The 72,089-nt window shown below is 40.5% G+C and overlaps 3 protein-coding genes across 4 annotated transcripts in view; 1 reads left to right on the top strand and 2 right to left on the bottom strand.

Moving 5' to 3' along the window:
* The window catches only part of brd2b (bromodomain containing 2b), a 20,730-nt gene extending 6,221 nt beyond the window's left edge, over window positions 1-14,509 (bottom strand). Inside the window, exons 1-9 of one of the 2 annotated variants that reach the window (XM_061717466.1) lie at window positions 14,391-14,509; window positions 7,638-7,905; window positions 7,273-7,410; window positions 6,283-6,427; window positions 4,665-4,828; window positions 3,433-3,930; window positions 1,161-1,289; window positions 833-1,078; window positions 1-43 (exon numbers count right to left, since the gene is read on the bottom strand). The exon at window positions 1-43 is cut by the window's left edge and continues 211 nt beyond it. In XM_061717466.1, coding sequence (XP_061573450.1) covers window positions 1-43; window positions 833-1,078; window positions 1,161-1,289; window positions 3,433-3,930; window positions 4,665-4,828; window positions 6,283-6,427; window positions 7,273-7,410; window positions 7,638-7,905; window positions 14,391-14,422 — 1,663 coding nt within the window. In that variant the 5' untranslated portion in view covers window positions 14,423-14,509. The remainder of the gene's footprint in view (window positions 44-832; window positions 1,079-1,160; window positions 1,290-3,432; window positions 3,931-4,664; window positions 4,829-6,282; window positions 6,428-7,272; window positions 7,411-7,637; window positions 7,906-14,390) is intronic. The other variant, XM_061717467.1, reaches the window with a different exon arrangement.
* A 2,109-nt stretch (window positions 14,510-16,618) lies between these two features.
* tap1 (transporter 1, ATP-binding cassette, sub-family B (MDR/TAP)) lies at window positions 16,619-31,112 on the bottom strand. The gene is made up of 13 exons (XM_061717468.1): window positions 31,052-31,112; window positions 29,250-29,582; window positions 27,799-27,994; window positions 27,590-27,704; window positions 27,147-27,277; window positions 24,966-25,171; window positions 24,120-24,317; window positions 22,303-22,431; window positions 22,026-22,220; window positions 20,115-20,288; window positions 18,935-19,094; window positions 18,165-18,301; window positions 16,619-18,078 (listed from the first exon to the last, which is right to left on the bottom strand). Exons 1-13 carry the CDS (start codon window positions 31,073-31,075, stop codon window positions 17,857-17,859), a joined length of 2,220 nt encoding a protein of 739 aa, XP_061573452.1. The 5' UTR covers window positions 31,076-31,112; the 3' UTR covers window positions 16,619-17,856.
* A 7,035-nt stretch (window positions 31,113-38,147) lies between these two features.
* notchl (notch receptor, like) lies at window positions 38,148-56,340 on the top strand. The gene is made up of 11 exons (XM_061717465.1): window positions 38,148-38,476; window positions 40,869-41,013; window positions 42,727-43,059; window positions 45,970-46,175; window positions 47,027-47,360; window positions 48,709-48,884; window positions 49,830-49,891; window positions 50,040-50,163; window positions 51,766-51,863; window positions 52,158-52,489; window positions 55,005-56,340. Exons 1-11 carry the CDS (start codon window positions 38,407-38,409, stop codon window positions 55,516-55,518), a joined length of 2,394 nt encoding a protein of 797 aa, XP_061573449.1. The 5' UTR covers window positions 38,148-38,406; the 3' UTR covers window positions 55,519-56,340.
* Window positions 56,341-72,089: the final 15,749 nt, after the last annotated feature.

The raw sequence follows: 72,089 nt of genomic DNA, 5'->3' as shown, positions 1-72,089 counted from the left end.
GACCTTGGGAGAGGGCAGCCAGCTGCTCGTGCACGGCTCGGAGCTGTGAAGAGATGTACGCACAAGTTACCCCTGTGGCAGACACTGAGTGGGGTATTTATGGAGGGAATGTGCATGACGTCACAGATGCGACTTCACAGCGAGTTACGCCCACTGAGTGGCAGAAAGACTGAGTGGCAGCGTAAACTTTCAGTTTGAGCAACTCCAAAACATCTAAACTGGGAAAGAGCTGTTGTGGGATTGACTGTACTCATAGATTTAGCAAGACATCAGAGTTATCGTTTTACAGACTGCCAAAAAATAAGCTTAAGAGAGAAAAATGGATCGCTACAATTCACAGAAACACCTGGATTCCAGGCACCGAAACGTGGATTTGCGGTTCCCATTTTGTATCAGGTAATGTTGGATTTTTGGATAGCTAACGTTAAACGGTCAAATCATAAAGTTCGGTGTCCTCATCACTTTAATTTCTACAACAAATCCTGCCTTGAAGTCGGACCAAGCGTCAAGACTTTTGTATGCCTTCAAGCTTTGCTTCGTGTATTTCCCCAGTGTGGAAATTAAGTACATATAAATATCAGGAAACTGGAATCGTGGCCAAATATTAATGTCCATGGACCACTGGTTCTTGGGGTAACTGTACGGGTCACTGTCAAGTCCAACTGCCTTTAATTTAAGCCCATAATCGGCTGTTATCCCGTCTTCTCCACAGTTTCCCCTACTAGTTGCAGCCATTTTTGCTGACGTTTTGCCACTCAGTGTGAGTAAGGGGGGAAGTGACGTCAATGCATTTCCTCCATACTGAGTGTGTGGGGGGCAGCGGAGTACTTACCTGCGTACACACCTGGTCCTGTAGCTCGGCCAGGCGATGGGCTCGCTCCTCCTCGCTGTCTGAGCTCGGGCTGCTCTCGCTATCCTCGCTCTCGCTGCTGGGCTCGCTCTCCGATGTGGAGGAGGAAGAGGAGGAGGAGGAGGACGAGGAGGAGGAGGAGGATGTTGGATGAACACTCATGGACATGGCTGTGTGCTCCATCTGCGGCTCATCCGGCATCTTGGCGAAACGGAACTCAAACACATCCTGCGCCACAAAAGAAGACGTTAAAGAGGAAAAGAGAAACATCGAGACGGAGGATTTCATCATCTGGTGACGCTGAACTCACCTGAAGTTTGCGTGCCATCCCAACCACGTCGTGATCAGGTGGATTGTACTTGTAGCAGTTGGAGAACATCAGTCTGACGTCGCTGGCAAACTGCTGCGCATCCCGGTACTCCCGACAGTCCATCTTCCTCTGATAAAGGGTTTCAAACCATTAGTCCATCACATGAGCAGGAACCATCTTGCACGAGTGCTGACTGAAACCAGAACGCAGCGCACGCATATCAAACCATTCTTAAAGACTCTGCTCCGGCTGCCCATCTTCTTCAGAACCAACTTTAATAACCCTGTTAGTTTGTGAAATGCCCCCATGGTCTCTATCCTGCTCTTTTATCCGAGTTGTTTTGACTGTATGAACGTTCTCGGACCTTCGGGTCTTTTGGCAGCAGTTTTTAAATCATTTCCAGGATGGGGGCTTGAAAAATGACGGGGGGTTGTTACTGCTGCAGTCCACGTCAATGAAATAATCGACCTGAGAACTAGCAGACAGCTGAGATCTGGACGTTTCTTAAAGAAACATGAGACCCCCTTTTGTTCCTTTTTAAATTTAGCTATTAACATGGTTTTAAAAGAGCTTTTAAGGCTTTAGTTTGACATTTTACTGCGTTTAAAACGTATTGTTTGATTTCAACTGAATTCACATGGTTCTGGATTTTGCTTCATTTTTTCCCGTAACTGAGCTTTTTTGTTGTTTTTTAGGTTCTTATTAAAAATGTTTAATTTGGTCTAGTTACTATTCATTACAGTTTCATTTTAAACTCTGTTTTTCATTTATTTCTTTTAGTAGTACTTTTTATCTGTATTTTTTTCTCTTGTTTTTCTTGTGTACTCTCAGCCCCGTTCATTCATGTTTTATGTATTTTTTACTTTTCATCATCAATATTTCATAAAAAAAAGCAAAGCTTTCTCAATTTTAGCATTGGTTTCAGCCTGGCTGGTGTTGCTGTAGGTGTTACTCGTAGGAGGAGGGTCGCAGAGCTATTTTGTTGTCTTTTTTACACATTCAGCCAGCAGTGATGCAAGGCCTCAACACATTCCTGGAAGGATTCAGACCCGATCACTCAGGACGTATTCGAAGGTCATCTGGGACACGTGTCCACAATCTCCCTGATGCCTCTATAAAACATCTTGGAATGGATTTAGAGATCCCCTAATAAACTGACATCAGCTTAGGTAATTTAATTGTTCGCATGAATAACCACAATAAAGCTTTTTATCATTCAAATCTGTCTTCTTCTGCTTGTAAAAAGCTTTTTGTCTGTCTGAGAAATATTTTATTGTAACATAGACACTTGGTCGAGAAGTCCAGACGTATCTCTAGCAAATATTATGTTGCTTTGCAGATTCGTCTAGCTACAGTATGTTGGAGCTCCTTAAATATGCTCAAAAGTCTTGGGGAGCCAATCAAATCTGCCGATCCTAGTTGAGAGTTTCAGGGCGGGCTTAACATGACGATGAGAGAGCTGTATCATCTGGATACTAACAGTGTAGACGGCTGCAGCTGAGAAATAGTGGCTTTGGGATCAAAAGTTAAAGATTGTAACCTTTTTTATTATCATATTGTTATATATTATAGTATGGTGATATCATTTTGTTATATGTTATAATATTATTAAAATTATTATGTTATATTAGGATATAACTATATTATTATGCTATATTTATATTATATCGTGCAACACCACTCTATATGATAATTATTTATTTGTTTACTTATTTATTCTCGAATATTCTTAATTCATGTATCTACTTTCATCATCTTATTTTCGCACACACACACACACACACACACACACACACACACACACACACACACACACACACACACACACACACACACACACACACACACACACACACACACACACACACACACACACACACACACACACACACACACACACACACACACACACACACACACACACACACACACACACACACACACACACACACACACACACGATGTCGTCTTTTGTCGCTGTTTGCACTGTATGTTAATAAATAAATAATAAAAAGATTGTAACCTTTTCTTCAAAAGCTGAACGGAAGACGGCAACCAAATAAATTAGCAAAAATTGGTAGCTGGAGGAAGTGTCTGGGGTGAAGGAAGTCTGGGCATCTCTGCTAAGACTGCTGCCGCCGCGACCCGTAAGCGTAAGAAAATGGATGGATGACCAAATTGAAATCTTACTGAAAAGCCTGTTTTGAGTGTCACTGCACCCGTAGTGAAAGGATTTCATTTCAAGTGTCTATGTTCCAGGATCAACCGTTACCTTGATGGTGCTGAGGTCCATCGGACACTTGATGATGTCGTGATAGTCGTGGAGTCCCAGCGCCGCTGCGTCTACAGGCGTGTAGAAGGGCCAGGCGTAGGCGGCGTGTTTCTTGGACAGCATGTCCTTCAGCAGGCCGCTGCAGTACCTCAGCTGTGGACTCAGCTTGCCCTTCCTGGAGCTCTGGGACTGGACAGTATCGGGCAAGTCTTTCTTGGGGGGTTTGATGGGGCGCCCGCTGCCCACCCTGCGTCCGGTACCGGCCATCATGGGCTGCAGGAGGACGGGACCCCCGGGACTCCTGACCAGGCCCATGCCGGGGGGCGTCTCCAGGCTGATGCCACCCATGGGGGAGATGCCGTGCATAGAGGTGTCGCGGACTTGGCCCCCGTGTCCTCCTTTTCCCAGGCCCACCATGTGCGTTGGTCCCGACATGCCCACAGAAAAGCCCATGGTGGAGGGGGTGGTGGTGTCTGCTTTACGTTTTACACCTTTCTTCTGCAGAAAAGGAAATCACTCCAATCTCAGTATTATGGCTTATTAACACCTTCTTTTTCAAAGCAACACAGTTAATCCACTTTAGCTTCCCTGGGGAAGAGGCACAGAAATCTTCCCTGAAAACCTCAAAGACACCCTAAAGGTTTCTTTTGTCTAAGAAATCCCTTGAATGTGGTAAAATGTAGGTGTGTGTTGTAGAGAGAAAAAAAGAAAAAAAACTAATTGATTCTCTGATTCTAAATCGTTTCTCATATTATTTCCTATAAATCGATTCGTATGTCTAAAGATCTATTTTTTTCTCTTCATTACATTTTCACCCAGTGAACTTAAATCCCAGTAGTCATTTAATTCACACATGGGCGTGGGGAGAGGCTATCAAACAATGAACATGGCGTTGAAGATTAGCTGCAGCGTTAAAAAAAAAATCGCTGGTTTTTAAAACTCCTGAAAAGCTGAAAAATGTGCGTAAACTTTTCTTTTTTTCTTGGACTTAATGAACTTTTCTTTCGAGAAAATGCTTCAAGAAGGGTCACTAAAAGCCAGGGACACAGCTCAAAAAAAACATTTTTAATAATGCTAATCCAAATCAAATCGATTCTTGACATTTGAATCGATCCCCAGCCCTAGTAAAATGCAATCATTCATGTCTTATCTGTGCAGCAACAGACAACCAGTGTTATCTGCAGTGTCATCATGTGCTATGGCTCTCATTGGTACATTCTTTTTGTACATACCTTGGTCGTGGGCTGTGTGGGGGGGAGGCCCATGATGTTGGCTGGAGGCAGGCTTTTGGTCAGAACGGTCTGCGGAGAGCTGGCCGGCATGGAGTCACCGGTGTCTGAGGAAGAGGGGGAGTAGGCCGACTGGGAAACGGCAGGCACCTGCTGAGCTCGGGATGCTGGGGGGAAAAGGGTTTACGCACAACTTTAGAAAGAGAAAATCACTCTCAAAAATACAGCAATGACACAAATAGGGAAACAGGATTTTTCCATTTGAGTAGGTCTGGAACAAGTTAGTTAGTTCTCTACGCTGGGTCTAGACTTTCAAACGCAGAAATAGTTACATCCACAAGCAACTGGTGGCGCTGTCACAGCAACCTCAACGTACGGGTTACTACAGGAGATTTAAACATGAACTCACACCAGTTCCAGGGGTTTTACAGATGCAGGAAGACGGTGAGGTGTCGAACACACGGGTTAAAAGTGGGCGAGTGATACCACCTTTCAGACGGTGGTGATAAACACAGCAGTCATAAAAACAAGGAGCAAGCAGGGTGAGTTTAATATTAATGGGGAGCTCTAAAAGACTGCACTGACAACGTTGACAGTTTAAACTTTAAAAAGATGAAGACGTGACTGAAAAAGGAAATGGACTGCCCATCACTTCAGCCATCATCAGTTGAAAGTCCTGCCACTGAGTTTAAAGCCAGTTTCAGTGAGCGCAAACACAGTTAACAGGCTTAAAACATCCTTGCACACAATCCCTTATTAAAAATGCAATGCAATTTCCAAAAAAACTAAACAAAGTTAGAAAGGACACTGTAGTCATTTTAAATTAGACGTAATTAGACGTCAAGCCAACTTACGTAAAAAGTAAACCCAATTTTCAAATCTGTATCATAATCCATTTATAATCAAATGTTGGAATACAACGTTGTTCCAACCTCAGACTAACTTCAGGTATCCGCTATCGCTGGCAACGATGAACCAATCAGAGAGCAGGACGTAGTACGAAGCTTACCTCGTCCACTTTTATTGGTGGATTCGTGGAATGTGAGTAAAAATATGAGTGTATTTTTCTATTTTACTGAACAACATTCTGAGTTATTGTGAATTAAATTCGACTTACCAGACTGTTTTGTTTCGATTTATATGTTTTATCATGCGCCTTATAACCCGGGACGCCTTATGTTTGAAAATAGAGCCGTTCACTGATATTGAGTCCCTTCATTTACGGCTTCCTCAGTCTGAAAACATGTAATTCAGTTAAGTGTTCAGATTTTCAAGGTTCTGCATTATCCCAGGCCCGGATCACATTAGATTCATCCAGTTTTCCCATCCTTGTCTCCACCCGATCTTACATCACGCTGTACCACAGGGCTCAAGAGAAATATATCCCACAGAGGAGGGAGACGGGTGGGGTTGAGACACCGACGTCACCCCGTAAAACAAGCTGCTATGCTGACAGATGCTGAGATGCGATTTAAATGTATTCCTGTGATATAACCAAAAACCTGTCACAGGAATTTCACTGCAATGTTAAGAACTTATATAAACCTTTGGAAAAGAAGAAAAAAAAGGAGGACATAGTATATTTCCTTTAAACTCAACAAGACATATTTTCCAGACTTACTGCTGGACTTGCGACCTCTCCCTCGGCTGTTTTTGTTGCGAGGAGCTGGAGGAGGAAGCTCAACTTCCTCTTCGGGCATCTGGGCCACTTTCTGAAGAAAGATTTTCTCCAAGGACTGGGCCATGAGCACGATGTCATCTGTAGGCTGACCAAGAGGGATTCAAAATAAATAAATATCGATAACTCATACTGTTTTCAGCATAAAGATGTTTAATATAAACGTTTTTTGTTTTGCTACATTTTTATTTCAACGTGTCAAAACAACATGTCTCAGCTTTGTAACACCAATCTGATAAATTTAGTTTTCATGATGCAAATATACCAAATACACATATGTTTTGTTATTCACAGGAGAATTAAAAATGGTTGAAAACAGAACAAATAAACCTCTCTTCTTCCAAGAAAAGACAACTTAAAACACCCTGAGCCAAATCCCACTGTTAAAACCCAGTAAACCCAGTAAAAGGCGGAGCTGTTAGCAAGGCCACAGGAGAGATTTGTGGTGTTTGCATCTCCGGAGCGGTTTGCTCCAGTGACACTATAATTTATCAAAAATAATTGGGAGAGGGATCTGCACCAGTTTTTCAGAGGCAACATGGTGGCTGTGGGCTTGTTCGCTTCCTTGCTGACTTCAGATTTTCGCTCCTTAGAGAACACAGGTCAGCCCTCGTTCTGCTGTTACATAGAAATAATTTAGATGCTCCCATTGTGGCAAAAAGACCAAATGTGCTCATATCAACACCAAAACTACTACTGACAGCATCATTAGGTCAATTAGAAATCTTCCATTTGTACATGTTTCACTCATACTTTGGTATCATGAAAACTTTACAAACTTTTTGCAGTTTTAACTCAATTTATCTATTTTTTCCAACATATCCTTTCCCAGGATTTTAGATAAGCCTCTCAGAGCAAGGGCCACACGATATTCAATGTGCCCCTGAATTAAAAGAAGAATGACATTAGAAAACCAGCAAATCAAGGACCTACCTTGTTGTAGATGTAGCAGTTGGTGAACATTGTGTTGAAGTCCTGGATGCACTCGCTTGCACTGCGGTAAAAGTTATTTTCCAAGCGCTTCTTTATGGTCCCCATGTCCATAGGCTGTTTGATAATTTTATGATAATCCTGAAAAATATGGAATGTCACCATTTGTAGTTTCAATATTCATCTTTACATCTACAAACACAGCAATCCATTGGATTCCTTGCTCAAGTATGAAGCTTTCTCTCCACCCATCACAACAGTGAAAGTCAGAAAGATAAGAAAAAACACTGAAATACACTCATTTTAGTGCAGGAACTACCGTACATTGAAATCAAAACAAATGTGTCAGAATGTGGCGTCCAACCCACCGGCAGGTTGAGTCTGCTGGCGTCCACAGGCTCGTGGAAAGGCCAGGCGAAGTGGTGCCTCCACAGACACTTCATGAGGGTTTTCTGGAGGAACTGCAGCTGGTTGGTCATGCGGCCCAGCCGGCTGGGATCCTTCACCGGGGGCTGTGGGGTGGCGGGGGGTGCTTGGGGCATTGTGTGTGGAAGCGAGGGGCTTTCAAAGTCCTCGTACAGCAGGGAGGGCTTCCGGATGCGTTTTCCCGAGCTGGTGTGTTGGTCCATTGCGCCGCTGGAAACCCAAGCAGAGAGCTGATGTCAGGACAGAGTAAAGCCCACAGGATAGACAACAGGAACGATTGTGCAGCTCTAAATTCTTTTTTTCTAGATGATAACGTTAAAAACATTGCCTGTAAACCTAATGAAAAGGTCTGAGCTTATGCAAACTTCATACATAACCCACATGGCCGGTGAAACTGCTCACCCACTCAAACAACTCATGGAGGAAACTAGGACCTTATCAACAGGCTGCTACTTTTAGCACCATCATGGTAACCATGAACCCTGTTGCTGTACGGGCCCTCACCCTCACATAAACTATCAGGCTCTTATATAATATGAATGTGAGATAAGACTCATGAGTCAATGTTAGTTGTTCAAAAATATGTAGTTGTGGCCAAAATGTTTGGTTTTGATTAAATTTTTAGTTTCTGAAAACTGTATTTCTGTGGAAAAGTGGAAACCAATTTATAAACATGTATTAGTTTTGAGGGTTTTCATTGGAAAATACATCAGATTTATACAAAAACACACTTACAGTGTCAACCAATTTTCTTCAAAAGCTCTACAAATTGCTGGGTCGTGGTATAAGAACTGATGGAGGACCAATTCTCCTTGTATTACTGTGGTGAAGTGGTTGAGTAATTATGGTGCTGAAATTATGAATCCACAGCGAGAAAACTCTTCAGCTCTAAACTCCATTGAAAACATGTTATCCATCACCAAAGAGCAGGTGGACAAGCAGAAAATTAACTAATACAGAAGGAATGGATCTCCATCAGCTAAGATATGGCACAGAAAATGATAACCAGCAGTACAGAAACAAGAAAAAGAAAAAAAAATTTAAATATTTTTTTTAAATGTCAAAAGATACTCCCGACTTTTGAATCATTTAACAAAAGAGGAGGAAAAAAACTCCAAAACCGCTCTTCAGAAAAAGAAAGCCATATGCTTTCCAGGCTGTTTTGACAAATTTAATATTAACTTAAAAATCCAGTTCTTCGTGGTGTGTAGTTTGGTAGTAAGTAATTGATGTAACACAAAGGGAAAAAAATGTAAAAGACTGGTTCAACAGATCCTTCCTGCCCACAGCAATAGATTTAAATGATGACAGTTTGTTCGTCCGTATCAACTTCTTTTATTTTCATTACATTTTTTATTTATATATTCTTGTAGACTTAAGAATATAAGTAAATATTTTCATGATTTGCAATGCCAATGTTTACTTATAAAGCTAGCGTTCCCTGATTTACTGATTGATGGCCTGTGGTCTGTCGTCTAGCTGCTCTCAGTTCTACAGCTACATCATCTTCTAATCTGGCTGCGGTCCAGGTGGACCAAATACTGCAAACACCACAACAAATCTGTCGTCAGAAGTCACTCGTACCACGCTGTTAACAGAAAGCCAACATCATGCCATTCTCATTCCCCTGAGCACAAACCAGATTAAGGAGATCATAGACCTCAGTGCACAATTCAGAGCACACACCTGCCCCACTGACACACAAACTGTGGCCAAGCCTGTGACCTGATTTCCTACATCAATCACAAACTTAACATGTAATACGTCATTTCCTTTGTTGTTGTTTTGTTTGTATCTTTTTTAAATGGACTTATGGTGAAGTTAAGATCTACTGTATGACTACTGTTTTGTTTTCTTACACATTAATAAAGGAGATGATATCACATTAATAAAAGATCATGTGATAAAAAGAAAACAATACAGTAGTAATTATTACAGGAGGACATTGTAAACTAAAAATCTATGACTATTAAGAGAAACCTTTATTAGGAAAACATTTACTGACACAAAAAATATACAAATACTTAGTGAATAACTTCACAAACAGTAGAATCGCAATACTGGTTTGAGGGTCTGCAAAACTGATGCAAAACTTACTTTAAAAATTAACCAATTCAGTGTGTAAGGATGAAATATATCAAATATGCTCAAAATGCAGGGCAATGCATAAATATTATGAGCATAACAATAATTTCTCAAGGCTGAGACAGTGAGTGTCTGAAATCATGATATATTGTTAATATCTTTCAGAAGAAATATATTAACACTTTATCTTATATTATATTTATATATACACACACACTTTATCCCTGCCACTGACACAGACTGTGGCCAAGCCTGTGACCTGATTTCCTACATCAATCAGAAACTTAACAACATGTAATTCCATTTGTTGTCGTTTTTTCTGTCTTTTTTAAATGGACTTATTATGAAGTTAAGATCTATGACTACTGTTTTGTTTTCTTACAAATTAATAAAAGGAGATGATAGATCATCTCCTTTATTAATGTGTGATAAAAAGAAAACAACACAGCAGTAATTATTTCAGGAGGACATTGTAAACAAAAAAATCAATGACTTTATAAAGAAAAACCTATATTAGGTAAACATTTACTGACAAAAAATATACAAATACTTAGTGAATAACTTCACAAACTGTAGAATCGTAATGCCGGTTTGAGGGTCAGCTAGACTGATGCAAAACTGACTTTAAAAACTAACCAATTCAATATGTAGTCATGAAATATATAAAATATGCTTAAAATGCAGGGCCGTACATAAATATTATGAGCATAATAGTAATTTCTCAAGGCTGAGACAGTCAGTGAGTGTGTAAAATCGTGATATATTGTTAATATCTTTCAGAGGAAAGATATTATCACTTTATCTTATATTTATATATACTCACTTTATTCCAGCCACTGATACACAAACTGTGGCGAAGCCTGTGACCTGATTTCCTACATCCATCAGAAACTTAACATGTAATTTAATTTGTTGTTGTTGTTGTTTTAAATATGGACTTATGGTGAAGTTAAGACGTTATTAATCTATGACTACTGTTTTGTTTTCTTACATATTAACAGAGGAGGTGATATGACATTAATAAAAGAGGATGATCTCCTTTATTAATGTGTGATAAAAAGAAAACACTACAGTAGTAATTATTACAGGAGGACATTGTAAACTAAAAATCTATGACTTTATTAAGGAAAACTTTTATTGGGTAAACATTTACTGACACAAAAAATGTACAAATACTTAGTGAATAACTTCACAAACTGTAAAATGGTAATTCTGGTTTAAAGGTATACAAAACTTACTTTAAAAACTAACTAATTCAATATGTAGTGATGGAATATATCAAATATGCTCAAAATACATGGCCGTGCATAAATATTATAAACATAATAGTGATTTCTCAAGGCTGAGACAGTGTGAGTGTCTAAAAATCATGACACATTGTTAATATCTTTCAGTTTGATATCAATCATTTTAAATAATGCAACTGTGCTGCTTTGGACTTTAACGTATTAACTAAAAATAGTCGTGCAGTAATTAGTCCATGGGCCAGAGCCCAAAATTTCACTTGTCAGTACCACTCGAGGTGACAAAACATACTGAAAATATCCATGTCTGTAGATGATATTTTGGTATGATAACCCTTCCTGAGTGGCAGCTGGATCATAGTTATCAGCTCATGAAGTTACCACCCCCTTCAGAAAATTACATTTTAGATGCTGGCGCATATCCTGGTTTAGACTCATGTACAGGATAGCTGTCAATGTTTCACAATATTGTCTTTGGTATCATTTTAAAGGGGACCTTTTAAGCATTCATTCAAGCTAAGATGTGAATCTATTCTGACCAACATAGAGGTCACTGCAGCTCTTTAAACTATACAGGACTGTCTCAGAAAATTAGAATATTGTGATAAAGTCCTTTATTTTCTGTAATGCAAAAATGTCATACATTCTGGATTCATTACAAATCAACTGAAATATTGCAAGCCTTTTATTATTTTAATATTGCTGATCATGGCTTACAGCTTAAGAAAACTCAAATATCCTATCTCAAAAAAATTGAATATTCTGGGAATCTTAATCTTAAACTGTAAACCATAATCAGCAATATTAAAATAATAAAAAGCCTTGTAATATTTCAGTTGATTTGTAATGAATCCAGAATGTATGACATTTTAGTTTTTTTTTTTTTTTTTTTTTTTTTTTTTTTTAAATTGCATTACAGAAAATAAAGAACTTTATCACAATATTCTCATTTTCTAAGACAGTCCTGTAAACAACACACATTTTTACACAATTCGCCTAAATGATATACTATTTTTTAGCCCTGTGTCATCTAGGAACAACAGAGACACAAAATACAAAACCTGGAATACTCACAGGACCATAAGGATTCAGGAAATGTATAATACACCCACACATATTAGCTTGAATGAATGGTATCATTTTAAAGGGGACCTTTTAAGCAAAGACAATATTGTGAATCATTGATAGCCATCCTGTACATGAGTCTAAACCACGCAATTATGCAAACCTGGCTTCTTGCTTATGCTGCTGCTTCCAACAAATAATAGACACAGCTATGATACCAGACTGGCCCTAGCTAATCACTTTTCTCTGCCTATGCCCAGAACCAATGCATTGAAAAAAAACAGTAATGTATAGAGCAGTCACACACTGAAACCATCTCCCCCCATGTCTAGTTGCAATAATCAAGGCGTCAAATTTTATAAGGAGACTGAAGCAGGCTGTGGTTCAGAAGGAAGTTATGACCGGTCCTAGGTATACATTGTGATTATGTTGCAAATTGTAAATGTATTATAAATTGAATAGTAATATGGAGTGCAACTGCTGATTAAAAGAGCTGCAACTATTAGCTATTGTTGAAAAGCTGCAGTTGAATGGGTGTTGGGATGGTTCCTATGTAAAACCTTGTGGTTTTGTTGTTGCAACTATTTTTGTTCATAAGTGGATACAGATCTGGTGATAGTAGCAAATATTGTTACTTAAAGGAGCCGTCTGTAAGAAATGGCCAAAACTGGTTCTGCAGTCACTTTCAAAATATTGTTGAGCGGCGTGTACCCTCCCCCTCCTCCCCCCGACCAGAGGTTGCCAGGTAGGCTGCAGAATGCAGCAGGAACGTGGGCTGCCATGGCTGCGATAATTAGAGCCGAGCTGGCAACCCGGATGCCGAAACAATACTGACTTGGTGATTGGGAGATAGGTGGAGGGTGGAGCTTCAGGCCAAAACAAAAAATGACAACATAAACATCAGTTGAGGGCTGCAACTCCTCTTTTTAAACTGGAATATCCTGGCTTGAGTGCTGTTGTCAGTGACATAAGTATTTGAAATGAACATGATTTTTAAATGTCTGTTGACGTATCGGGGTAATTTTATGATTCGTTTTATTATTGCTCTCACATACAGCTCCTTTAAGCTGTAAGCCATAATCAGCAATATTAAAATGATAAAAAGCCTTGTAATATTTCAGTTGATTTGTAATGAATCCAGAATGTATGACATTTTAGTTTTTTTTTTTTTTTTTTTTTTTTAAATTGCATTACAGAAAATAAAGAACTTTATCACAATATTCTAATTTTCTGAGACAGTCCTGTAAACAACACACATTTTTACAAAATTTTCACCTAAATGATATACTATATTTTAGCCCTGTGTCATCTAGGAACAACAGAGACACAAAATACAAAAACTGGAATACTCACAGAACCATAAGGATTCAGGAAATTTATAATATACCCACACATCTTAGCTTGAATGAATGGTATCACTTTAAAGGGGACAAAGACAATACTGTGAAACATTGACAGCTAGCATGTACATGAGTCTAAACCAGGATATGCACCAGCATCTAAAATGTAATTTTCTGAAGGGGGGTGGGTAACTTCATGAGGTGATAACTATGACACATCTGCCACTCAGGAAGGGTTATCATACCACAATATCATCTACAGACATAGATGTTTTCAAAATTATCAGCAAGTTTTGTGATCTGGTCTGGCCCAGGGACTAAACTGTTCCTGCGTGGTGTGAACGCCCCGCCCTCGCTGTTTGTAAACACCGGATCACGGTGGCAGCACCACAACAGACAAGCGCTTTTGTTTAAAAAAAAAAAAAAAAACCCTCCCCAAATGCCATGCCTTTATTCAGGGTCCACATTTGGGATCATTTCTCCCTGGTTTTCTGGATGTTGTTTGCCGCAGTACAGAGGCGTTTTCTCCCCAGCACAAAGAGCCAGCTAGGCTGCCCACCATGGGCCGGTGAGGTGAAGCTGCCCGGGTAACCAGGGCGTTAATCACGACCGGTCGTGCTGACGGTTCACTGACCAGCCCGCGGTGTCTCGGTGACAGAAAGCCGGCTGGAGCAGCAGGCGGGACGGGGCTGCAGCTGTCACCCACCGCCCCTCATCCTGCCGGCTTTCCTCTCAAAAAAACATAAAACTAATGCCAAATGCAAAAAAAGAACTGAAATGTATATGCATAAGCTGCTGAGTAATCAATATTGGGACGGTATCCTGTTATGAAAGCGGGGGTGGGGGGGCTGCTAGCGGTAACGGTGTCCTAGCAACATGATCAAATATACGTCCATTCAGAGGGCGATAAAAGCCGCCCCGACGCCCCCGGCTTCGCTTTTAGAAACCCCGCGGACGTTACCTGTCGCGGGGCGGGTTGACGGCGGCTTCCATGTCGGCTGAGGGCGGAGTGTTGTTTTCATCCAAATGCAACCGCCGCGTCGACGTTTCGGCTAGTAAGAGCTGAACCGCCTGCGCGCGACTCCGGACTGAAATGGCTCCTGTCCGCTTCCGCTCCAGCCTATTTATGTGCGTCACGTGACCGCGCTACGTGTTTCCGGGCAACGGTTGCCTGGCGCTTTTCGTTATTTTTATTTCGTTTAGTTATACAGGACTGTCTCAGAAGATTAGAATATTGTCATAAAGTTGTTTATTTTCTGAAATGCAATTAAAAAAAAACAAAAATGTCATACATTCTGGATTCATTAAAAATCAACTGAAATATTGCAAGCCTTTTATTATTTTAAGATAAGATAAAATAAGATAATCCTTTATTATTCCCTCAATGGGGAAACTCCTGTGTTAGCAGTAGTACATTTAAAATATACACACACACTCCTCTTGTTAATGTAGTTTTGTACGTTTTTTTTTTGTACATTATTTGTATTTTGCATCTGATTTAATGTTTTGGTGCATTTGCGTGTGTCTGTATTTAATTACAGTTTGTTTATAACAACCTTGTTTTTTTTTGTTTTTTTTTTTTAATTTATTAACATACAGTGCAAACAACGACAAAAAACGACATCAGTGTGTGTGTGTGTGTGTGTGTGTGTGTGTGTGTGTGTGTGTGTGTGTGTGTGTGTGTGTGTGTGTGTGTGTGTGTGTGTGTGTGTGTGTGTGTGTGTGTATTTTAAACGTGAGGGACTCAGAATGAGAATGAACTTGAGAGATTTTTTTACTAACTAGAATCTCAAAAACCTTTTGGGGAGCTAAACCACCAGTGAGCCATCAGACTTGCAGGATCCTGTGACATCACACATCACAGACCCAGATCAATGAAGAATTTTCATACTCTTCTCCGTCTTTATCCCCGCTCACTTTCACATCTTGCTGAATTTTCTTCCGCCAAGTGCAAAACCTGTAATACTGATTTCAATAAAGACGTCCCACGGAGAAGGAGACATTTCAAGAATGCCTGGATCAAATTGTTTCAACTATTGGAAAAGCATCATAATATGTCTCCCTTGAAGGTGTCTCGGAAAAGTCCCAGATTAATTAAACTCTTTTTGACTTTTGCAACCCATAAAAATAAACTTGATTTAATTTTTTACCCCTTGCACATGAACATGTTTGTTTTTGATGAATCTGCAAGCTTATAATAATTCTAAATCAGGCTAAATGTAGGTTTTTAAGGTTATAGATGCATGGTAGAGGTGGTTATCCTTCTAGCTAAATATAATATTCATAATCTGAACTGCAACCATGTCTACATCATTATGATTGGTCTTTTCTGACAAAAAAACAACAAAGAAACTTTATCCTGATTTAGTTTTGGTTCAAAATGATCCTCTTGTTGTATGTAGGTATGTTTGTTGTTAAATATCAGTAGAAAAATACTCATTTCACAAATAAAGGAAGTCAAATACATTTGTTTTCAGGCAGTTCAGGACCAGAAAAGCTTGCAGGATGGCTCCTCTGAAGAAACTGGAATATTAATCCCAGTTTTGCTTTTTTCAAATATAAGAGTTACTCTAATCTTGTATGTTGTTCTGTACTGTATAAAATAAGTATAAAAGTCCTCATAGGTAGGTGTGCACAAACATTTAAAGTGACACATATGAACTTGAGCAATTGCTAGCTCAGAGGATCCACCTTCAGGCACCGAGGGAAACTGACATTGACTGTGTTCACTTTCTTGATTGGTCGCTCTTCTTACTATTGTTACTTTCTTGAGTCTCTCTCTGTGAGCTTGTTTCATTATTGTTGATTGGTGACAAACATAAAATGACTCCAAGGTTGTTTTGGCTGTTTTCTGCCAAAAGTAGGGATGAGAGACTGAAGTAACTAGATGATGATCACCTAAAATTAATCAAATATTCCTTCAAATAAAATTTGAAACTGATATTTTAACCCAAAGCAACTCTGTGGTGTCTTATATGTATATACTTATATTTTAGTTTTGGAAAGGATTATATTCTAATCTAGTGCACCAGGAAAGACCAGATTATCACATTTGAAAGTGTAAAAATGCACTTTCCACTAGAAATATGTCCTCACATATAACGACATGACAAGTATCTGAAAGTTCTGCGTCTGTAAAGCTAAAATTTCAAACACAGAAGAGACGGATACAGAGAAAATATTTATTATAAGAACAAATGAACACATCACAGGTTCAAAGTACAGGAGAAAAATAAGTAACTATTTTACAAATATAAAAGACTCACCGACACGATCAGAAACACCTGAAAATTTTCAAAATAAAATACCTCAAATCTGTTGGATGGGACCATTTCCGACGTATATAATTGCAATTCCACTGGCTCTTCACAAGTGTTTTCAGTCATTTACGATGTTGTGAAAAATGTATGAATTAAGAGTCAGTTTCCACAATCTTATTGTAATTAGTAAGTTTAAACTGTTACTGTTGTTACCTGTGACATATGTATTTCCTTTCTCAGTCGACATCAACACGCAGGTCTCAGAGAGCTCCTGAACCCGTAAGCCTTTATGTTTGAGCTTCGTACACGCCAAAGTTGAGAAGTTTCTATTGTTTGATTATGTTAAAGTTGTATTCCAGCACACTGATTAAATAAATAAAGTGTAGATAAAAAAAATGATGGGGGTCAGCTGTCTTCACTCAGTTGTACCTTCAAACTATCAGAGACCTTTGGAAACGTTTTCATGAATAAAACCATCGGTGTACACAGTGTTTTGTCTTGGTAGTTCGGCCATGCAGCAGCGACGCAGAAGCAACAGACTCCTACTCCGGTGCTGGAGGTGTCTGAAATATTTTTAGTTGTAATCCTGGACATGTTACTGTGAAGGAGCACCTCTGCACTCCAGATGTTGAACTGCTGCCTTTAAGTATTGATGCAATCTGTTGGTTTCCGTAGCTACACAAATATAGATGTCATTTTATTTTTATTGGCTCTGTATGAATTGGACTAAGTTGGAATGAGTCGAGCTGTATTGTTGAAGTCTTGAGATGACATTTGTCAGGATTTGGTGATTTATAAATGAAGCTGCATTTAAACTGAATTGAATTAAAGTATTAATTCAATTTAATACTTTAAACCAGACAGCTTGATTGAATTACTGACGTCTGATGATTATTGTTCTGAACAGAGCATTTACATTCCTTGCTGGTTTATTTTAGCGGGAAGCATTTTTTTGTACATTTTGACAATAAATTATGCTGAGAGGACTCTAACTGTCCCGGTCTGGAGCAGTTTCACCATCTTTTAAGGTGCAATTGTCTTAGTGGTTCAAACATTTGTAGTAAAAAGCCTAATTTCTTATCAAAGTAAGTCTTTACAATACAAATGTTTATGTTTCGACCTCTTCAAACCAGCTGCCTCGAACCTTTTCTTTGCCACTCAAACATGTCACTGTGAGTCCTCTTGTTGGCGCTGGAAGCCCTTCTTCTGCTTTTCTACCATCTCGGCATAAAGACCTCCTTTCTTCATCAGCTCGTCATGACTTCCCTCCTCCTTCACCGTCCCGTTGTCGAGGACAATGATGTGATGGGCCTTCTCTGCGACGCTCATCTTGCTGGCGATCATCAGCACCGAGCGGCTCCTGGCCAGGTTGGACAGCGCCTGGCGGACCTGAGGGGTATGATGGAGACCCGGTGTCACACGGAGGGAAACGCCCGTAAGACAGCGCAAAGCTTGAGCATTCAAGACCCTCCTACCTGATATTCGTTCTCCGTGTCCAGATCACTGGTGGCGTTGTCCAGGATCAGGATTTTTGGGTCTCTGATCAGAGCTCTGGCAATGGCGATGCGCTGCTTCTGTCCCCCAGACACTTGGCCTCCTTTCTCCCCGGCATCTGTGCGACAGCAAAATAAACAATTACGGTGTTTGTTTACATCCTTTAATAATCAAAAGACACATTTGTTTGGGCGAGAAGATGAACATTGTTATTAGTTTCTACTGTTAGTGTTTTTCAGCTACTGGATGCCCTACATTTCCTTCGGATTAAAAAAGTATCCATCCATCCATCCATCTATCCATCGTGATGGAAACACCTTTTTTCAAACACTGGTTTTTCTGTTGTTGTAACAGCTCGGTTGTATTGTGAATTTTATACTTCTGAGTGTAAAATAAATAGCTAAATAAGTGACTCTGATGTCTTGTATTGTTAAGCTTTCTAAAATACACCAATTTAAGATTTACCGGTCACATTAGGTTTATTTGCATAATGTATCGGTATCGAATCGGTATCGCCGATACCAGCCTGGATTTTACTCAATATCGGATGGGAAAGGAAATCGGTGGTATCAAACATCACTAGTTAATAAATCAGATGGCACCAACGGCTTGCTTTCATTACACAAGTGCCTGCTTTTAACTGCCTTTACCCACTTCTAACTTCTCTGTGTGAAATTATCTTGGAATTGTTATATAAGTATAAATATTGTTATTTTCGTTTTCGGCCAGTGACTCGGTCTACATGACAAACCTGTGTCGTAGCCCTTCGGCAGCTCCAAGATGAAGTTGTGGGCGCTGGCCTGCTCGGCAGCTCTGAACATCTCCTCGTCAGAGGCGTCTTCGTAGCCGTACTTGATGTTCTCCCGTACGGAGCGAGCAAACAGCACGCAATCCTGGCTCACCACCGCCATCTGTCAGCAAACGGGTGAAAAGGAAACATCAGGGGGGCCCGTAACCGTCTCTGTAACCATCTCTGCTGACTTTTCTGTTCCAGCTGTGAAATATGGTCATTATCGCCTTTTTTGACAGTTGTTGGCTTTTAAAGGAGCCGTCTGTAAGAAATGGTCAAAACTGGTACTGCAGTCACTTTCAAAATACTGTTGAGCGGCGTGTACCCTCCCCCTCCTCCCCCCGACCAGAGGTTGCCAGGTAGGCTGCAGAATGCAGCAGGAACGTAGGCTGCCATGGCTGCCATAATTAGAGCCGAGCTGGCAACCCGGATGCCGAAACAATACTGACTTGGTGATTGGGAGATAGGTGGAGGGTGGAGCTTCAGAAACAATACTGACTTGGTGATTGGGAGATAGGTGGAGGGTGGAGCTTCAGGGCCAAAACAAAAAATGACAACATAAACATCAGTTGAGGGCTGCAACTCCTCTTTTTAAACTGGAATATCCTGGCTTGAGTGCTGTTGTCAGTGACATAAGTATTTGAAATTAACATGATTTTTAAATGTCTGTTGACATATCGGGGTCATTTTATGATTCGTTTTATTATTGCTCCTCCATACAGCTCCTTTAAGATGTTGATGTTTTCAGTTGGTTATTTAATCTTTTCTTTTCTTTTTGTTTTAACTTATTATTTTAGGAATTCTGGTGAATGTTTTCATCCTTTTTGATTTGTGATTATTGTAATTTTTTGTATGTCTGCGTGTGGACCCCAGGAAGAATAGTCTTCACATGGTGAAAACTAATGGGGATCCTTATCAAATATCCTCTCTGCCATCCCTGTCTGACATCTACAGCTCCCGCTGCCTCAACAGGGCAAGGAACATTTTAAAGGACAACACCCACCCCGGCTCCTTTAAGAGTGGCCAGGAAAATGTTTTGACGGTTCGGATCCAAAATATTATCAAATCATGTCTTTTCCTACAATAAATTCATGCTAAAATGTCTAACAATTAGCTTTAATCCACCAAATCTTTGTGAAACCTTGTCATGTAGGTACTGGTCTTCGTAGCTTTGCAGGGGCTTGCCGTCCAGTAGGATCTCCCCTTCTTGCGGCTGGTAAAACCTCTCCAGCAGCTTGACGCAAGTGGACTTCCCCGATCTGTTCAGTCCCACGATGGCAGTGATTCGCCCCGGCTTCACCTCCAGAGACAGTCCCTGGTAGGAGAGAGGTACATGCTGAGGATATGGATCATTTACTCCATGGTACTTCTGCTGGACCTCAGTGGGGGATCTGGGGATCACAGCATTTACTTCCAGGTTACAGCATGTTGTTGGGATTAAAAGCTGGTTTAAATCATATCCATGTGACAGACTCCAGTTTGTTCTTGTTAGTGAGGTTACGTCTGCTACGGTGTCCCGCAGGGTTCAGTACTAGGGCCAATCCTGTTCAGTTTATAGATGGAAAGATATACACATCTCGTGTCACTGCATGCCAGATCACTTAAAACCTTTATAACTAGATTATTTTAATTCATTATCTGATATTTAAATCACTGCATATAATTCCTCGACACAGCATGAAATGTAGGTACAGTACAAGATACAAACATGTCAGTTGCATTCGTCCATCTCTGTAACTTGAGCACAACTCTGAGTGCATCATCAAAGCCACCTGAAGTTTTTTCAGTTTTGCACCAGAAATGTTTATTCATGCACCTCTTGGGAAGTATTATCCAGAACCATGGCATCAATGTTGATTGCTATGCTGATGATACGCAGCTGTATTTATATATGAAGCCAGATGAAACAGAACCGCTACTTGAACTTCAGGCGTGTTCTGACGACATTAAGGTCACTAACTTTTTGCTTTTAAATTCTGATAAAATTAGGTTTTTGGTCCCAAACACCAAAGCAACAGATTGGATGATTTTGTGCAGTCCTCTCGTACAAATGTGAGAAACTTTTGAGTTATTCTCGACCAGGATTTTCTGTTTAAGCAACATATTAATCAGGTCTTTTTTTCATCTATGTAATGTTGCAAAGATAAGGAGCTTCCTCTCCCAGAGAGATTCTAAAGAAATAATTAGTGATGCACCGATTGTTCGGTAACCGAAATTGTTCGGCCGAAAATGGCAAAAAAACACTTTCGGTGTTCGGTGGAATAAGTGGGGAAAAAAAACAAACAATTAATAACGGCGTTGTAAAATAAGGAAATAGACTGGCCGCTCCGTCCCGTAACGTTGAGCACTACATAAATCGTTGGCCAACCAAAAACTAACCCCATAAGAATTTTACCTAACATTCACCAGGAGGTGGAACCAAAACAACATAATGCTGGGAAATTAAAAAATTTTCATTTTTTTATGTTCAATAAATATTTTCTACCTTGTAATTTTGTAAAAGATTTTTTTCTTTGAAAAGCATGCCTAAATCAAATGTATTTGATTTATGCAATGGTGAAAAAATTGGCAAAATGCTGCTGAAGAATCATGTTCGGTATTGTTCGGTATTCGGCCAAGTGTTTATTATTATTTTCGGTTTCGGCCACAAATTTTCATTTCGGTGCATCACTAGAAATAATCCATCTGTTTGGAACATCTAGACAAGATTACTGTAATGTATTATTAGTAGGATGCCTAAATAACTCTCTGATTATTCTCCAGCTGATCTAAATTGCAGCAGGGCGAGTGCTGACAGGAATCAACAAGAGAGAGCGCGTCTCTCCTGTGTTTAGAATCAAATCCAAATTAAAGTTCTGTTCAAGGGGAGTTTTTTCTTGCCGTTGTTTGGCTTAAAGGTTTTTTTCCCACTAGGGGAGATTTGTTTACTTAGATGAAAAGCACCTAAAGACAATTTGTATTGTAATAGACACTATATTAAAAAAAAACTGAACTGAAATGAATTAAATATTTGAAAATGTAAAAAAAATGATGGGGATTAAATGTTTCATACCTTAAGCACAAGGCTGTTCTCCTCCGTCTTCCCTGAGTAGGAAAACTTCACATTTTTAAACTCAATATGGCCACTAAGATCCCCAGGGGCCAAGCTGCCCGAAGGGGGCGCCACAGGCTTCCGATCCAAGTATTCAAAGATCTTCTGAGAGGCGCCGATTGCTTTCTTCACCTCTGGGTAATAGCGCATGACAGCCTGGAAGACAAGCAGCGAGTAAATCAGGAGAAAGTGTTTTCTCCAAACAAAATCATTCCCTCTTCCTGGGCTTGCAGCTCACCTCGACCGCGGAGGCAAACTGAAGCTCGTAGAGAACGAAGGAAACCAGGTCTCCGCTGCTGACAGCCCCCCTGGTCACAAGCGTCCCTCCGTAGTACAGGATAAATATTTTCAAGGCCAATGTGGTCATCTGCAAAAACATGAAAACAGTGGTTTGCAACCTTTTGTTCATGTGCATTAATCAAACTGCATCAGTTGTTACTTGAATTGAGGCGTTTTTTGAAAAACATGCTCCCACTTGAAGACATGTTTACATCTTGAAATGGAAAACTTGGTTGCCCACGATACATAATTCATCCCTTAAAGTGCAACTAATCAACCAGATTTTTCTGTCCCCATCACCAGTAAATGAGAGGACAGTTACCCCTTTTCCACCAAACCAGTTCCAGGGCTGGTTCTGGTTCACAACTCGTTCAACTTGTGAACCAGCTGAGAACCGGTTTGTTTTTCCACAGCTCAGGTGCTAAGGGGAGCCACATCATTACATCACTGCAAACGTCAGTTACGTCGCTGCGTTTGCATTGGCGTGAAAGTTGCAGCAACAACAAGGTATTTGCTGTAATAGGACTTGGTCCTCGTAGCTCCTCCGTGGACCCATCTCTAAAAGACAGGTTGTCTCCTCCTCAGACCACTGCTGCTTTGCTGCATCCAGATTAATTCTTATTTGAAAATGTCTCCGTCTCCCAGTCTTGCTATTGCCGTTGGTCTTAATAACTCCACTCCCTCCGCTTACGTAAGCAGTTCTTTCCTCTAGCCCAGCTAAGAGTTAGTGCTACCTTGGAACCGGGTTTTCTGGCCCGGAGCCAGTTCTTTGTCCTTGGAAACAGAAAAACCCGGTTCCAACATCAGCACCGTCCCAGAACCAGAACCAGAACCAGCCCTGCACTGTTTTGGTGGAAAAGGGGTAAAGGCTGGATTATGGTTATGCAACAAATCGATGCCGAGCCTACACCGCAGGTTGCGCCATGCCGCGCAGCCCACGCCATGCCTGACGTGCACCTCCCACAAATTGTAACTACGCGTCAAGAGGTCGCAGACCAACGCAGACCGAGAGGGCTGTGATTGGTTCGCTTGGTAGCAACGCATTTCCGGTTCCGGTCCATGAAGTGGTCGTGAATTTTCAGCTCTCTTTTCTTCGTGTATGAGTGATTTTTTTTTTTTTGTTTTTTTGCACAATAGTTGTCCTTATCTCTTTGATTCACTGTGACCGGAAAAGTTGGATAAACCATTCAGGAAAAGAATGCACCCCCCTAGCGCTCGCGGGGGGTATTGCACCGCGGCGAAATGGAGTGACGGAGAAGTCCGGAGGATTCCCGATGGCGTGTGCTCTCCGTTGGTGTAGCGCAGAACCATAATCCAGCCTTAAATGTAACAGAATACCAACATCCTCTGGCTCCCCCTAGTGCTTCTTGTGAGAACTGCAATAATCAACTCCGCCTGCTTGAAAATGACCCATCAGCCCCAAGAGCCTGTAGTCAATTTCAATTTCACTGCTACAAATGTCATGATTGCTAGCCTTCTTTCCAACGTGGGAGGGGCTTTTGGAGTACAGCTGAATTACAGTAGAGAAGGAGAGGGAGGGGTGGAGCAGGTTGTTTCTGTTTTAATGGCCATATTTTCTTTTTTTTATGTGTATTCTTGCATATTTAAACTGTCTGATGATTTAAATGTGTTACTGTACTGTAGGCGGGGCCACAGTGATTGACAGATGAGTCCCGTGGCTGCTGCCTGTGCATATTGTCATATTTTCATTATCACTGCACACAATGAGAGAAACAAACAGAAATAGTTCATCATTCAGGGTTAAACCGAACTTACGCTGTTAGCCCAGGTGGAAGCTGCGTACGCTGCTGCTTCCTTTTTATTGAGGGAGTAAGTGTGTTCCAGCCGCTTCCTGTACTTCTCCGTCTCCCCATCCTCGTTGGCGAAACTCCTCACTGTCTTCATGCAGGCGAAGGTCTCCGTGGCAACCTGGTTGGCCTTCGCCAGCGAGTCCTGAACCTTCACAGCGATGGTCTAAACACCACAAACAGACTGAATTTAATCACAAGCCGGCTTCCAACCGCCTGGGAGTTTATCTGATCGCTACGGAAGAGTATTAGGGCCAGGCAGGAGAAAAATAAAAATAATATTTTAGAGGAGGAAAATTTTTTTTCATTATGCACTTCGAGAAAAAAGTCAAAAATGTCGAGAAAAAAGTCAAAATTTGATGACGATATTGATTTGAAACATATCACACATATGCAGTTGCATAACTTCAGAAACGTACCTTTAACGTTACACTCCAAGGATGTAAGTTAGTTAGTTAGTTAGTTACGGCTGCTGCTGCATAGCTTTCAGTCGCTCTCCTAACTGGATTTGATGGGCCAGAGGAGACATTTCGACTTTATTCACAAAATTGTATTTTAACTTTATTCTCGAAATTTCGACTTTATTCACGAAATTTCAACTTTTTTCTCGAAATTGTATTTCAACATTAATCTCAGCATTTATTTCTACTTTTTTCTTGAAATTGTATTTCAACATTAATCTCGACATTTCAACTTTTTTCTCTAAGTGCACAATAAAAAAAATTCATCCCCTCTCAAATATTTTCTCCCCTGCATGGCCCTAATACTCTTCCGTAGATCGACCACGGGCTCAACTAAGGAGGGTTTTCTTCACCTGGTGGAAGTGTCCGGTGACCTCCGGGATGACCCAGATGATGGGAAGCCCCATGCAGGTGAGCAGCGTCATCTTCCACGACTGGCTCAGCATGAAGAACAAGAGGAAGGCAAAGCGCGCCGCGTACCACATCAGCAGACTCAGCTTCTCGCTCAGCGCCTCGCTCATGTCGTTGGTGTCCGTGGTAATGCGGGACACCAGTTCGCCTGAGGAAAAAAACCTGCTCATTAGTCTCGTCAGAGGAATTACAGTATGCATGTCTTCCCTCCACATTCCCCTACAAGTTAAGACTGATGAGATCTTTTTAGTCCCACCGGGACGGAGCTGCTGAGCTATGGCTTCGCTGCGGTGTCGACCCAATCTCAGAGTGAACTCCGGCCCCACTGGGACCTGTTTGGCTGGATTTGGTAAGATTAAACGTTTATGTGGAGGTTTTGCTGGGTCTAACCTGCACATATAAAACCCATTTCTCACCATCTGTTGCATGTTATCCTTAGCAACAGGATGAGTGCCATTAAATAAAAGGTCCTTTTTGATCCACATTCAAAGAGGAAATCTCTTCTGAAACCCTTTCAAGTTTTCACCCAACGTCTCCACGGGTTAACGTCGAATTGTGGGTCGAAACAAGCCGATTCTCTTACCAACTTGATTAACCGTGTGTGGATAATAAAGTAATGACATTAAGTGTTTCCTACTTTTTTTTTGGTAAGTTCCCTTCATCAAGAAGTAGGGTAGGAATATTATTTAACTATTTAATTATTATTTCAGAGTCATTGATAGAACAGATATGGTAGTACTATCTGGTATTCTCAATTTATTTTTTTTTGGAAGTTGAGTTGTGGGGGTTTTGTGTTCTATGTATCTAAGGTATACCCCTCTTTTTGTGGTTGAAAATATAAAAATACAATAAAAAAAAAAAAGAGGAAATCCCTTCTGAAACCCTTTCAAGTTTTCACCCAATGTCTCCACGGGTTAACGTCGAATTGTGGGTCGAAACAAGCCGATTCTCTTACCAACTTGATTAACCGTGTGTGGACTTATCCGGCTTGGCGCCAAAAACAGACTCGGCACGTATCTCTAGTGGAGCAGAGATGACAATCCCATCTGGGACGCTTCTGCTGGGTCCACTCAGTCAGTACGTTTACATGCACTAACAGAAAGTCGAATTGTTTCCTTAATCTGACCGATATCGAGGTTTTAAAAGCCACTTTAGCTGGGCTGTAGTCGAACCCAACTGAAGCTCTTGAAATCAAACTTTTAGTGCCAGATAATTCATGTATACCAACCCACGCTTACCCGAGCTACTGACCGGTGATGCTACTGGTGATGACTCTAAATGTTGAAATAGCAGTAAAACCACATTCATTGATGAAATGACATAAGGGATGGGAAGGGGGGGTAGCAGTTTTACAGGGGTGATAATTTGGACCGTTTTTATTTCAGCGGGGGATGCCATCCCCCCCTCATCTCCAGTACTGAGTATAGGCGATGCGAAGTTTGCAACCTGGAAAAGACGCAAAAGTAGGACCTCTGGATGACGCCTTTATCCAATAAACACGCACAAAATAAAAATTATTTAATTCCTTTCAAGTATTTGTTGAAATATTCTTCATTTCAATAATGATAATTTAATAATGTTGAACATGCCCCCGGACTCCTCCCTCTGGAAGTGAGGAGCTGCGGGAGCGGGAATAAGTACAGTCACGGCGTCACAACAACATGGTACCAGAAGAAGAAGAGGGAGACTTTGCTGCATCTTACCTGCAACATGATCAGGTTTAGTTTGTACGACATTTACAGAGCTGCTGCATCGTTGGAGTCTATATGTTACCATGTTGTTGTCCTCCTTCGCTCTTGTTTACTAATTGTATCGGAAGAACGCCAACATGAAAGTGCGTGTGGCGCCATCTACACTCGAACCAGCCTCATCAATAATCGATTGTCTTCTCACATTGTATACTTGGATTTCTCTGAACCTCCAGTTTAATCCTCAGCTAGATTGTTGTAATAGCTTGAGTTAGATGTGTATGTAACCGCACTGAGTGACTGAAGTCGCCTCCGACGACTGTGACCGGCGTGGCCGTGTTTCCGAGCACGGTAGGACCCGGTGGGATCTGGGAGCAGCAGCGTCAGGACTGGTCTCAATCATAACTCTGCTGTGTTTACATCGGGGTTATTTACCTGTGGAGCTGGAGTCGAAGAAAGCGATCTCCTGCTTGAGCACAGCCTGGAAGACGGCTCCCTGCACCGAGGTGTGTATGAGGCTCATGGTGATGTTGTAGATGAGGTCACACACAAACTCGAACACAGCGCTGGAACACACACGGGATGACAAGATGATCACTCCAAACACCTCATAACACTTTAACTTTACATCAGCTTGTTCGCTTTAAACTGATATATTTGCATTTCTTTGAGGGGAAAAAGAAAAAAGCTTGTTCTTTCCACTCAAATACAGCCACTGCTTTAAACGAATAAACTGAGGTTAGAGGAGTGATTCCATTTCACCGACCCTAAACCAAATGTTATCCACTATAATTCATCCTTCCACTCATTTTCTTTACCTGCCACTGGGATACACTGCTGAAATATTGAAACACATAAAAAAAAGCGGTGTTTATTACCTGGCGATTGTCATTAGTGTCATGACTGTGATGGCCTGAATGAACGCATCAGATGACCCTTCGTCCTGGATCCAGTCAGCCATGTGACCCGTGTACTGAGGGATGGCCATCTCACCTGCACCAGGAGTTCACAGCGTTAGTATTCAGAGCCAGCGGTCGGTCATTAAAGTTAAGATACCTCCACAACCCAGCGGCGCCGCCCCACGTACCGTAAGACGACCCAACCACGAGAACTAACACGATAACAAAGCGTCCCAGGTACGGCTTCATGAATCCCACCAGCCTCTTCAGGGCGGCACTGGCGTCCGGTCCGGGCTTCTGCGACGGCTTCCTCGTAGGCTTAGCTGAGACGTAGCGAGTCCAGTAGAGCCCGGCCACTGCCGTCACCACGTAACCCTGCAACAGCTGCAAAACAAAGGCCAGCTCAGGACTTCTCTCCACGATGGACACAGAGGACGCTGCATGAAATAAATCCCTGGATGTCCAACTGAACCAAACACATTCACAAGGTTTACATCCTTTTTCATTGAAATCTGGTCAAAATCATATTAAAAGGTGAAATTTAGGAATAGGATTTTAGTAGCACTACAATTATTGTTCAACAACAATAATAACAACCTTCAGATAGTACAGAAATTAATATATTAATATACTACGTATTTATTAAATGGTGACAACAGAAATGATACAATACTGCAGGTATGACAGTGAAAGGTGGATAATCCATTAGCTAATATCATATTTATATGTGCATGTATATAGCTGTGAACACATTAACATGACCCTGAACAGGAATATGGATGGATGGATGGATGGATGGATGGATGGATGGATGTATGGATGGATGGAGAGTTTGTGTTTGTGTATAACAGTATCTATGAGTGTATGACATCATCTGAGTGTATAACATCATATATGAGTGTATAGCATCATATATGAGTATATTACATCATATATGAGTGTATAACATCATATATGAGTATATTACATCATATATGAGTGTATAATATCAACTTTATATCAACTTTATTGCAGACACAGGTCCATATAAAACATAATACAATATAAAACGTATAAAAAAAGAAATACAAAAATATTAAATATACATCTATAATACAAGCTATTGCTTGTAATATATTCAATTTATAAAACATACAAGCTATTGCACCAATGCCACCTTAGCCTAGAGGTGAATCTATAGCAGCTTTTCAAAGGGCTGACTAAAGCTTCAATTATGTGGTTCTCTGATTTGTCCAATCGACACATAAAATCAAACATCATATATGAGTGTATAACATCATATATGAGTGTATATGAGTGTATAACATCATATATGAGTATATTACATCATATATGAGTGTATAACAGCATATATGTGTGTATTATGTATGTATGTATGTATGTATGTATGTATGTATGTATGTATGTATGTATGTATGTATGTATGTATGTATGTATGTATGTATGTATGTATGTATGTATGTATGTATGTATGTATGTATGTATGTATGTATGTATGTACGTATGTATGTATGTGTGCATGCATGCATGCATGCATGTATGTGTGTGTATAACAGCATTTATATGTATGTATATATGCATGTGTATAACAGCATGTAAGTATGTGTATAACAGCATCCCAGTGCCCCAGGCCACTCACCCTCTCCCACGAGTGCCAGCCCCACAGCTCCTCCAGCGTGGACCGGCCCATCGCCCCCAGCGCGGTCACGTACACGGGGAAGTGGAAGCAGAGCACGGCCACGCTGCGGAGCGCCGCGGGGCTGCTCATCCACGGCAGCCTGCCCGGGCAGGTGCAGGCCAGGCCGGCCAGCAGGGCGGCCCGGGCCACGGCGGCCCCCCACAGGGTGGCCAGGGGCCGCGACCCCAGCAGGGGCGACAGCTGGGCCAGGCGCAGGGCACGCAGCACGCACAGGTCCAGGACCACGCACACCAGCGGGGACAACAGGCTCATCTTCTGCATGCCGGGTCGATCCTGCACAAAAAACAGCGTGTACATTTTTCTTTATTTTTTTTCTTCTTCATTGAACACAATAAAACAACATAGAACAGTAATTAAACATCTTCTCGTAAGGATAATAGTATACTTAGTAGACATAATAAGAGATGCTGTCAAATATAGAGCTATATAGAAAAACGGTTAACTATATATTGAAATAAAAGACAAACAGGGGTTTTTATAAAGTGCAAACTATAAAAGTATCACAGTATTTAAAATCAGGCAAACAAAAGTGCCAAAAAGAGGAGCAAGGACTGAGGCATGCATCAAAAAAGCAGAAAAAACAAGATATGTCGTCACAAATCTTTTTAGTCATTTTGTTGGAGTTTTTAGTTTTAGTTTAGTTTGTTGTTTTGCACAGTTTTTAAAAATATACAGGAAATATCAAATATAAATACTATAGGTGCAGGAAGAGGCAGAAAACCCAATGGGCTTATTTGAAGCCTCCACCGAAGATATTAAAATTTAATGTGTTATAAAGAACACAAGATTAACATACAAAAACAAAAAGTACAACTACACAAAGTGATGGCCAACTAATAATGCAATATATAAATAATAAAGAATAAAGACAAAAAATTAAGTGTGCGTGAGTGTGCATGGGATATTGTTTTTACAACTTATATTACTTATATTGAGTCTATTTTCCTTAGGGATAAGAAGAATACATTTTTTTTTTTGTCTGCACACATAATAATGGTTAATACCATGATGGTAAGAACCTAAGGCATATATTGCATTTTTTATATAAAATACATATGATATTTTTTTTTAAATATGCACGTATATTTATTTTATTAAAATATATATATATATATATATATATATATATATATATATATATATATATATATATATATATATATATATATATATATATATATATATATATATATATAGGAATTGTGCAACCGGGTACACTTTATACAATATTTTAAAGTGAGTTTCCTTAATCTTTGGGGAAAACTGCGTTTAAATAAAACGCCAGACCAGAAACAGGTTTTACTTTCACTTTGATGCAGAACTGGATTCCTTTCGTTTGCTCCAATGCGCATTTCTGGGAAACGCTGAAACCAACCGATAAAGATAAAGACGACAAAAACAGCAAAACTCCTTCATGTGATAATAAAGTTATTGTTATAAAAAACGCACAGCTCGGACTGCAAAGGAACTAACACACGGAAGCTACTACATTTACGACCAAAATCCGACGGACTTACTGATTATCCTCTTGAATGAGCGTCTTGAAACCTAAAATGAACTCTTTTATCGAGCTAAAAGTGTGTTTATGAATCCCTCGCCGGCAGCGTGAGGAGACGTCAGCCAGCCGACCCACAACTGCAAAAGTGAAACCAAAAGCAACTGTTTATACCTCGACCTCGGAAAGTCCCCTACTCTGATCGTCATAAACAAGCGCTTAACCTCGCAATCCTTCATCTACTCACGTTTTTAGAAAGCCGATCTTCCATAAAAATGTTATGAAGTCAGGTCGGTACTGTACAAAAGTACACTGCTGTTATGTGTGTGTATGTGTAATGTGATCCGCCCTCCAGCCGTGCGGCGCAGGCGGCAAAACGGCGACACCATGTGGTGACCAGGCGACACTGCAGCAGCGTTGACGTCACCTAAGGTCAAGAACTACTACTACTACTACTGCTACTACTATACTACTACTACTACAGTACTACTACTACTACTATTACTACTACTCCTACTACTATACTACTACTACTACTATTACTACTACTGCTACTATTACTACTACTACTACTATTACTACTACTATACTACTAGTATTACTATTACTACTACTGCTGCTACTACTATACTACTAGTACTACTATTACTACTACTCCTACTACTATACTACTACTATTACTACTACTGCTACTACTATACTACTACTACTACTATTACTACTACTGCTACTATTAATACTACTACTACTATTACTACTACTGCTACTATTACTACTACTACTATTACTACTACTATACTACTAGTATTACTACTACTACTACTACTACTGCTATTACTACTACTGCTACTACCACTACTACTACTTAGTAGTAGTAGTAGTACTACTACTACTATTAATACTACTACTGCTGCTACTAACACTTCTACTAGACTACTGCTACTACTATTACTACTACTACTACTTCTACTACTATTAATACTACTACTAGTACTACTATTAATACTACTACTATACATACTATAGACGAATCCGGCGACCGGTTTGTGTGCGCCGCCATCTTGCGGCGGCGCCATTGCTGCGGTGGCAGGTGTCAATCTGCCACCGCAGCGCTGTCATTGTAACCTGACGCTCTACAGCATCATTATAGCTGGATTGATGATGTTAGACAGTGGCCTTCCATAAATAATGAAGGTATCTTAAATTAATGCTGATGTTAATTTATAAATAATGATTTGTTTGAGCGATAAGCAGGAAAGAATAGAGGAATAGGGAGATAAGGGAGTGTATGATTAAACACTGTAATATAGCTCTCTCCACCTCCTCTCCTTACGAGGCATGTCTGCACAATTAAATATTACCTGTGTATGTTTTGTTTAATTTTAGGTATCCAATAATATTTTATTGATCGCCTGGCGTCCGATGACGAAAAAAAACGCAATTACAGGTCTCTAATTGAAGGGCAGAACTATCTCAGCTCCGGATGATACAGAATACATACATACATAACCCCAATCTGCAGATAAAACTAGTTTGTTGAGGAAAAAATATTAACTCTATTTGTAGCTGCAGAAGAAAAAAATAATCTCACGAGGAAAACAAAAATATTGCTCGTGTCTCGGAGCCTCTTCAGCATAAAAAAAAAGAAAAGAGAAGTAAGAGTAATAAAAAAGATGTACTGTATGTTGTACTATTATACTAATTTATTGAAACACATGGCGAGTCAAACATCTACCAAAGCAGCTGTCAAACACTAAACAAGGTAGTAAGACGTGGGTTGTGCAGAACTGCGGCAGTAAATCCTCATCGGAGCTCCACTAGTAGTGATTTCATATGGATCAAACCGTTAATAATCATTATTTTCTCCATATACCGCTCCCTGGCTTCCTTGTTTAAGGTATCCAGGTAAATTCCAGTTCCTTTCCAGCAGTTTAACATCTTTTTTTTGCGTTCCGTCTGTTCACTTGGTGAAACAGAAAAGTGGTTTTGACAGTCCGTCCCGTCTTCATTCACTATCAAAACAAATGCACGTGACGGGACAGGAGTGTTCCGATGATACAAATACATTAAGAGAGCCTGGCAGGGAGCGGAGTAATAGATCCATACGTATATATGTCTATGGGCTGGAGCGGAGGAGCGGAGCCGCCACCGCAGTAATGGCGGCCCGCTCGACTTCCGGGTTTCGCCGGATTCGTCTATACATCTTATAAGTACCTGGGTGTTCACCTCAACAATAAACTGGACTGGACTACTAATTCCTCTGCACTCCACAAAAAAGGCCTGAGCAGACTCTATCTGCTCAGGAGGCTGAGGGCTTTTGGTGTGCAGGAGAAACTCCTGAAAACATTTTACGACACTGTGGTGGCATCAGCCATTTTTTATGGAGTGGTCTGCTGGGGCAGCAACATCACAGCTGCAGACAGAAGGAGGCTGGACAAAACAATCAAAAGGGCCGGCTCTGTCGTGGGCTGCTCTCTGGACACAGTGCAGGTGGTGGGAGAGAGGAGGATGATGGCTAAGCTGTCATCCATGATGGAGAAGGACTCCCACCCCATGAAGGACACCTTCAGAGCGCTGGAGAGCTCCTTCAGCGACAGGCTCCTTCACCCTAGGTGTGTGAAGGAGCTACAGAAGGTCCTTCCTCCCTGCAGCTGTGAGACTACACAACCAGCACTGCTCACAGTAGACCACATACAAACCTGACAATAAATGTACACAAGGGAAATAATGTGCAATATCTTTCACTCACTGCAACGTGCAATTATGTAAATATCCATCTGTAAATATCCGTCTGTTATCTTTTTCATATACTAGTATTTCTTATTATTTATCTTTCTTATTATTACTATTATTATTATTATTATTGTATACCAGTTACTGTTTATAGTGTTTATAGTGTGTTATTATTATTACTGTGTTATTACTTTTTATATTGTTGCCTCTTGTTTTTGCACTATCCCCCTTTGCTGCTGTAAACTGCAAATATCCCCTCTGTGGGACTATTAAAGGTTTATCTTATCTTATCTTATCTTACTACTACTACTACTACTACTACTACTACTTCTACTACTACCACTACTAGTATTAATACTACTACTACTACTCCTGACCAGTGTTGGGGTAGTTACTCAAAAAAAGTAATCCATTACATATTACTAGTTACTTTAAAAAAAGTAATCCCTTACGCTACTTAGTTACTGGTTGCTGAAAGTAACTAGTTACATTACTAGTTACATTACTTTTGGATTACTCCACGCAATATCACCTGAGCTGCACCATAACTCGATTGCCAATGAACAACATATACAGGACTGTCTCAGGAAATTTGAATATTGTGATTTTCTGTAATGCAATTACAAAAACAAAAATGTCATACATTCTGGATTCATTACAAATCAACTGAAATATAATAGTTATCCAAAAAATTTGAATATTCTGGGAATCTTAATCTTAAAATGTAAGCCATAATCAGCAATATTAAAATAATAAAAGGCTTGCAATATTTCAGTTGATTTGTAATGAATCCAGAATGTATGACATTTTAGTTTTTTTTAATTGCATTACAGAAAATAAAGAACTTTATCACAATATTCCAATTTTCTGAGACAGTCCTGTAGTTGGAACCTTATTACTGCAGTGCCCAGATCAGCACCAGAAGTCCCGTAAAATCACGTAAAATCACGTAAAATCCCGTCAAATCCCGTAAAATCACGTTAAAGGCTGATTTATGGTTCCGCGTTACACCAACGCAGACTTACGGCGTAAGGTACGCGGCGACGCGCAATGTACGGTTGCGTCGCCGCGTACCCTACGCCGTAGGCTCTGCGTCGATTAAACGCGGACCATAAATCATCCTGAAGTCAGACAAGTGTTGCGCAACGCGTGAAGACGCATGAAAGGCAAGTTTGATTTTCTTTTCTGTTTTCCCGTTCTACATGTAGCTGAAAAGCTTAAAGTAACTAAAGTAACGTATTTTTTTGTCTTCGAGTAACTATAACGGGATTAACCAAATTACAACTGTAACGCGGTACATTACTGCGTTACTGGCGAATGTAATTTCGTTACAGTAACGCGTTACACTCAACACTGCTCCTGACTACTACTACTACTGCTACTACTACTATTACTACTAATACTACTACTACTGCTACTACTATTATTAATACCACTACTACCACTACTACTACTACTACTACTAATACTACTACTACTACTACTACTAATACTACTAATACTACTACTACTCCAGACCCGAGCCCACTAGACTACCACTACTAATCAAGTACAAAAGTCTGTCACACTTTTGCACTTATTGGTAATAATAGTCTGGACGGTATGAAGGTAGATTTCTGTCTTTATTATTCAATCAAAAAATATGTTCAATCAAAAAATAATTGTTGAAATGCACATTTTTTTTTGGGGGGGGGGTTCTCAAATATTTTTTTGCATGCAAGGTGTTTCGATTGGAAATATATTTTTTATTTTGAAGCAACTTTTTCATTTGAATAATAAAGACACAAATGTCCTACTCATAATATGACCCAAACACACAAAAAATATTTTCAATTAAAAAATAATCCACTTCAATCAAAAAGAAACCTTTCAATCAAAGAAAAGAAGCTGAGATCCATCGGGTCGGCCACCTCCTTTGGGTCTGATGGCGGCGAAAAGTAAGGGACAGCTTAAAGGAAGGAGAGGGGAAAGAAGTTTAAAATTGAGAACTTACAATAAAAAAGAAAAGAGTAAAATGTGAAAATATGTGCACTGCCGGTCAGGAATTTGGACACACTCTCTCATTCAAGTCAATAAGGGGGGAGTGTGTCCGGTCTCTGGACTGGCAGGAAACATACCTAATTAAAAAGAAAATTAAAAGGGAAAAAAAAAAAAACATGGACCAGTCCCGCCCTTTTTGCTGCTGTCTCTCTCCTAAAATAACCATCATTCTAGAGAAAACCATCATACCCACACACCACACATGTGCATGCATACACACCCACATACATATAAGAAGAAATCTGAGCAAACACATTGATTTTGTAATTTTGTTTTTGTACTGCTTGGTTTGTCTGTTTGTAAAATACATAAAAAAATCAATCAAAGAAAAGGGGTGTTCAAATATTTTCCTGCATTCAACGCTTTTATTATTTTTTGATTGAAGCAACATTCTTTTTTGATTGAATAATAAAGTCACAAATCTATCTTTTTTTCTGCTTTGGTCCAGAACACATGAAGTCTATTTCTTAAAAAAAAAAGAAAAGATGTGAAATACAGATTAATCTGTCCACACAACACATTTTCACTGTGTGATGAGATAACAGATGAGACTTTTGTTTATCCAGCTTGTGGGATATTTCCTTGTTGCAGCCGTAGCTAAATCTATTTATCATCATCACAAGGATAAAATATCTAAAAATAGACAAATAAAATAGACACACTTTACATTCTCTACAAAATATATAGGTGTTATAAAAAAATATACAGGTTAAAAATAAATATTGCCCAGTATGAACATCATAAATGAGTCAAGTGAAACAACCTGCTGCTGAAGGAGAAGCTGGTGAAGGCCCATTTCAGATGTCTCCAAGCCCTGAAATGTTGTCATCATTTCACACTCCACGTTGTAGTGATTTTCTACAGTAATCCTTTTTTCCGTCTGGTTGTAACGGTTGTTGATGAATGACTGTCTTCTGACAGTCTTCGTCATAGGTCGTAAGTCTCCAACAAAGACGGGCACCTTTGCAAGTTGACTCAAGTAACGCTCAAATGCTGAGATTTGGGGCTTTGGGCTAATTACTTTGCCCTCAGTTCTCATTACACTTTAAATTAAGAAAAATGCTATTTCTTTATTTTACATTAAAAAGTGAACCAAATAGGGGCATCAACACCGAGGAATGACTCGTTTTTTATGTAATGATGCTTCTGTTTGACTCTAAAAAAGAAACTTTGGACCCCCTGACAGCTTCCTTCCTCCTTTCCTCTGCCTTCATGTTAAAAGGACAGGATGAGCAAGGCTACACATGTTCCTACTATTTTAAGAAGCCTCTTGGACAGCTCTTGTAAATCTCTTTGATTACATTTCCTGTCCTTTGTAGTTTAGCACATCCAATTTATTTGTAATTTACAAATATTCAGTATACAATGCAGTTTAAGGATTTGTGCTCTACTTTAATGCTTAAATCAAAAAAAAATATCGCCAATAACATCCTGGTCTTGGTATTTTTCTGGAGTGGAGTTTTGATAATCTGAGTGGAATTTATAGCATGCAGTTAAAACTTAAATGACATGCAGGAAGTGAATGCACCCAGAATAATACACATGTTATTAGATGTTTCAAAACTTAAAGGTGTGACTGTGACTTTTTACTGTAGCATTGAGAGTCATCACAGCAACTCTTTAGTCACATGAATGTCCGTGGTTTTGCAGAACAGGGGAAAAAAGGATGCCACTTGAGCAAAAAGGGGCGTCCGGGATGAAATCCAGAAATATAAAGCTGCCGGAAGCAAAATCATCAGAAGAAAGTGAGGACAGAGTGAAAGCCGTAGGTTCAAGGATGAAGAATGGGCATCTAACTGCTTCTGAGTCCATGTCAGGGAAGAAAACAAAGATAGAGCTGTTTATTCTTGCAGAGCTTGAACTGGAATCTGAGCAGGATCTGTGGCCCGGGTGGTCGACTGCAGCCGCGCTGTCGGTGAAGTAAGACTCAAGTCGGCAGAAGGATGTTCCACCCTGGAGGGTCGTTCCAGCCGGACAAGTGAGACAAGACTGACAAAGGAAGTTCTCAAACTTCCAGAGTATAAAGTTCTAATGAAGTCACTGGAGAGTTTAACCCAATGGGCAGCACATGTGAATCACATCTGACCCGTAAAACTCCTGACACAACCCAAAGTTGGGCCCAGCTCATCACTGCCAGGCCACATAACTACCATAACTGAGCTATAGGTGCTAAAAGTGGTGCACATCAGACACATATGTGTCTTAATGGGTCGGGCTTTTGATGCAGAGATACAGGGATGTGCTTGTATAGAAAAGGAGCTGCCGCCACGAGTAGAGAGGTTCAGTCGTATCTAAAAGGGAAGTGGACGTAGTTCCTTAAGGCACTTTACCCTCCTCTGGGCTGTTTCTGAGTTTGGATCCCTGTAAAATGGAAGGTCAAAGTTTCAGGGGTGCTCGAGTCTGGAATGACTCAAGGATACTCAGATCTGGACACTGGCTCATCTAACGGTCAAATTCAAACCACGCTGCCTGCTCACGCCCCTCCAGCTTTTGTGCACGTCGTGAGGTAACGGCCCCAACATGCACAGGAGGTTATCGCCCTTCCTATTCTTCTCCACACAGTGGCAGGAAGTCGTCCAGATATCCGCAGGGCCTCTGAAGAGAAAAAAGAGAAAGAAAAAGGCACGAGCGAACACGGTGGGCTGTGTGGTCCTGCTCGGCGGTGCTGGTGCCGGTGGCCATGGGACGTGGGGACTTGGCTCCGGGTTCCCTGTGAGCAGCGGGACTTCAGCAGAGTCTCCCCCTCAGCCGAGCCGTCTGTCGTCCAGGGGAAGCGGGCAGCTGGACCGGGAGGACGGGCCCTGCTGCCGGTGACCCGGTCGCCCCAGCATGTTGGCCCTCGGGACGCTGGTTCTGCTGGTTATGCTGGTTCTGCTGGGACTGAGCTGCACAGGTCACGGTGAGTTGCTCCTTACTTTGTGCTGAAACGGGTCACGGCTCCTTTTCCCAGTGAGCCCCAACTGGGCTTTGACGGAGGGAACTTCTGTCAACCAACGTGAAAAAGAAATATACAAACAAAATTGTTATAAAGAGATTTTTTTTTTAATCACTTCTTAAAGATTTGAAGCCTTTATGGGTTATTTGTGGTTTTAGCTGGTTGAAAGAAAATTATTTGGGCTTTTTTTCACACATTATTGTTAATGTTCTGTTAAATATTAAGCCAAAATCTTCAGCATAACTGTCTTTACATCGTTTTGGACTTTAAACGCCAAAACCTCCAGACACAGAGACAGTTTCTCCCCCCGAGCTGTTGCTCTGATGAACTCTCATCACTCACAGAGTCTCAGAGTCACTGTGCAATAATATTAATAATAACCACCACATCATATGCTGTAACAAGGCACCTTTCAATAACCATGTCTACCTCATACTGCTGCACCTTTCACTTTTGTAAAAATTGTATATATGTTAATAAGAGCTGTCATTTGCCTATTACCTATTTACTGTACAGTGAGCGATTATAACCGAGTCAAATTCCATGTCTTGTCTGACCTGACTTGGCCAAATAAACATGATTCTGATTCTGATTCTGATTCTGAAATGTGAGGACTTCAGCGCCGGCGACACCTCGTGGCGCTCGAATGAAACAGAATCATACGACACCATAAAAGTCTGACTTCATCTCTATTGTCAACACTTTTCTCTGTATTTTATAGCCCCGCACACACCTGCCAAGCCCATTGTCCAGCTCCATCCCATTCCTCATTACCTCAGCGATGACCTTCGACCCTCATCAAGTTCCCGACCTACTCCGTTTCCTCTAGCTATTCGTTCCTTTTTGGAAACTTCCTGTTTATGTCGGGCCCGTTTCCTGTCCCCTTTAACGGGACGTATCAGGACCCACCTCTCGTGGCTTGACCCGCATTGTTATGAATAGCTGTTAATGGCCTGAAACAATGAGGGGATTGAATGTGAGGCTGAGCTGGTCCTCCGATAAAGCTGGTTAAGGTCAGGCTGATTGTGCTGAACTAATACCGTGTTTTTAGATTTCATGTACTTGTTAGTTCTGCTGGTGAAAGACGGTGAACGTCGAGGTGTTGCTGAACAACTTGGGCAGGTTTCATGAGAAAAATAATCTGACATATCTTGCAGAACCACTGAACCGGTCCTGTTACAATTTTGAGCCAGACTTGAGACTAGCCTTACTTTTACGTCTGGAGTGTTGGGTATTCAGAGAAGTTCGTGGTCGACTCAGTTAAGACTCTGAGATTCCATGACAGTGAAATAAGTCGGAATCACAGTTGTTACGCTGCGTTTGGTTTATTTCTCCAAACACCATGGCCAAACGTTTCCACGTTCATCATGTCGCAGAAGTCTTACAGCTTCTGCAAGCGTAGGCCGCTCCCCCTTGTTGGTATTCTAGAGAAAAGACTTAATCACTCTTCTACAGTAAAGTGTTGAGCATGAACACATATGATGCTAATTGAGGCCTCTAGAGTCTGAGATGTCACTCAGTTTCTCTGAACATCAGTCTGACCTTCAGGTGAACTTGATGGGACACTTGATGGGGAATGTTTTCCCCACGCAAATATACTTTCATGCAGAATTACATTGTTATAAAATGGTAAATATATATATAGTCAAGTCAAATTTGTTCATAAAGTACTTTAAAAACAACAGCAGCTGACCAAAGTGCTGGACAAAAACAAAACAGGACAACAAAAAATGCAGAAATGAAATAAAACAATCATGGTAAGTTAAATGCTATTGAATAAAAATGAGTTTTAAGATGAGATTTAACAACGGCCATAGAAGGAGTCTGGCGTAGGTTCAGTGGCAGCTCGTTCCATCTTAATCCAGAGTCAGTAATTGACAACAAATCATTAAAAAATATATATAACCGTATATATATATCACTTCTCTAAGATCATTGCTGATGTCTTTCCTCTTTGACATTGTGTTAACACAAATCTTAATAATCAGGACCAGCTGATTAATTGCTGATGATCAATTAATTAAGTTAACCAAGTAAATTAATCGAGTTCATTTGATAAACTGATTGATTGGTTGTCCGGATATCAGTATTTTTCACATTGTTTTGCTTTTTGGCTAAGTTACCCTTAAAAATAAATAATTTAAATAATTTAAAATTAAAATAACTTTTTTAAATTATTTAAAAATGTTATATATTTTTTATTTCAGCCTTTTAGCATTGATTTCAGGAGTACTTTCTTCTTCACGTGACTCTTCCTCTCCACCTGCGCCCCCTACTGGCAGCATTTGCACCTACAGGCGCGTAATAGGAGTGTTTATTTGTGTTTTTTGTTTTTTATCTGCACTGACCATCACAGCGGTGCCTGGAGATCCATGGCAACAGTGTCCAGGGAACCGAAAGTGCAAGGACAAGTTTGGAGACGGGTCATGTGACAAGGAGTGCCTGGAGTCCAAGTGTCTCCGAGACGGCTTCGACTGCCTGAAGGAGAGGGTCCACTGCAAGTAAAGCACATTTATCACTTCCATTGCAAAACCTCAAACATTATATGGGTTAACTATGCTTTATATGGAGATTTACTAGTTCATTTTATCAATAAAATAGCTGTGGTGATTAAAGTTTGTATAATGCTCTTATCTGGCTTTTACTTGTGTTTTTTTATTTCTATTTTCCCTACTGAATGTGTGTACATATAATAAAGTACGGAAGAGTATTAAATAGGGCTTGGTCGTCTTGACGTCATCACTTGGCGGAGCCGCCATGTTGGAAGCTACATTAGCTGCTCTTCGGACCAGACGTGCTCCCTCTTCGTTGTGTCTTACTTGTAATCGTTACTTTCCGTTATTCTGTAAACCATGGTGACCCTGCTTGTATTCTTTATTCTCTATAACCTGTAACGCTGTGAACGTATGTAGATTGCTTAATATATAACCAATAGGGGTGTAACAATATATCGTGCCACGAAATATCGCGATACAAAAACGTCACGATACATGTCATGGAGGTGACAAACTGTAGCGATATTGGGTTATTAATATTAATATATTGTGTTTACTAGTAACGCGCATCCTATTGGTGCAGCGGGATCACGTGACGACCGCGCCTCGACCCGCGGACGAAAATCTTACTACGCTCAGAAGAAAATAGTACCGTTTTGCGTCCCGATCACGGGACTTTTGGGGGGGTTTTGAGCTTCGAACTTTTACTTATAAGGTGAGCATGAATCAATCTTTTTTATGATGTAAAGATTATGTCGTCCCCAAAGGTGGGAGCGGGATGAAACGATAACGGGGTTAAGCTTACGGCCTCAGGCTGAGAGCATGTGGCTGAAGCTCTTAGCTCTGGCAGAAGCTAAATAACAGTCATGTTGCATTTTGAGTTTGAGACTTTTCATAGTTTATTTATTTACTTTTATTTATTTATTTAATTTTAGTTGTTAAATTTCTGGAAAAGAAAAAGTCAAGTCATACATTAGAGAAACTATTCAGTTTGTGGCAAAATATTTTTACTTGTATGAAACTGAAGATGCATAATGCAAACCTGACATTTACTTTTAGTTCAGTTCGTGGAAAATGGTTGGCCTGGCTTTCTCTTTAAAACTTAAACAGCTATAAAGCATTACAAACTGTAACAATAGGGCAAACGCACAGCATTGTTTTGTGTCTTTCAAATAAAAGACAATTTTTTCCAGTCATATGTTCCTTATTCAAGGTTGTTAAAAAAAAACTGCTAAAATATCGTATCGTTATCATGACCTCAATATCGTGTATCGTACCGTATCGTGAGATTAGTGTATCGTTACACCCCTAATAACCAATAAAAATTTCTAAAAGAAATACAATTTCGAGAAAAAAGTCGAAATGTCGAGATTAATGTTGAAATACAATTTAAAGAATAAAGTCGAAATTTCGAGAATAAAGTCGAAATTTCAACGTTATTCACGAAATTTTGACTTTTTTTCTCAACATTTCGACTTTTTCCTCGAAATTGTACTTCAGCATTATTCTCAGAATTTCGACTTTGTTCTCGACATTTCGACTTTTTTCTCGAAGTGCATAATGAAAAAAAAATCTTCCCCCTTTAAAATATTATTTTTATTTTTATCCTGCATGGCCCTAATAATACTCTTCCGTAATAAAGCTACAAATCACAAAAACAAAGTGAAAAGCCCTGATTAATCTTGTTCTTCTCATTGTCCCCCCATCATTGCGTGCCAGTCCGGGCCACACCGACTACTGCCGCGCGTACTACGCGAGCGGCCGTTGCGACCAGGGCTGCAACAACGCGGCCTGCGGCTGGGACGGCAGCGACTGCTTCCGCCACCTGCCCCCCCAGTGGGCCCGGGGAACCCTGCTGCTGCACACCAGAGTCCCGAGGCTGAACGACAGCGTGGCCGTCCGGCGGCAGCTCTGGAGCCTCAGCGCACTGCTGCAGTCGCCGCTCAAGCTGCGGGGTTCGGCGCCGCTGGCCGCCAGCAAGAACCTGCTGGACATCGACCCGGAGGAGCTGGAGGAGATGCTGACGCGCGCGTCCCCGGCTGAGTCTGATGGGTGGGTAGGAAGTACGGGGCCTTACACACGATCAATAGGAGCACCAATAATTGTTTTCATATAATTACACGTCATACTTTCTTTTAAATCATATATTGCAAGCAATACCTGGCTGGGCAGATATCAGGGTATCTTTAAAGCAGCACAATGTAACTTTCAGCTTTTGTTAAGTTTGGCGGCTCCTTTGGACAAAAGCGGTAGTGCTTTACCAGTAGTGTGGAAGGGTTCCTACCATCCACCTCCAAGTTACATAGTGCCAGTGAAGGCGATACAGACCCCTCAGACCATGACAGAGGTTCATTAAACCTGTTGTAAGTTGATGTACCATCACAATGACTCTGGAAATATTATATTAAGGTGGAAAAGTTACATAGTGCTGCTTTAAAGCAAATGTGTGATGTGCCACAGATTCTTCTTTTTTTTTTATTATGATCATTCCTATACTTTTTTGAAGTTATGATGCTTTTGAAATAATGTTGGCACAGTTAGCTCGCGGCTAATGCTATTAGCTCACGACTAGCGCGAGCAGCTCGATGCTAACGTAATTATCGATCTTTTTACACTCATTCATCACAACTAAAATGATCTGTATCTGTGTAGTCTCTCGTACTCTCGGCGACAGCATCACAGCTCCAATTGGTTTTTATTCATGGATCAAGAGTAACACAATCACAAGGAGTCCTGATAGCCAAGATGGCGCATTAGCATGTCTTACCGGAGCTAAGGCCCGCTAACAGAGGCTCTCCATTCCAGCTGAATCCTCACACAATGTAACACCCTGACGAACGAATAATATGTTAACAGTCTGTACCAGGCGAATTATGGTGAATTTCTGGTGTGAGGAGTGTTTATTCGTTACCGGGAGTTCTCAGTTGGTAAGCTGTGTGCTCTTGGCAATGACTTCTGCCGAAAAGAGAGTGAACACAGGCTGACTGTGTACTCGTAGCGGACGCGCCACCCTCTGGTCGGCCAGGGAACTGCACCATTCCACAACAATAAGTTCAGTAACCCAGGGGGGTTACACAAGCGTAACACTTGTAGCAGTGTTATATTTAAATGTGTCCTGTTACCAGTGTTGGGGTAGTTACTCAAAAAAGTAATCCATTACATATTACTAGTTACTTTTAAAAAAAGTAATCCCTTACACTACTTAGTTACTGGTTGCTGAAAGTAACTCGTTACATTACTAGTTACATTACTTTTGGATTACTCCGCAATATCACCTGAGCTGCACCATATCTCGATTGCCAATGAACAACATATACAGGACTGTCTCAGAAAATTAGAATATTGTGATTTTCTGTAATGCAATTACAAAAACTAAAATGTCATACATTCTGGATTCATTACAAATCAACTGAAATATTGCAAGCCTTTTATTATTTTAATATTGCTGATCATGGTTTACAGCTTAAGAAAACTCAAATATCCTATCTCAAAAAATTTGAATATTCTGGGAATCTTAATCTTAAACTGTAAGCCATAATCAGCAATATTAAAATAATAAAAGGCTTGCAATATTTCAGTTGATTTGTAATGAATCCAGAATGTATGACATTTTTGTTTTTTTAATTGCATTACAGAAAATAAAGAACTTTATCACAATATTCTAATTTTCTGAGACAGTCCTGTAGTTGGAACCTTATTACTGCAGTTCCCAGATCAGCACCAGAAGTCCCGTAAAATCCCGTAAAATCCTGTAAGATCACGTTTAAGGCTGATTTATGGTTCTGCGTTACACCAACGCAGAACTTATGGCGTAAGTTACGCAGCAATGCGCATCGCACGTTGTGCGTCACAGCGTACCCTACGCCGTAGGCTCTGCGTCGATTTAACGCGGAACCATAAATCAGCCTTAAGTCAGACAAGTGTTGCGCAACGCGTGAAGACGCATGAAAGGCAAGTTTGATTTCATTATCTGTTCTCCCATTCTACATGTAGCTGAAAAGCTTAAAGTAACTAAAGTAACTTATTTTTTTTTGTTTTAGAGTAACTATAACGGGATTACCCAAATTACAAGTGTAACGCATGACATTACTGCGTTACTGGCGAATGTAATCTTGTTACAGCAACGTGTTACTTTGTAACGCGTTACACCCAACACTGCCTGTTACTGTCAGAGGACAGGAAGATTGTTTGTAAAGTGCAACAGAGAGTAGAAGAGCTGTTGTCTCTAGGCGTTTTCCAGAGATCATGAACATGACCCAGAGTAATTATTACATAAAATTACATTAAGCCAAACAGTGGCAAGAAAAACTCCCTTTTAGGAGGGAAAAAACCTTGAGCGGGACCTGGATCAAAAGGGGGATTCTCCTTCCGGAGGCCAGTTTAACATCTTACTACAGTAAATATAGAATACAAAAGGGCCGATGGCAGAACCTTGGTGATCTCCATTTAAAGGCATGGTAAGCGATTCCTGGATGATGTCACTAATGCTGATATTTGAACTAGAGCACCTCCATCATGAACTCTCCCAAGCCTCTCATGCACGAGCATTAGCATTAACCTTCCCTCTGTCAGTGATTGGCTGGGAGGCAGGTCTGCTTTCAGTTTACGGAGCAATAGCTGTATATGAAGTATTTTTTTGTTTGTTTATACAGTTTACTCCCAACTTTGGCAGCTAGTGAATGGTGAGGATCTATTTAGAGTCATCGAGACTCACTTACCCTGCCTTTAAGTCAAGAAAGCTAGTCTGACTAACTCGTGATGATTCTCTCTTAAAAGTTAAATGCAACAGGAGTAGTAAATCCAGATATTAAAAAGGAATCTTAAGTTGTTTAAAAACAAAATAAAAGGGGGCCAAGGACAGAGCTTTGTGGATCTCCAGCCAGTCCAAATAATATACGTTGAACTGAGACAGGTCTCAAATGACTTTCTTCTTTCGCTACATCTCCTTTTTCTCTTCCTCAGCTCCCTCTTGTTCCTCCAAGTGGACAACAGGCCGTGCTCCCGCTCGCCCGCTACCTGCTTCCCCTGCGCGACCGAGGCCGCCAGCCTCTTACGCGCCGTGACGCTGCTGAAGCCGCACACGTTCCCCGCCCTGCCGGAGCTGAAGGCCATCATCAATATTCGAGGTGTTCAAGAGGAAATAGGAAGCAGAGAGGAGGAAGTGGAAGGTAGGATCCCATTTCCCCTCTCTCCCACACACATACGCACCCGGACCTTTTGAATTTGATCCAAACAAAACGCTTTGCATTTCCAGTTTTTTAAACCTGCTGCAGATTCACAGATCAGCTAACACATTTAATCTCTCAAAATGTGCTAAAGTTTCTAATCAAAATAGCATTTACATTTTGCCTCCATCTCCAGAAAGATTTGTTTGTAAAATTGTGGACGAAATGGGTTGTATATGTGAAGCCTTTGCACCCAGAATTTGTGGAGGTATTGAATAGATAAAACTTGTTTCGTTTTTCTCCTCCTTCCCCTCACATTCTTGAATGATCTGAAGACAGACACTAATACTATCATATCATTATCCTTATTATTATCTCATTCTCCACCCTCTCCACCCAACTGAGAATCATGTTATTTTTCTTCTGTATGGAGGTTTTATGTTTATAGTTCTTTGTAGTTTTTGTTTTTTCTTTCTTTTTTATTTTTCTTATCTCTTAATATGTTTACTTAAAATGAAAAAACTGGATGGCGGATAAGAACATTACTGCTTTTACTTTGTGATATGTACTGCCATACCTAAATAAAGAATAAAAAAAAACAAAATAGCACTTTTTATCTGCTTTTATAGAACCCGAGGGTTACTTCATGATATTTGTGTCTCTAGGTTTTACAGGAATGACTTGCATACACTTTAAAATGTGTTTAAATTACTCTTCAGGGCTTATTTAATGCTCAGGGGAGTGGTTCTCCCGCAAAAGGCCTAAGTACTCTCACAGAGTCGTGGATATGATTTGAATGGAGTTACTAATGTCACTTTTATTTGCAAATTATACAAATCTTTTCCTTGTTTCAGTGAAAGAGCCGACTCCTGCGTGGCTTTGGGCTGTGGTTGCCATAGCGATCGGCCTGCTGCTCGTCCTGCCCCTGGCGGTGTTTCTGGTGATGAGGAGGGTGAGGCAGCGGCGAGCGGAGAGAGACAGCAGCGTCAGGGTGCGACGCCGCTCTAAAATCACTGAGGACGATGACGGCAAGGCCCGGAGCTGGATGCAGCACACGGCGCGCCAGGAGCAGCGCCTCCGCCCCAGCAGAGACAAAGACAAGACGAGCCTGAAGAAGAAGAAAAAGGCAAAGGAGGCAGAGAAGAAGAGAAGGAGGGAACCACTTGGGGAGGATGCTATTCGAATGCGGTGAGTGGAGAGGATGTTGTTGTCTCCTGCAGAAATGATGTCATTGTCCTGTCTTGTTTTTTCGTCACACTTTCTTATTTTCCCAATTAATTTCTGACCTAAAAAACACCTGATTTACATTTTTACCATTCATTTTCGTTGCTTTTATGCCATTGCAACTTTTACAAAAGTGAAAGCAGGTTCACTGTGAGGGGTGTAACTCAACCTCCTTTCTTTTGTTTCTTCAGAGGCTGAGAAATAAGAGGTTTTAGAGAAGTTTGACATAAAACCCTCCATTTTTAAAAGAAAGCAAAACAAACACAATGGTAATAGTTTTAGATCTGAATGTGGTAAATATTACTTTTCTTTTGAGGAGAGAATTTTTAAATTTCATTACTTCTTTCTTGTGAAATGGGTCATTCACGGCCATTTCCACTGGTACCGAACACACACACACACTCCGCCTTTGCATCGAATTACATTTAGCAGATGCTTTTATCCAAAAGGACTTACAACGTACAACCAACCGGGCGGGGTCGGAGTTTATGTGATGACTCGTACAGCACCATCAAAACAATCAAGATACCTGCAAAACTGCAAATAAGACCTTAGTTTAACAGGTTTTTACTGCAAAACCAACAATGTTCATGTTGTTGTCTGGTTGTCGCTCTGCCTATGTCCCTTGCTTTTCCGATTGGGTTGCATGTCTGTCCAGCAGTGTCCAGAGACGCTTTCCCCTAGAAATCAGAGACCTTTTCTCTTCTTCTTAGCATCGATGAAAGAAAGAAATAAGACTGCTGGCTTATTTAGCCACGGCTCCACCCTGGAGTCAGGCCAGCGGCGAAGGCTTGTACTGGCGGGATCTTTGTCCACGGGCTCCAGCCAAACAGCTGAACCCGCCTCGGCAAAGAAAAGTTAGTTCCAGTTAGATTTGATGAACATTTCAGTGACATGGCCCCCAACACATCAATGTTTGGTATCGGAGGATAGCAGGTAGACTGTGCTTTACCTGGAAATACAAGGTTTACTTGGTAAGACTCTAGGATCTAGTCAAAACATCTCCAACTCAATTTGTTGCACGCATTCCTTTCTTCACTTCCTCTTTGTGCTAGTGTGTGCTTGAGGCAAAATGGGACCAAAAAAGAAAATAAATAAATAAATAAAAGAGGAGAGCTCACTCTCCTCCTGGGAATTATTTCCCTTTGCTCAGAAACGTCTGCCAGCTTACATATTTGGGAGAAAAAGAGCCTGATTTAGCAACACTGTTCTTCTTTTTGTGTTTGCTTTGACTATAAGGCAAATAACCCCCACCCAAAACTCATGAACAGTTCAGATCTGTGTTATATCTAAACCACACTTTGGCTTTCAGGCCTCTCAAGCGGGATCTCAACCAGGATGTAGGAAGTGACACAGATTTCACCCAGAGTTCAATGGAAGATGTGAGGTGCTCCAGGCGACAGGAAGACGCCTCCATCTGTGACCACCGGAGCCCCGAGCAGAGGAACTTTCGGCCTGGAGCCTCTCACCCCCGCAGGGCAATGCAACGTGAGTGTGCATCATCCTTACTTGCCTACTCGACTGTTAAATTTATCATTATCTATTCTATTAGAGAGGATTTAAAAGTGTAGAAGTTCTTTAAGCAGCCTAGTCAGGCCCTAACATGCGGGGTGATGCCCCACAAGACGTGGTTCTAACACCAGCTCAGATGAGATGGTTCAAGCATCTTAGTGAGGATGATGCTCCCTGTTTGGGCATGTCCAACTCGGAGGACTCCCCGAGGGAGACTCGGGACACTCTGAAAAGATCATATCTCTCATCCGGCCTGGGAACACTGTGGGATTACCCCACAAGAGAGGAAAGGTGTCAAATACAAACTTAAAATAGGGCAATCTCATTCAATTATCTAAACCGCGACGAGTGGGAGGGGAGAGGCTTTTTTATCTGTAAAAAGAAAAACATGTTGATAAAATCCATATTCCTGTAACATATGGGAATACGTTGTGCATTTCTCATTTTTGTGAGAGGACAGTGGGTAGGATGCAGTCCTGGCACTTTGTTTTTTGTTTTTTGTTTTATTTATTCGCACATACAAGTTAAAAACAAAAAGATACATACATGTTAATATTGTGCAGGAGAAGTTGGAAGCCAGAAGGCTTATCGAGAACTTCTCCCAAAAGAACACACATCAAAATACCAGTTGTAGATTCACATGTTTAGATGCAAATATACCAGTACATACACACAGTACAGATTATTACAATACATATAATAATAACCTCTTATTATTATTATTGGCACTGAATAACGTTTTTTCCTAACATTTAAAACTGAAGACATGACAGAGTGTCATTTCCTTTCCAGTCTTCTCATTGCTTGAGTTCTCGAATTTTTAAACAGCTGACATTATTATCTGCCAATAATTAAGGAATGCGGTATATTTATCTTTTTGTACATGTATTGTTCTGAATGGTCCTTTTTTTCCGTCTTCAGCTCCACCTAGAGGATGGGAGAGGAACGCCATGCCTCCTCCTCTGCTCAGCCCTCCTCAGCAGGTCTGTCCTTTGTTTTTGACAGTGTTCATTAACTTTGGTTTTATTATTATTATTATTATTATTATTATTATTATTATTATTATTATTATTGAATACCTTTGACCAAAGGGGTAGAGTGTGTAACACTATTTGATGCATGTGTCTGCAGTCTGCGGAGTGGTGCGGTCCGGACGGCTCCGTGGTCCTGATCCGAGCCGTGCGCAGCGGACTGGACCGAGTGGTCCTGGAGCTGCTGCAGGCCGGAGTCCCAGTCAACAACACAGATCATACTGGTAACGCCTACTTGTACTATTTCCTGCTGTCACTTTGGTACACGCATCACCCGACTCAGACCCCAGACCTCCGTCAGAGTTGTTTCAAGGTCATTTTTGGTGATAAAGGACATTTAAATCAATTAAACTGAAGGGACGATGAGCACCATTTCTTGGCACCTTTGCAGTTTACGGTGAAATCGAAACCTTTCCCTGCAAATCGTACTAAAGTCATCAGAATAATTTGGTTTAAATACTTTATGTATGAATTTAGCTTTTAAAGTCCTTGCAGGGTGGAGTAAGGAAAAAAGTATATGCTTCAATTTAATAAAGTACATTTTTTGTATTGATTTACAATTTAATTTGCTAATTATTTTAGTCAGACAAGAATATTTCGTTTTTTTAATTACCTTGCATGTTTCGGCGATTCCTTTCGCCTTCATCGGAGTCACAAGATGGTGTGTGTGACCCGACATTTATCAGCTGATGTTAAAAACATCTTGTGACTCTGATGAAGGCGATAGGAATCGCCGAAACATGTCAGGTAATTAAAAAACCTAAATATTTCTTGTTGGACAAAAAGAATTAGCAAATTAAAAAGTATATGCTTTGTTGCGTGCTGAAAATCCTGCACACTGCTAGTAGGTCTCCTTCAAGAAATGTTCAGAGTTATGAATCACACGTCTCACAAAGCTCTTAGCTGCTCCAAATACAGCACGCTGAGCAAAGTGATGCACTGTGATCAAATCAATGGAGAGCATAATGTTATTGATCATTGAGATTATCAAGACTGTACCAAATTACTTACCCTCCCTTTATCCACTCCCCAAACATGATTGAACAAAAACCAATACTCTCCATTAACAGATTAAAGGTTATAGTTGGAAATAAAGCACATTACCTGAGCCGTTAAACATGGCGGCCAGGAGAAGAGTTCCTCAAAATGCAGAAAAGCTAGAGTTTGAAAGGTTGCAGCCAAACAAACCACAAGTGTCCTTGGCACAGACAATAAAAGATGTGAAGGTGTTTGGTGAAAATCAAGCCCGGGCACGTTAGTATCTCATGCAGGAGCAGGGACTGGAGCTCGGACCTGGTTCTGCATCATTTACGTCCTAATTTGCCCCTAGAGGCAGTTTCAAAACAAACCCAAGCCACATCCACCAGCGTTCATGTATGACTTTGATTTAATGATGAAATCAGATTATTTTTGCATAAAGTACGAGACCTGAAAGCAGGTGTATTTTCTTCTCACAGGACTTTTAGTCTGAAGAAAGTAATGTTTGCCTCATTTTCTCAGACCTGTAACTTACCCATCTCTCTCACACCCTCTGTTTGTATCCCTTCTCTCCCTTCCTTTCCTTCTCCAGCTCCCCTGCTCTCCTCCTCTGACTCAGAACAAAGTTAATGTACTCAGGTCGATATATTAGCTTTGCTGCCCATCCCTCTCCTCTCTTTACGCTGCAGCCCGACTCTTCTCTGTCCTCGGGTCCCATCATCCCTCCTTTCCTCTCTCCGCTCCTCACCGTCCGGGCTGGACTCTGTTGTGTAATGGTTGTTCACTGGCTGACCTCCTCCCTCCCTTCTTCCCCCTCACCTCCCCTCCGCTCACACTGTCTCTCTCAGGGAGATCCGCCCTGCACTGGGCATGCTCAGTAAACCACCACTCCCTCGCCAGGACCTTGATCCGCTACGGAGCCGCTGTGGACCTGCAGGACAACAAGGTACTTCGTCCTCGCCGGTGAACACTTTGAGGACTGATTCAGGAACCATTAACATTTAAAATTAAAAAATTATATATATATATAAGCACACACATACACATACTGTATATATTTAACGAGCAGCAAAGATGCAAACTGACATTTTCTGGTGATATTATATCCTTTAGAGGATAAAATATTAATGTTCTACGATTGATTTGATTTTTAAACTCGTGCTATGAGATTTTTAAACTATTTTATTGACATTCTTTTTGGGTTGTAGAAATGTCGTCTCACTAGTTATCTCTCCATCAGGGCGAGACGGCGCTCTTCCTCTCTGCCCTCCACGGTTGCTATGACACCGCCAGGCTCCTGCTTCTCCACGGTGCCAACCTGGAGCTGCACGACCGGCGGGGGCGCCGGCCCATCGACGTGGCGCGGGAGGCCATGCACCACCAGGTGCTGGAGCTGCTCCTGGCCCACCAGATCCAGCGGGGGCCGGTCCCTGTGGACCCGGCCAGCGACATGATGTGGGACGAGCGCGTGATGATGTACGCGCCGTGGGTGGGATCGCAAGGCCTGCCCGGACGAAGCGCCTCCTTCTCCGGCATCGTCGGCCATCGAGATATGACCCCCCCACCACAAAAGTAAGGCTTCAGAAATATCATGAAAGCACTATTAGTGTTAGTATTCGTTTTTGGGAAAGCTCTGAAAACAACACCATATAACTGAAACAAAAATAAAGACGTGGGCAATACTAAGTATCCCCATCTGCTTCCAAAAGTAAGTGCTTGATGAGCTGATAACTAGCAGCTCTGCATAACCTTAGAAAAGGTTTGCTGCGAGGAGAGTTCAGCTTTGTTCGAACACAATGCCAAGAAGGAACGAGATCATCCAAGAACTCAGACATCTGGTCCACATCAGAGTCGGAGGGCCAATGAAACGATTCCCAAACTATTTCAGGGTTCTGCAACGAGACTTTACAGATGTTCAAACATTCAAGACAGTTGCCAGTCTTCCCAGGCGTAGACGTCCCGGCAAATATACCTCAACGTCCAATCAAAATATGTTCAGAGTAAAGTTGCTTTTGTTAACGAAAATTATGACTAAATATCGTCGTCAACGAACCTTTATCACCTGAGGAAAACGAGTTGCTGGGTGACGTCTCGTCCTCAATCCCAGTCGCTGCAGCGGGGAATCAGATCCAGAAGATGCAGCTGCAGAGTTAGAGGCTGATGCCGTTAACGCAGAGCTTTAGGTTCACGTCAATTAAAAACAAAGTTATATAGAAAAAACACAGGGATCTTCTCTGGGGCTGAGAGGAGAAGAAGAAACCATCTTTGGATACACTATCCTACATAGACGTGGAAAAGAAAACCCAATGTGTCGTCGAAAAAGAAAAAGACTGGGAGAAATGCGAGGAAATAAATATGTTGTGAATTCAAATTAGAGCGTCTTCTGTATCTGGAATGAATGTATTCTTGAGTCTATAAGGTAACAATAATATAATAATAAGATAACCTTGTTTGAATTGTAAAATGGGTTTGGCTAAATACAATCTTTGACTAAAACTAGACTAAAATGGTCCTGGACAATTCTTTTTTTTTTTTTAAAGATTTTTTTGGGCTCTAGTGGCCCTTTATTCAAGCTGCAGATATGAAAGGGGCAGAGAGAGAGATCGGGGATGACACGCAGCAAAGGTGCGCAGGCCGGGATTCGAACCTGCGACCGCTGCACGAGGACTGTAGCCTCAGTATATGAGCCGCTGCTTAACCCACTGCGCCACCGAGCGGCCCGGTCCTGGACAATTCTGACTAAAATGCTCAGACTTTTAGTCGACTGAAACTTGAAACGACTAAAAGGAGAATGAACGGGACTAAAACTAATAAAAACTAAAATGATAGTGTTACTCAAAGACTAGACTAAAACTAAAATTGAAACAGGATGACAGAAACAACACTAGTTCAGAGAAACACCCCGCAGGCCTTGCCAGGTATATTATACGTTAAAGTCCACGACGGCATAATTAGAAAAAGGCTGGTTTGGAAGAACGCATTTACCGTCTAAATTTTTAATTCAATTCAATGACACTTTATTAACCCCTGAAGGGATATTCTGTAAAAAACACATGAAATCCTAACTGAGGTTTGACCAAAGGGGAACTGTTGGGCTTTGGGGTCCATTGCCGTGTTTGGCAAGAAGAAAATACATCGGACACCTAGCAGCCCTTGAGTTGCTCATGAGCTCCTCGGTATAGAGGGTCTGCATCGACGTCACTCCCCCACTGGACCCGCCCCCTTACTCACACTGAGTGGCAAAACATCAGCAAAAATTGCTGCAACTAGTGAAGAAGACGGGATAACAGCCAATTATGGGCTTAAATTAAAGGCAGTTGGACTTGACAGTGACCCGTACAGTTACCCCAAGAACCAGTGGTCCATGGACATTAATATTTGGCCACGAATCCAGTTTCCTGATATTTATATGAACTTAATTTCTACGCGGGGGAAATACACGAAGCAAAGCTTGAAGGCATACAAAAGTCTTGATGCTTGGTCCGACTTCAAGGCAGGATTTGTTGTATAAATTAAAGTGATGAGGACACCGAACTTTATGATTTGACCGTTTAACGTTAGCTACCCAAAAATCCAACATTACCTGATACAAAATGGGAACCGCCAATCCACGTTTCGGTGTCTGGAATCCAGTTGTTTCTGCGAATTGCAGCGATCCATTTGTCTCTCTTAAGCTTATTTTTCAGCAGTCTGTAAAACGATAACTCCGATTTCTTGCTAAATCTATGAGTACAGTCGATCGCACAACAGCTCTTTCCCATTTTAGATGTTTTCCAGTTGCTCAAACTGACAGTTTACGCTGCCACTCAGTCTTTCTGCCACTCAGTCTTTCTGCCACTCAGTGGGCGTAACCTGCTGTGAAGTTGCATCTGTGACGTCATGCCCATTCCCTCCATACCGGAAGTTGATCTAGGAGCCAATGAATCATGGCGGTACTTAGTATCGTCCAGTTGTTTTTTTCTTCTCAAAGGTCGAAGACTCAAGTTTTATGTTCAGGGTCAGATTAATTTAGTCTCTTTTTCAGTTTCTGGCTGCAGCTTTGTGGAGCGTAGTAGTTTAAAGTTTGCTTGTGTGATTGTTTTTGCAGTGATTGGTCGATGGGCCGGGTGCAGTACCCCGCCCCGCAGAACTGGCGCCCGCAGCTCCACCAATCGGCAACGGCGCTCGTCCCTCCGAGGATCATGGGCCGCTCTCCTCGGCCCATCAGCACCTTACAAGAGGTGACCTCGGAGGACGAGGACCGCGACCGGCACCACGAGGCCCCCAGGGCCACCACGCCTCACTTCCTGTCGCCCCAGCCCGCCCCGAGACAGCGCTCCTTTTCCTGCACCCAGCATGCTTTGCAGCGCCGAGCCAGCGGACACCAGCCGGAGCCCAACTATCTCATCGTAACGGACAGAACAGCCATGGAGCCCCCTGAACGGGCGGCCGTGTCGCCCCCCGCAGCCGCCACCGCCATCGCCCCACCTGACCGGCAGCCGGTCGTCAACGGCAACCCCAGCAGAGCAGAACAGGCAGCGGCGAGCTCGGCCAACGCCGAGCAGAAGTCCAGGAGCGAGAGGCCTCACAGCGCCGCCAACACCACGCAAACAGCCTTGTAGGGAAGAGACACAGGTGGCAGGATTCCTGTGGCCTCTCCTTCACCCAGACACGTCAGGAACGAAGAAGAGGACTCACAAAGAAGATACATGAGACTGGACTGGAGGCTCATTAGTTTCTGCTTCCACCTGACAGATTTCCTCTTTTTGGTGACATGTTTCTTGCTTCCCTGCTTCTCCATCTCCATTTTCAGTCCTATGAAGGGGTTTATATTTTTGTACATTTTTCTTCACCTCGGCAGCATCCAGCCTCACATCTTGCATGCCCACAGCTTGGGTTATTTCCACAGTGGGACTTCTTCACAGTAAACTGAACTTTCCTACTTTTTGAGGGGATTTTGTTTTGTATTTTATTTATATTATAGTCTAAGTGTTTACTATTATGCCGTTATGCAATCTACAGTCGTGTGATGAGAGAGTCTACATTCTTTCAGCTGTAAAGTTTTATGTACTATGACAAAATGTTAAAAGATCTGGTTCCAGCAGAGCTTCATTTGTAGTAAATAAAACCTCGGATGAATAAATTATCCTGAAATGAGTTTGTTTATAAAAACTAATCCAAGATGTTCTTTCCGTTTACTGTTGTGGAGTAAACACAATGCTCTAGCAGAAAGACATCAGTGATGATCATAGAGGAGCCATTGCTGCTGCTGAGCAACAGGTTTTTGACCGGGAATTGTTCATGTTTTATAAACACATTTTGCATGGAGAGACATTGTTTTTAAATGTATTAATAGCAATGTTGAATATTGTTACACGGTTTAAAAAATGTTTGTTTTTTCAGGGAGAGGGGGGTAAAATTTTACAATAAATGAAAGGAGGTTAGTGGCTCTTCATTTTTTTTTTAGGGATAAAGCATTTTCTTTCCTATTATCATTATTATAATTTTAACACACACACACACACACACACACACACACACACACACACACACACACACACACACACACACACACACACACATTCTGCCAGTTTAGCACAAATGTTTAAAAGATCGGTTCCTTGCAGAGCTGCAAGCAAGGTAAATAAAACCTCTGATGAACAAATGATCCTGAAATTATTTAGTTTTTAAAAACATTATAATTTTAACACACAAACACACACATTCTGCCAGTTTAAAAGGCTTTCTCTATTCTCATATTTGAATCAGTTGCATTTGCTTAAAATTACACTTTTCATTGTTTGACTTTAATAAATGTAAAGTTGTTACACGTCTGAAGCACAGAAAAACAAACGCAGCTTTGTGGGAAAGCATGTTTTCCCTGACATTCGTCACATTTACAACTGGTTATCTCCTTCATGCAAAAAGAAAAATGAAACGTACTGCGTTTGTGGGACAGACGGAGCATTTCTGACTTTACTGGCTGTTAAAGTTGATGCTTAGCTGAACAGATGACCCACATCCACTGAGATGAGGTGAAACTTGCAGACTTCTCTGTTGTGTTTGAGTTGATGTAACTAAACGATTGGGAAGTGAAAGCACCTTTGCTCTCAGCACAAAACTGACCTGACGCCTTCTTTCTTCGGCTTGAAAGTCGTAACAATGTTTCTTATTCTCAGTTAAATCTGTTAAAGCAGTTAAAAGCTCAAACCAGGACCAGGAAGAAGGGGTGTTTAGCGTGGGAATGACACGTTTTATTTTTGTTGAGAAGGTTTTCACATGTGCAGTGATCAGGATTTGGGTCTCCACTCACGCACACACCATGTGACACACGTGTTTCTTCACCAGCAGTTTTGTTGTCTTCATTTCTGGTTGAAGCATAACGGGCCTTTGGTGGACAGACGTGCACAGACTGTAAGATGCTCTGACCTCTAGCTCTCCTCTTTTTGACATTTCCAGTCTGGAGGAACATTACTGTGCTCCAGGGGGCATCAACGCCTTCCCATGTGTCATCCTGAAACAGACAGTCTGTGAGCAGATTTAAACTGATAATTTCACTAATAGGCCTACGTCAGAAAATGAGACAGTTTCTGCCTCTCAGAGGATCGTCCCACAGATTATTCACAAGGCTTATACTCTCATTTTGGAGGTTTTCAGCTGCAGCTGGGAGGAACTATAACCTTCAGGGGAAACTTTCCCAACCCTTTTCTGTGCCTGACTTTAATCCTTCACAGCCAGACATTAATTTTGTTCTTTCAGAATTTTGTTCATGCATCAGTTTTTAAAAGTCTGTATTTGTGCAGCCAGAAATACATTTGCCTGTAATTGTGAAACCCTTTTTGTCTTTTGAATTCCCATCATTCCTCCACGAGGGTGTGAGAGATTCACAAAGTCCTGTTGAAGGTGCAGACTGATGAATCATTGGGGGACTTTTTTTCCCTTATTTGAAATTATTATTTGCGTTAAATAGCACAAATAAAGAAGTAAGGTGCTGTTGTTTGTCTAACCTAAGGCTGGAGAGCAGGTTCCCACCGTCACCGCCACCGCTGCTTTAAATGTAAATAAATTGTGCGAAGCTTGACAGAATGTTTGAACATGAACAGTAAAAGCTGTTGTTTTTTATTTTTCCGGTCGTCAGAATAAATACTGCTACTACCTGTTTATTTTCAAACTAGAGATTCAACGCTCAGATTCAGTTTGTTTCCATTCTACATTTGGACAGAGGCTAAAAACTTCATACTTAGTTACTACATTTGAAAACAGTTTGGTTTTGTGCTTTTATTTATTTTAAGTGTGAATATTACTACAGTTAAACAGAAGAGGTGTTTTTCTCTGGTAAGTGTTTAAATAATTTATATATCTTGTGAAGCAACATTTATTACCATGGACAGTTTTTGACGTAGTTATGACTGTGTCGGATGTGTTTATTTTAATACCTGTTAACATAATTTTTTTTTTCATGAGGCTGTAACGATCAATTTACCTGTCAGCATGCAGATGTGCAGCTTTTGTTACAAGAATTAATGCACTGTCCTCAAATACAGAACACAGTAAAGTTGCTAAACATTTATTACAGGTGTCAATGCTTTAAATGTGGCTTGATTGTAGTACTGAAGGAGAACATTTCCCTCTCATAATATACCAAAAAGGTTTCTACATTTGTTGAGAAATAGTTATATTTTTGGATTTTAAATTTGAAAAAAACAACACCACATTGAACTGTTGGAACCTATGGGGCTCAGTTTGTAAAGCGCTGACAAGATTTTATCACGTTTAATTCAAAAGATGTTTATAAAATTGGGAATTTTTGAAAGTATTTTTTTTTTTTTGCAGATTCACAACAATATTTGTTTACTTAGAAATATATTAAATAGTTGAATTTTATTACTAAATGTTAAAAATTTTAAATCTTAGTCCTAAATCTAAATGTTTGGGTCGAAACTAAACAGATTGTTGCCTAGTTACAAGTAGGCCTATATACTATATAGGTCCATGTGTTCATTTTCCCTGTAAGTTGGTTTCAATTTGTTTTTTGATCCGGTTACTAAATTCAGGGTGAATTTGCATATAGGCTAAATATGAAGTTCCACCTAAAACATTTATATTTAAAGTTAAGATTTATATTTACATTTAACATTAAGTTGCAACATTTAGATTACTATTTACATTTAACTATTTAGTTTATTTCTAGGTTAACAAATATTGTTGGAAATGTGCTAAAAAGGGACTTTCAAAAAATGAATACAACTTCTTTAAGCATTATTGAGAGCTAATTGTGACAAAATGTTGTTGTGATTTTCAGCGTGACCCTCTTTGATATATATATATATATATATATATATATATATATATATATATATATATATATATATATATATATATATATATATAAATTGCAAGTTATAGCTGAGGTGGAATGGGTAATAAATAATGGGTGCAAATGTAGTAAACAGTACACTGAAAAAAATCAATCTAAGCGCATGTAAATATAACATATTTAAATCTGTGATATTAACAATTAAAAATTAAGTTTGTTGCTTTACATGAATACATCTAGTTTTGAACTTAATCTACATTTGTTCAAAAAACAAGACATTGTGCATTTTTTCCTTAACAAGCAGTATTTATGTAATCCCAGGCAATCATTTCATTTACACACAAACAACAAGCAATAATCTTGTTCTATTTACTTTTCCTTTAACAATTTTAATCTATTGGGCAGATTGACCAACGTTTAGATGAAACATGCTTTATTTGTTTTATGTACAACACAACAGTAAAAAATATCTTGCTTGATCTACTTAAAAAAAATTATGCGACTTTTTCGCATGAGATTTTTTTGTAGATCAAGAAAGACTAGTGTTTGTATAAACTACCTAATTTTTAATATGTACAAAATTCACTTGCAAGTAAAGTCAACTTAATTTGTGCAACTAATTTTGATAAATAAAGTAAACTTAACACAATTAAATTGACTGTACTTGCAAAATGTATTATTTACATACATAAAATTGAGTAGTTTATACAAAGACTAGTCTTTCTTGATCTACATAATAATCTCATGCAAAAAATTGAGAAATAATCCGCAATATCAGAATTCCGACCGTCCCTAAATGTATCAATGGCGAATCACGAATGAATCGTGGTTCTGCGTTAAATCGACGCAGAACCTACACCGTACGGTGAGATTCACCACGTACCCTACGGCGTAGGCTCTGCGTTGGTGTAACGGAGGACCATAAATCAGCCTTTATTGAGATGGCGATGATGCTCTCAATAAAACTTCAGTAAAAAGTCTGTGGAAAGTTTTATGAAAATTATAGACCTAAAATGTTCTACTCCTGTATCACGTAGGGTTTACATGGGCACGTGACGTGGCTGCTTTAAATGTAAATAAATTGTGAGAAGCTTGACAGAATGTTTGAACATGAACAGTGAAAGCTGTTGTTTTTTATTTTTCCGGTCGTCAGAATAAATACTGCTACTACCTGTTTATTTTCAAACTAGAGATTCAACGCTCAGATTCAGTTTTTTTCCGTTCTACATTTGGACAGAGGCTAAAAACTTCATACTTAGTTACATTTGAAAACCGTTTGGTTTTGTGCTTTCATTTATTTTAAGTGTGAATATTACTACAGTTAAACAGAAGAGGTGTTTTTCTCTGGTAAGTGTTTAAATAATTTATATATCTTGTGAGCAAAATGTATTACCATGGACAGTTTTTGACGTAGCTGGGAATTTGTGTCGGATGTGTTTATTTTAATACCTGTTAACATCATTTTTTTTTTCATGAGGCTGTAACGATCAATGTACCTGTCAGAATGTGGATGTGCAGCTTTTGTTACAAGAATTAATGCAGTGTCCTCAAATACTGAACACAGTAAAGTTGCTAAACATTTATTACAGGTGTCAATGCTTTAAATGTGGCTTGATTGTAGTACTGAAGGAGGAGAACATTTCACCCTCATAATATACCAAAAAGGTTTCTACATTTTTTGAGAAATAGTTATATTTTTGGATTTTAAATTTGAAAAAAACAACACCACATTGAACTGTTGGAACCGATGGGGCTCAGTTTGTAAAGCGCTGACAAGATTTATCACGTTTAACTTCAAAAGATGTTTATAAAAACGGGAATTTTTGAAAGTATTTTTTTTTGCAGATTCACAACAATATTTGTTTACTTAGAAATATATTAAATAGTTGAATTTTATTACTAAATTTTAAACATAAGTGCTAAATTTTAAATCTTAGTCCTAAATCAAATGTTTGGGTCGAAACTAAACAGATTGTTGCCTAGTTACAAGTAGGCCTATTTACTATATAGGTTCATATTGTAGTGCCTTTTGTCATTCATGTGATGTGTACATAATTCACCTGCTTAGAGATGTTACGGTAGTCACAACATTACCATATAGTGTTTATTCAGGTTTTAATATATGTGTTTAATGTAACGGCCCTTCTAAGTACGGTGACGTTTTTGGAGTCAGTTAGTTCTGTGTGAGAAGCGTCTTAACGTTTGTTGTTCAGTTAACCGGTGGATTTAATAAAGGGACACGCGCTTCTGTGTATTTATCAATTTTACTAAATATTCACTTAAAGCAATGATCAACTTTATATCAGGGCACATTTCTCTTTCATTTAATACAAAAAAGTCAACAGATTCCATAATTTATTTTTCAAAAAATGCTTATTCTATACTGGATTTTGTTGTTTTTGTGCTGTCCGATTTGCTAAATGTTAGGTTTTGCTCTTCAGATTAACACTAAAATACATTTTTTTGTATTTAATTTCCATAATTATTTGTTCAAAATAATCATTAAAATATGAGAAAGGTGTTTTAAAAACTATTTGGTTCATGCATGTACATTAAATCATCCACTTTGTGTGTGTCCGAGAAATCTCTGTCAACTGTGTTACCCATTGAAAAAACCCCTATAAATCAGCAATGGTTTGCTCCAAAGTCACATGTCCAAAATTATATGATGTCCCTTCCTTCAGGGAGGGAGATTTGAAGACAGTGTGGTAAATTTCTACTCCTCCTCTTCAATATTTCATCAATATTATTGTGTGCACATAGAGTGGGTTAATTGATCGTCAACTGTGTTATCAACATGTTCTTGTGAACTTGCTTTACATGTTATTTTTACAAAAATACAGAGAAACTGTATAAAAACATGAGTTGATCAAGGCCATGTAGTGACAGATCCAAGGTCTGCAGTTAGCACAAGGCCCTAAAATGGCCGAAATGTCAACTGTGTTACCCACCAACTGTAACACAGTTGACAGGGATTAACACGGTTGACAATGTTGGCAGTTTATTGTCATAGTTTATGCTTATATTGAGTGTTGTTGATAAAAAAACATTCATGAACTATTGTTATAACACAGACATTACATAGTAATTACATAGGAGTACTACTATTACTCCTGTCAACTGTGTTACTTTGCCTGTCAACTGTGTTACTTTGCCTGTCAACTGTGTTATGAATGGTTTTTGTGTCATATATCTTTTAAATATTGACTAAACTGTAACAAAAAAGATGGGGGGATATCTGTAGAGAGGGAGGTCTTACATAAGATTGGTGAATAACTCTAAATTCAGTGTAATATGCATTTATGTTGAAAAAATTATTAATCCCTCCTGATAACATCCCATAGAATGTCCATTATGAAGCTCAAAATTCATATTTTCAAATCAGTTAGACAGGCAACCTTAAAACCCCTGGTGAATAGACTCAAAACCTTTCAAACAAATGTATGATCAAATGTGTAGTACCTAGTTCTTGTTGTATATGACACAACATTTGTCCGTAACACGGTTGACAAAATAATGAGTCCAATGTTTATTTTCATTAAAATATTTAATATGTAATTAGAGTTTAAGCTTGGCAATTAATGAATTTAGCACATTTAGGGGGTATGTTATGGAAACAACTAGATTATTTATCAAAAAAGAAAACTGATTTTGTCACTTTTGGTTGATATGAAATGTACCCCTATTTATAGAATGACTCCGCGGTTGAATTGGTTTGATATTGGATATTGGATATTATGAATTCATCACCCATAAAACTTGTGATACATACCACTGATTTTGGTCAAACCACTTGTGATGTGTTCATGGTCATCTAGACTATATATCACAAGAGAGTAGTTATTATAAAATCATATTATGGGCTGATTTAATGAGGTTTAATTAATTCAACACAGATAAAACTTGTGATACATAACACCGATTGTTTTCATTAAACCTCATTAAATCAGCCCATAATATGATTTTATAATATTTACTCACTTGTGATATATAGTCTAGATGACCATGAACACATCACAAGCAATATGACCAAAATCAGTGGTATGTATCACAAGTTTTATGGGTGTTGAATTCATTAAACCACATTAAATCAGCCCATATACCGTATTTTCTGGACTATAAGCCGCACCTGCATACAAGCCGCATCCGCCCTATTTAAAAAAAAAAAAGATATGCAAGCCGCAGATATTTATGTTGTTAGATTAGATATTTACTACATGTACTGAACGATTTTGAACTGTAAATGATGTACATGTTTGTACCTAAATAGATCCTTTCCTAACAGTGTCTTTTAACACGGCAGCAACTTTGCTGATTAAAACGGGACAGAACCAAGAGAAAATAACCGGTATTTATTTATCTATTTATCTGTTTGAAATCTGCTTCTATTTACTTCTATCTGCTAAAGAAGAAGTAGCGTATTCTTCTTTGCATTTATTTTGTCTTAGTTTTGATTCTAATTCCCGTTAGAGCGCTCCGAGCGGTGGAAGAAAAATCCACAGAATAGCTGCACCTTTGTATAAGCTGCATGGTTCAAAACCTATGAAAAAAGTAGTGGCTTATAGTCCAGAAAATACGGTATATGATTTTTGAATCAGCCCATATATATGCCCATATATATGATTTTTTAATAATTACTGTTTTGTGATATATAGTCTAGATGACCATGAACACATCACAAGTGGTTTGACCAAAATCAGTGGTATGTATCACAAGTTTTATGGGTGTTGAATTCATAATATCCAATATCCAATATCAAACCAATTCAACCGCGGTTCCGCACCGTGAGAAGTTGTCGGCTCATCTATTTTCACGACTTCCACAATTTGTTCATTTTCCCTGTAAGTTGGTTTCAATTCCTTTTTTGATCCGGTTACTAAATTCAGGGTGCATTTGCATATAGGCTAAATATTAAGTTCCACCTGAAACATTTATATTTAAAGTTAAGATTTATATTTACATTTAACATTAAGTTGCAACATATTTAGAGACTACTATTTACATTTAACTATTTAGTTTATTCCTAGGTTTCTAACAAATATTGTTGGAAATGTGCTAAAAAGGGACTTTCAAAAAATGAATACAACTTTTTTAAGCATTATTGAGAGCTAATTGTGACAAAATGTTGTTGTGATTTTCAGCGTGACCCTCTTTGACGACAGCCCACAGGAGCCTTGTAATTGTGTATATGTAGAATCATAAAAAGTTTGAATTACTGCTTTATTCCAAATATTTAAAATGATTTATGTACCCTACACACATTTCCATGCACTGCAAGGCTTTTACTGTCCTGAAATAAAATGAAAGAAGGTTTTCTTTCTTCCCCTATAGTGGCGATGCTATGTCCATCTATCCATGGACCTTACTAACTTCGTTTTTTTCTTCTGTTTAAAGGCCGAAACACCCCCTGATTCAGGGGCATACTACCCCCCCCCACTCTTAGAGATAATCTTAGATTATCTCCCATGCCACTCTTAACATCCAGGCAAATCTCATGTGAGTGCATACCATCTATTGGCACAATGGACAGTTCCAACATCATGTCCCGTGTTTATGATTCTGACTCCTCTCTCCCCTTATTTTCTGTCCAACTCCACACAGTTTTTGTTTAAAATGACTGACATTGAGATGCAAAGCATGGAGTCGACTCCTGATGGAGCCGGACGTGTCTCCCCGGGGCCCCGGGGAGAAGAAGAAGCCAGGGCTGAGGAGCTGCCGTACCCGGACCTGCCCGCTCGAGCTTTTTTCGTGTTAAAACAGACAAACTGGCTTCGTTCGTGGTGCCTAAAGCTGGTCTGTAACAAATATCCTTTCCCACTGTTGGAGATATATTTGGCTAACAACTGGTTAACGCAATGATTCGTATTAACAGGGGGTTTTACCTTAACTGGATACAAGTTACTATCCATTTGTCTTTAGGGAAATCATTTGTGATTTTAAGAAGAAATTAAAATCTGCTTTAAGTACATCTCGTATGTAAGGCTCTAGTCTGTAATAATGATTTGTGCAGCCTGAATGTGTTTTGACCTTAACATACATCTTCCACGTGCCTGGAGTTGATGTCAGTGGTGGTTCTTTTGGTGAGAACTTTGTTCGAACTCTGGTACAATCCTTGTGTAAAGAACCACCTCAACCTGGAGGTTAGTGTGAAGTCTGCATCATCACTGGAATATGCAAATCCACAGTTGTGACCAGCATTATTATTATTATTATAAACTTTTATATATAAAATACATGTACATTATGTTGAGTCTTCTTTTGCCATGTGTGTAAATGTAGAAATTTGTAACTGTATCTGACCAGGTTGTGGATTCTTACATCTTGGGGTTTTTCCTCCTGGAAATTCTCATGAAGATGGTGGCCCAAGGTGTCTTTGGTCAACCAAAGAGTTACCTGAGTAACAACTGGAACCGATTTAACATCTTCCTGTGCTCTCTAGAGTAAGGATCCTTCTTTGTGTCACAAGAACTTTGTATTTTCCTCCATTCAAACTCAGCACAAAATGAAAATGATTCAGCTCAAATCAGAGAAATCACAAGACCACAAAGTTAACGTGGTTATCTTGTTTCTGTCTGCAACTGTCTTTTTAGGATGGTAGATGTCATCGTTTCGGGTTTGGGCATCCATCGTCAACTCTGTCAGGCACTCAAGCCATTCAAACTTCTCCTCAGATTTCCAAGTAAGTTGATTTGTTCAAATGTTTACAAGAATTGTTTAAAATTGTTTTTCTGTTATTGATTTTCAAGACAGACCAATTGAAAGTATATCTGGGAGAACAGCCTTTGTTTGAACATCTTATCCATCCAGAAGCTACACCTGGTAGGGAAGTGACCGATGAGCCACATTGCTATTTTACTGAGGCTGGAGAGCAGAACGTTAGAGATGAGAGGAGGCAGAGATTAAATCTGTGGTTCAAAACATCCAGTCCAGTGTATGAATATGAGTGTGTTCTGCAGACAACTGCTTCTCAGCAACTAAACTGGAAGGTCAATTTTAAAAGGAGGTCAAATTTAACTGTTAGTTGATAATAAATGCTTAGAAGTGTTCAAATCCCAGAGATGGGGGAGTTTCCTGTGTCCATGATGTGTGAAGAGTGTGTTTTCTTATGTCCCTCTGTATAGCGACCAAAGATATGGTTTCCAAACTCCTGAGAGTCCTCCCCAGTTTGATGTACAGCATCATCATGCTGTTCTTGCTCATTAACGTGTTTGCTGTGACTGGAATCGGGCTGTGGAGAGGAGAGCTCAGTCACCGCTGCTTCCCCCAGGAAGGCGTCCTCACGTGAGTACGGTTTGGTCCACTCTTCAGTATTTTCTGCCTGGTCCTAGTCTGCACTGACAGTTATTTATTATTATTTCGTTTATTTCGGCATCAGAATCAGAATCAGTTTTATTGGCCAGGTTCGAACATTGTCCAACATGTTTATATAGACACATTTCATCTCCAGAACATTATACATTGCATACTCAGCACATGACGAAAAGGGTACGGGAGAAGCTGACGCTTATCAAAGTCCCGCCCCGTTCTATGTAAGATTCATGATCACATCAACAACAGAATTCAGTAAGATACATAGTTTACCACATAGCAATTTGTCTAATTTCATCCTTCACAGTCCAGATAGCATGTATGTTTGTACACGTGTCCAGTCCACTCATCCTGATCACCGTTCCTGTGATTTACTACTGTGTCCACTGTTCAGTTATTTTTATGTCCAAGTCTCTTTTTGCATGCAATCCACTTTGCAATGGAGGTGCGTGTGTCAATGCACACTCTGCTGTTCAAATTATTGATTTATATGTTAAATATTGTATGTATTTTTTAGTCTATAGATAATTGCTTTGCCATGTTTCATTCAACAGTGCCTCTTCAGTCTTTCACAATGCTTTAAAATCTGCCGGGATTTTTTTTCAGTCACAAAGAACTTTTCTGGCAGGTGTATGCCATCTTTGTACAATTTCTCTTTTGTCATTTTCAAATCAGTGTTTTTAGCTTCTACATTGCACCAGTTAATCACGCAGTTCGCTAATCTCGGGAGGACCGCAAAGTTATTTTGATGATAAGTGCTCATCTAATGAGCCTTGTAGTATAAGATTATTCTACAATTTATTAGAGGTTTTGGTTTGTCACTAATTTGAATATACTTAAAGGAGCATGAGGCTCCTTTTAAGAAATGAGACTCTCTAGCGCCACCCTTCACCACGACGGCCGTCGGGGGTACTGCAGCCAACAGCGAAGCCGGCACGGGAGAACGGGGAGAACGTGCATGCAGCGTCATGTGACGTCACATCCGCAGCCCATTCGGGACCGAATTGCAGCACATTTTGCAGCACACAGCCTGTCCAAGGCAAAGGAGAGATACACTAGAGGGCTCATTCTTTTGGGTTTGGAACGCTTCATCTGACATTATTACTAGAAAACTTAAAATGTATACGGATTTTTTCATAAATCTTGCCACAATCCGGCCTCAAGCTCCTTTAAGCCTAAACAACAGAAAGCACTTCCAGCAACAGACTCTTGTGACTTTATCTGTGAAATTATTTATAGAATTTATTGTGTGTGCTGTCATCTTCATGTTTCAAATCCAGAAACGTGTCTCTGAGCCCAGCCTACTACTCCATTGGACCCAAATACCCATTCATCTGTTCTCCTGACAACTCCGGAGGGATGCGCCGCTGCAGTGACATTCCACCCTACTACGATGATGGCAAAGTCTGTTCTCTCGCTCCTCCCCATCACCTGCAAGGATCACCTGCAGATTGGGCAAGCACTGCAGCAGGTGGAGCCAACGGCAGCGGCTGTTTCAACATCAACGCCTACTACAACGTGTGTCGCCCCGATGGCCCCAACCCTTTCCTGGGACACGTGAGCTTTGACAGCTATCTGCCTGCAATGCTCACCATGTTTCAGGTAGGAAATCTATATGTTTCTCTGTCAGCCGATTGTGTGCAAAGCTAAGTACGCCATCATTGCTTCCAGTACGTTACCTTTATTGCTCGATGCGTTTATTTCCCTCCAGGTTGTCACACTCGAAGGGTGGTCGGATATAATGTACCTCGTGATGGACGCTCATTCCTGGTGGAATTTGCTGTTTTTCATCGTCGTCACTTTCGTAAGTGCTGACTAAAGTCTTCCTTGTTGCTTAAAGGGGACCTATCATGGCATTTAATGTATATTTTAAACAGGCCTTGAATGTCTTAAAAACAATCTAAAGCTTGTTTTTTCTACATAAAACAGAAATTCAGCCTGTGGGCCATGTCTCTAGTTTTACCGCTTCTAACCTCTTTTCTGTGAGGGATTCTAAGGGGAGGGGGGGCTATGATAATGAGACTCTGTGCTGATTGGCTGCTTGAATGACGTGTAGCAGGGGAGGGAACAAAGCCTTGCTCCGGGCAGAAGAGCCGGCTGCGTACACAAAGCGTGTCCCATGCGAGGGAGCTTTGGCGACAAAATAAATTCCATTGCTTTATTTTTTTTGTATTAGACTGTCCTAACTGGCCACGAGTTTAACGGTTTCAGTGTGGACAGAGAGCGTCTGATGTCACGCTGCTCGACGCGATAGTCGGACGCTCGCATGCAGTTATGACACGGTGTAAACGGATCTTAGGCCTGAATTACGGTTCTGCGTTAAATCGACGCATACCCTACGCCGTAGGCTCTGCGTTGGTGAAACGCGGAACCATAAATCAGCCTTTAGTCACCTGAAGAGGGATCCGGGTCACCTCGTCTTCACACTAATTCACACAGGAAGATTTAATTGAATTCTAAACAGGTACGCCACAGTTATTTACTCCGATTCATCATTTCATTTCTTATGTTACAAGACAAATGAATCATGTTAACTGTAAATAAATCACAACACTGATTTTTCACAAATGGCAACTTTATTGTTAAAAAAATAAAAACATAAGTTGTATATAAATAACATGTATGCACTATTGCTGGCTCAAGGAAGGACCGTGCGTCCTCTGAAGGTGTCGTTGAACAGCTTCAGGTGCTTGGAGGATCTGAAACCATAAATAGAATAAAAATGTATAGCTCCGGTGCTCAGCTTAGCTCCGATGCTCTAGAACTAAGCTAAATACTTAGTCCATGCAAAGATCATACTTGTAGACGAATATAAATAACGTTAAAAAAAATAACGTTACTTACCGCTGACTCGTGTGCAGTTGCCGGGTCCGTGCTGTTGCTACTGATCCTTTTATGAGGGTAAATGTCGATGCAAAAACTGTCCCTCGTTGTGGAAACAGTCACCGCTTCCAAACAATGGTGGAAGCTCCAGCCGGCGGAGTTAGTTGTGGGCGTGGTTTCAGCAGCGGAGGCCAAACCTCTGCTCCTATGGTGACGTCACCATAGGTGCAGATTCTAAACGGCTCGTAGAAGTCACATGACACTGGAAGATTCAGCCGGGCGGGGTGTACAGACCCTGCAGAATTTCGTGGCATTTCATCTTTTCTGTGATGGCAGGGTGAGGGGAGACCACTTTATATATGTTAAAACAAGAAAAAACATGTTTTTCATAATAGGTCCCCTTTAATGTTGACCGTGAGAGGTGCAATAAACATACCACCCTTTATGTTTCCCAACCAGCTGGCGGGCATTATCATGTTGAAGGTGGTCACGTCCCTCATCGAGGAAGAAACCCCGGTAGAGGAGTTTGCTGTGGATGAGGATGACATGACAACCAGGACCAGGATCAAGTGGCGGGACGGCTTCTGCAACAGGTGGACTGGCTGATTATATAACCAGAAATGTTTAATGGTTTATTATGTTGTGTGATCAGATTACGAGTTAGTGAATGGGATGGTTTGAAACATATGTGTTGCTTTGGGTAAATGAGACTATTCTTTTATCTAACCCCACAGGGTAACATTGTACATGGACATTGGTAGCAGCCAGCCTGATGTGGGTTCCTTTTTGGAGAGACTGGTAAGCAACTGGCTTTACATCAGATGATGTTGTACTGAGGTCCCACAACTGACTCATTGGCTTCTTGTTGTGGGTCCAGTATCAGTTCAAGGAAAGACTTGACATCATGGTCAAAGGAGAGCGCTTCTCTTATGTGGCCACAGGGATTTTTCTCGCAGATCTCATCGCCATGTCTATGCTGCACCACAACCAGGTAAGATGTTGGTGTGTGTGGAAAAGTGAAATGTTTCTGGCCCACATATCTCCTTTACCACATCTGCTCATGCTCTCTGTGTTGTCTTGCTCTGTTTTAAAATACTCTCCAACTTCTCGTCCTGCAGCCTCAGATGTTGACAAAGGTCGTGTTTGTCTGCAAACGCTGCTTCACCGCTTTCTTTGTGACAGAGATCTTGTTAAAGATCATGACTTGGAAATGGGCTTTTTTCATCGTCAAAGGCAACCTCTTTGACCTCGTCACCGTCACTGTGAGGTATAATTCAAATGGTTAATACATAATCTCATGGTAATGTTGAAATCTAGTGATGATTTTGCTGAGATTCTATATGATTTCTGCACTTCACATCATATTGAAATTTGGTTGTTTTGGCCCTCAGTCTTGTGGAACCGACCTTCATCGTCTTCCGTGTGCTGCGTCTCGGCCGTCTGTTGAACTACTTTCCACACATGAAGAGACAGCTGCTGTGTCTGAAGCGAGCCTTGAAGGAGGTCTTCACCTTTCTGATCGTGTTTTTGACCTTCGTCATTTGCTTCGGGTATGCACACACACACATTAACAAGTACGTTCTTGACATGTTCTTGTTTATCGTGGCATTCAGAGTCCCACAGTGCACAGTATTTGTAAATGTGACTGTCTCTGCAGTATCTTTGGGATGCACCTGTTTGGCTGTAGGCGTGGCCCTGCAGACCAAACCCTGATTGATCCTGATGAATACTTTGACTCACTGCACATGTCCATGACAACTGTCTTCCAGGTAAGTGTTTGACCTTGGATACTATGCAATCATCATTAGATGTTATCATTGCACACATACATCTTTATCTATTGTCGTTTTCCCATCTATCAACCCAGATTGTAACTTTGGAAGACTGGAACGTTGTCCTGGTTAACACAATGGCTTCGACCGCCACCTGGGCTGCTCTCTACTTTGTGGCTGTCATTGTCGTGGGAAGAATCTTTCTCCTCAACATTCTGTTGGCCATTGTGATTCACAGTTTCCACAAGCAGGTATGGACCAGTCATATGTTTCCTTCATGTTTTAGTGAAACCCTGAGTCAACGTGGCTTTTAAATATGGGATTCAGAAGCACCTGCATACACAACTATAAAAACATTCCCTCTAAAAACCACAGTGAGGTCTGCTGAAGACTCCTAACCCCCTCCAAATTCCTTTTGAAACATGTCAGATGGGTCTTGTGCTTCACCTGAGAAAATGTGCTTTGTCATTTCCCAGTTGTTTAGTTATCAACGATTAACTTCAGAGACTCAAGATGCTACTTGATGAAACACTCCTGCTTTTCCACACATATGCCTTCGTTTATGCTTTTTCAGTGTCGGCTGATACTGGCTTTGGAGTCTGTGGAGAGCCAGCCCGAGCCAGGCAGGAATGCAGTCCAGGCAAACCAACAAGACGAGGCGAATACCGTTGGTATTCAGGAGCATGTAAGTTAAAGTATTGATTTTTCAACATTTACACACCTTTACAAGCTTGAGGTCTTGAATGTTCAAATAAACTCTCATAAATACATCTTACCAAAACTCCCTTGAATTCCAAGAGGAGCTTGTTGTGTTTGTGTGGGTTTTTTTTAATGCATTTATTTATTTATTTATTGGGATGATTTTGATCATGTTTTCCATATGAAACTGATATGTAACAGCCGGACCTGGAGAGATCTACAAACTGGATCCGCAGGGCACGACGGTGGTGCAAGGAGCGCGAAGACTGGTCCC

The sequence above is a fragment of the Cololabis saira genome, chromosome 3, assembly GCF_033807715.1.
Source record: "Cololabis saira isolate AMF1-May2022 chromosome 3, fColSai1.1, whole genome shotgun sequence".
NCBI lineage: Eukaryota > Metazoa > Chordata > Actinopteri > Beloniformes > Belonidae > Cololabis > Cololabis saira.
Note: the sequence above shows the minus strand (reverse complement) of the source record. Positions and strands in the feature narration are given on the sequence as shown.

Excerpts from the sequence above, each read along its gene's own strand:
- notchl (XM_061717465.1), top strand. The coding sequence starts at position 38,407 with ATGTTGGCCCTCGGGACGCTGGTTCTGCTGGTTATGCTGGTTCTGCTG. Across the intron at positions 41,014-42,726 it reads AAGGAGAGGGTCCACTGCAA|TCCGGGCCACACCGACTACT; the intron begins GTAAAGCACATT and ends ATTGCGTGCCAG. Across the intron at positions 50,164-51,765 it reads CAACAACACAGATCATACTG|GGAGATCCGCCCTGCACTGG; the intron begins GTAACGCCTACT and ends TGTCTCTCTCAG.
- tap1 (XM_061717468.1), bottom strand. The coding sequence starts at position 31,075 with ATGGAAGATCGGCTTTCTAAAAAC. Across the intron at positions 22,432-24,119 it reads CTTCCACCTGGGCTAACAGC|ATGACCACATTGGCCTTGAA; the intron begins GTAAGTTCGGTT and ends ATGTTTTTGCAG. Across the intron at positions 22,221-22,302 it reads AGTTTGCCTCCGCGGTCGAG|GCTGTCATGCGCTATTACCC; the intron begins GTGAGCTGCAAG and ends CTTGTCTTCCAG.